Consider the following 71,167-nt stretch of genomic DNA (forward strand, 5'->3'; position numbering starts at 1 on the left):
GCAATCCACTTTGCAAAATCCGCAATCTCTTGAACTTCACTATCTGATTTCAAAGCCCTAAGCCGTAGATTCTTTGTTAACCTAAACACTTTACAGCTTCTCCAAAGATAGGAAGAATTTATACTTGCTAGCACAATATCTTGCCTCGTGCCCTTTGGAATGACTGGTAGAATCTGTCTGAAATCTCCACTAACACCACTGTTTTTCCACCAAAAGTCATATCAAAGCTGTTTGGATTCTTGGCACGCATTATATCTCTCATAGAGCGTCCAACGCTTCAAAGCAGAATTTATGCATCATTGGTGCCTCATCCCAAATGATCAACTTACATTGCATGATCAAGTGTGCCAAAGGACTGCTTTGGCTGATATTGCAGGTTGAATCTTCGTTAACAGCGATGGGTATTGCGAACCTTGAATGGGCAGTTCTTCCTCCGGGTAATAGAAGAGAAGCTATGCCACTCGATGCAACGTTCAAAACTATCTCACCCTTAGACCTTAGAGCCGAAGATAATGCTCTCCACAAGAATGTTTTTCCCGTTCCACCGTATCCATAAACAAAAAAAAGTCCTCCAAGATTATTCTCAGCATCTTGCAATACGTTGTCATATATTGTTCTTTGCTCTTCAGTTAGTTTCTCCACCAAAGTATCATTCTCTTCCTTCATTACATTAACATCATATGCCAATTCCCCTGTATCAGCCGATTAGTTGTTCTAGAATGATTAACTAAATCGGGTATGGGCATCCCTTGAAAGTCTTTCAGACTTTTTCCCATAGCTGAAAGCATTATTTCTATCTCCGTAAGTGCAAAATTTCTCTTTTCATCTTCTGATATAATCCAATCTGTGATAACATTATTAACAACTATTATAATTTTTTTGGTCAAATTGTATCGTAACAGTAAAAATGAAAAAATACATACCTGGAATTCCCAATTCTTGTCTAATCTTGAATTGTGCATCGTCGGACAAATGAATCCACGCAGCTTCCCACACCACCTCTGGTTTTGCTATCGAGTTAGTCATCAAGAGAGTGACAAACAATCTTCTCAAATTCACAGGTGTTGCCCAGTGACTTGCTTCTTCTATAGCATGAACATATTCCCTGTCGTCATCTACTAATCCTCTAGCACAACACGCATCCTAAAAGATTCATATTGACCCATCAACTTTTTGTATGTCTAAATAACTTGTGGGACCTTTGACTTTATTCAAAAGACACCTCAAATAAAATATCTCCCCTGACCCAGGAGGCACATAGAATACTCTACCGATTGAAAATCCTCTTTTCCTTGGCTGCCATTTTCTAATATCTTTCTTCCATACAAATTTCGTTGGCATTTCAGCATATGTCAAATTCCTTGCTTCAGGGTAGGTTTTATTTGCCTCAAACCATTCCAGGAACATGCTTTGTAAGATTGTTGGCCGGCTGAGAATGTTGTCAACGGGATCATCTCTGCGAAAACAACACTTTGTTGATTCGGCAAGTGAAAGCTCAATCGTTCCACTGATGGTGTCCTAAACTGTATATCAAAACCGAACAACCGCCACGATGCTTCACACGGCGATATGTACCTACAATCATAGTACATACTGATTTCATCAATAACCTGCGGTCCATCTTGATCATTGCTGGTCCTGTAAAACTCTGCTGTAACCCTGTCGTGACCCTTGTTCATGTACTTGAACAGGTACTTGATTGAACGGGACTGATTGCACCATTCAACATTAATATGAGCCCTATACTTTAACAACAAATGCCTATTGTGTGGTACAACGTACCTATTATCCAAGTTAATCCCATTGCGCGTCACGGAACGACCATTGTCTCTTCTCCGATATATAGGATAACCATCCTCATCAAAAGTTGTGCAATTAACAAACTTTTTGGGGAAATGTTTAGTACATTTACCATTCGACATACATGGAGAAGTCAACCTGGCTTTCCCGCAAGGTCCATGCATCATAAACTCCTCAAAACTTTGTAGTATTCTGCGTCAGCTTCTTGATCAGGTAACTCAGCTGAAATAATGTGGTCCAATTTTTCGACAGAATGGGTTCCATTGATTTTATCCAGAAACAGGAGAATATGAGCATGCGGTAATCCTCTTTTTGGAACTCTATGGTATATATCACTGTTAACAAATAAGAAGAAATAATAAATTAGAATAGAGCAAATAATAGGTACAGTGAATTTTCTCGCACATCTTGAAATAGCGGCATTTAATTAACGTACCTCCCATTACTGGTCCAAATAACTTGTTCTTCCTACAGTCTGAGATTAGAGCATCCAATTTCATTTTGAATAATCTACATATGATGTCAGGACGATCTTCAGGTTTTAACTTTCTATCATTCAAAAAGCGTTGTACCTCAGGCCACTTGGGGTTGCATGTGAATGTGATAAACAGATCAGGATATCCGACCAATCTACATATCGCCATGGCGTCCTGGTAATTTTGAATCATGTATCTAGCACCCCCTGTAAAACTCGAAGGCAATATTATTCTCTTTCCTTGAGTAGTGGGGTCAACTTCACCGCGTGTTAATGCATCATTCAAGCAATTATACGATTCGCACTCAAACTTTTTTGGTGTGTCCTTATATAGATTAACCTTCCTGACTCCACCATTGTATAGGCATCTACCAGAAATTGTTGGAATAACCTCTTTGAATGCAATAAAGTAGATACCTCAGAGACCCTCGACATTATACGGTATGCAAAATATTCTCGAGGACTTATCCTTTGACGACCAGTTGTGTTTCCTTTTAATGTAGAGAAGGGATGTCTTCCCTGTATCCGTCCTCACCATACGAAAACAACAGAGGGTATTGCATCGGCAAGTAAGCTGGATTTAATTCACTAATTCTTTGCAAGAGGCCACTTTTCGTCTCCACCATAATGTCCCGTTCTCCAATATTTGTATCAATATCACCGACAATTAATGCTGCCACTTCAGAAACTTGCGGCAAATTGTATGTTCTGGCATCCTTTGATCTCTTCCCAAGCAATTTTATTTTGACCTCAGCAAGTGGATTCATTTGTAGCTCAGATCGTGCCATGCGGAATGATTTGACCAAGACATTACATGTATCCAACACTTCTTGAATATCATTAACAATCTCTACATGGATTCCGTTTTGCTCACCATCTGGCCTAGAAAGAGACAAAAAAAATCAATTGAATTATGCACATATAATATGAATGGATGTGCGGTATAATATGCTTGTACGTATACATATAATTAATTAACAGGTACGTACCTTACAGAATTGATACGATTACTAAGTTCATTATTAGTATCATATATATACAACTGGGCAAAATGGGGTTTTTTCCCGTCGACCGGCAAGAGACTACCAATGTAGTGAAAGTTTTGGCCATTTATCCTAAAAATTGGTGGACCACCGTTCTTGTTTGCTAATCTATTTTACCACCCATGGACGTGAAGCAAAACATACTATTGTATGTTCTAATGTTTTGCAGGAATTGCTTGCTTTTTTCTCCTTCTCCAAAAAATAGATTGTAAATTGCATCTGGTGGCCTCAGGTTTGGTGGCAATTTAATCTTACCGTTGTTGCAACACATTGAATATCTTGGGGTGCCATGAATAACTGTTTTGTTTATCCTTTCTTCGTGCCAAAACAGCGCTCCACAATGTTGACACTTGTTATTTGCATCACCAAGATCTTTGTATTCAACTACATTGATAATTAATATAATTTAGGTCAATTATATAAGATGACCTTAAACATTTCATATTATGCATACACGTATTGAACTGATTATTATCAAAAAGGTGAATGCGATTGGTTTCTACACTAAACATAATAACGTACACATAAAATAATTTTGAATTTACGTAAGATTCTAAATAATAAAGGAATTACCATTTGGAATATGTTGTATAGGTTGTTGCGAATTTCGACCAATCCTACGATACAGTAATACATTTGATTTAAACAACTAAATACATAAACTTGAACATTTTTTTTGTAAAGTAACTTCGCAAATGTTAGTGTATGTTGAACTTACCACAAGTGTCTTCCATTTGTTCTAAAATGCGATTAGTATTGCAAACTTCTTCAAAATCTTGAAACAAATCGCGGTTGACCACATTATCTTGGCTATGGTCTTTACCCTCATTCATGCATGGACTCTTGTTGCATTGTCTGGTAGCGACTTTATTTTAAGTAGAAAAAAAAGGTCAATAATAAAAATAACTACTTAAGCAAACTTAAAAATAGATCGAACTTTAGAACTTACGGTTTGATATATTTTGTAGAGGTGATCGTGTGCTGTTCGACATAGTTATTGTACCCTCTGCAACAAATGAAAATTTTTTGTGTCTGTCATTGATGATATCCGAGTTCTGATATGAAATAAATAATATTAAGTATATGCCTTAATATAACTAACCGGGAAGTGTAGAGCTTGTTGTACAGGATGAATAGGGAGTTCTGCCCCCTAATACAAAATGTCTGGAGTTACTTTTGCTTGTCGTATATTCCATGAGGCATGTACTCATATTTATATTTATACTCTCTGGATTCACTGCAGGTTTCCAATAATGTTAAAAAAAATAATAATAAATTCTAAACAGTGTATTAGACCTAAGTAAATGCCAAACGGTATTACATTTGAAAAGACATGAGCGTTTACCTGTTGTTAGACCACTTTTTGGTGTATCACTTGAAGTACCCACTTGTAGTGGTGTGCATTCCGTATGTAACTTTGAGCTATTTTTTTTCAAAATAGCGTTAGAGTACTTGTAACCGGAGAATTTTCAACATTTTCTGCAATTAAAAGGTGCAAATATTCATAGATAAGTACCTTTACTTTTAAACATAACGATATGATTATCAAAATAATTCCAAATAAAATACATTTGTAATATACTAATTTCTGAAAATTGAGCTACGTAAGTTATATATTGTGAAAGTGACTTTTTATTCTACCTAGTGTACATAATTGTATATAATGTACCATAAGTTTAAAAATTATAACTTAAGTGATTGAAATAAATTAATTTAACATTCAAAAAAAATAAATAAATTACATTTAAATATACTTTGAGTATATTAAAAATGTAGATGATGGACCAATTGTTCACACAATATTGTGGACCATTATCCACAACCTAGATTTGACCAATAATTCTATAATTAAAAAAACAAAGCAAAATTTACCTACTAATTATACCAAATATAATGTTAGAATACTGTCATTTGCATTTAGGGGTCTTCTAGATGGATCTGCCATTTCTTGATCCATTCTCTTCCACACTCTCGTACAGCTAGCATCTTCTCACATCTACCTAACCTTATCTCTCTATCTGTTCAGACAAAAAACCCCATCTCCGACAGTAGAACTCGTCATCTGCCATTACAGTGTTGAGATCTTCTTTAATTCGTAGAAGATCTCAACCCCTAAACCGATTGCAGTAAGATCCGATTAGGGTTCATTTGTGAAAACCACACTGAGATCGGTTTAGTTGTTGTTCGAGGATCTGAACTATTAATCTCCGATCTTGGTTTTTAGAATCGGATCGGCATTTTTAAGGTTCTAACGTCAAGCTTCGTATCTCAATCTTCAATTACTATCCTATTCGACTACATCAGATGTAAGGTAAGCAAGTCTTATACCCTATCGTAGTTTGTATTTGCTTATAGATTAAGTCTTACCGTCTAATTGTAGATCAAATTTAATATTTTTTTTTTGTTTCCTAATTCTAGATCAAGCAGATAAGAAAAATGGGTCCGTACGGTGTTCATGACTTAGATGCAGATTAAAGGACTGAAATGCAAGATAAGTTTAAGAGTACAAATTTGTTTGTCTAAATTCTTATCTTAGAATATTTAACATATTCTAGATCTTTAATTTGTTTTTTGTATTATTCTCTATATACCTAACATCAGACATTATTGGCTTCTTAGTATTCCTAGGATATTATACACTAACCAAATGATACCTAATTTAATTACAGAGGTGTAGTTGTTAGATCTATATGTACACATTCAAAGGTGGGAAGGTAAGCAGGCATCAACAGAGTTCAATAGGTGTAAATTTGTGCAATGAACCAAAAATTCTTAGGTAAAGTATAAATTTTCAGTTTCAAGCAGTGTTTATGGTACCTTGATTGTCGAATGTTTGCTTCCTTTTGCTTCCTATTATTGTAGAAGCAACTATTTTCCTCATATCTGAGCTGTTATTGTTTATGTTCCTGTGTTTTGTTGTGATTTTATTTGTATTAGAAATAGTTGTATTCAAATAGGTTAAGCTTTTATTGGGTTTTTAGCATTTAAGAGTGCAGTGTAATAGTAATGATGAAAAGCAATGATATGACTCTTCATTTTTTATTGGAAAACAACAAAGCCAATTAGTTTTTATGATATTGAATACACATGTTCCACTTTCTTTTAATTATTTAGTTTATGATGTACAGAGTTTTGTTTTCTGATGACTGGTTAAGTATGCTGTACATTATCTATGCTATAAATTATTGTCTAGTCTGTAAACAGATTTTGTGTTTACACTTTTTTTTTGGTCTTTTCAATGTTCCAGGTTATCCTAATAACTTCATCATTTTAGTTGTGACTAACATTTTTTCTAAGCTTTGGCAAATGATGAAGTTACAGTTCTGATGCCCTAACTGTAAACAGCAACTTAGTGGATTGCAGAGAAACCATTTTACATGTCTATTTCCCTTTTTGGTTGATAAGCCTTAATTATTATTCATATAAATAGTTTTTGCGTTTTTAATATTTAGTACATCCAATTTATCTTCCAAAGGTTATCTGATATGTACTGTGATGTCCAAGTTGTTAGGCCTAAAATGTCAAAGTTTTTCTCATATGTACTGTGCTGATCCAGTTCCAAAGCAGTCTGACTTTGTAATGCTAAAAGAGCAGTTTTACTACTCATTGTAAAATTTCAATGTGTAACAGTTTTAAATTATATTTACTTCAATGGATTGCAGTTTACCAAATGTTTTTACTCATTTATCCTAAATATATTCTATTTAGTATATTTTGAATAGAATAAAACTGAATAGAAAGAATATACTGTTTAAAGGTTGTTTTGATTGGTGGTTTAGGATTTAATTGAGTTATTTATACACTTTTCTTCTTTAGAAATTTGACCAATGTAATAGTTATGTTAAAAAAAAACACAAATAGACATTACTTTGAATTGTTTATTTTGTATTCACATTTTATCACAATTAGTCTGAATTGTACTGTTATGAGTCCTATGTACTGTTATGTAGTGTTAACATTAGGTGTGATATGTACTTTTCCTCATGTCAACAGTGTTAGTCCCAGATTGTGTACTTTGGTTTCAGATAGACATGATCATACATCTTGTAATTTGAAAACAACAGTTTTATTTTGTAATGAGGAAGTTACTTGCAGTGTCACTCCTCTATTTCAAATTTACCTGTGTATGAGTTTTTAATTGACATTTCTAGGCTTGATTTGGGTTCGGTATACATTTGACTTCTTAAAATGTAATTTCATTTGAAACTGACCAAGTGAATTTATGCTGAGTTTTTATTTTTTTTACTCTTTAAATAATGTTTATTTAAAGATATACGAATGATAAGTGTATTGTGTTTGTTCTTTGTTTTTTGATGCATAAAAACACCAAAAATATACAGAAACTTAATAAATAAAGTCAAAAGTGTGAGCAGTTTCTTTTATTTAAAACTTAATTTCAAACTGCTTAAACTTAAAAGTGTAGGCAGTTTCTTTTCATTATAGTTTGCCAGTGATGATATTTAGAGTGTGTGAGTTAATTATTTTAATAGAGTACGATGTTTCCAATGTAAATAACTTATTTTTTTTTTTTGGTCGAGAAAAAACCATTATTTTAATTACCAATGTTTGTCTGTATAAATAACCATTTTGATTGTATATATCTTTTTTTGTTGTATCATACTGATCAAAGACTAAGTTGTACACTTTTTGGATGATAGTTTGCTAATGCTCTACATTTAAAGTGTGTGAGTTGTAAAGTACCAGAACAGTCTGTTACCATTGTAAATAATAAGTTTGATTACATTTGATAGAGTCCATTTTCATTGCATATATCTTTTTTTGTTGTATCATACTGATCAAAGACTAAGTTGTACACTTTTTGGATGATAGTTTGCTAATGCTCTACATTTAAAGTGTGTGAGTTGTAAAGTACCAGAACAGTCTGTTACCATTGTAAATAATAAGTTTGATTACATTTGATAGAGTCCAATTAAGAATTCAGACTTAATAATTGATAGAGTACAGTTTTCAAAATAGCAGATTGCTACAGATTAGTAATTGAAAACCCTTGTGTGTTACACTAGTTGAATGTGTTTGCTTCCTTAACTACCATATTCTTGTGCTTGATTCCTTGTGCTTGATTCCTTGTGATTGATTCCTTGTGTTTGATTCCTTGTGGTTGCTTCCCTGTGGTTGCTTCTTTCTTGTCCTGCATTCAGATTCATACATCTAACAGTATATGTAATAAACATAGTGTAATGAATGTTTACCAAAAATCATAGGTAAAAAACAAAGGTAAATAGTCTAATCATAGATCTCAATAACATGAAATTGTTCAGGACAAACACAGTCCAATTTAACATGGCAAATGATCATTTTAAAAATATTAAAAAAAAAAACCACAATAATGTGGTAATAGTTTGTAGTATCCCAGAACAGCTCAGATTTTTTCTTGTTTAACCACCACAGTTTTTCCCTTCTTGCTAGAGGATGAAAACTGGTCCATAAGCGATCGCTTCACACCATCTGCCTCTGAATGATCATTGTCTAGGCTTTGAGACTGATGTAGATTTAATGGACTGTTGACCTCATTGTCTCCATTTGAAGCTTCCTGCATATTAAAATAAAGTTTAGTCTAAAACCTGTCAACCATAAGATTAAAACTGTACAACTTTATTTGACTTTATAAAATAAGCAAAACCTGATCCGAGTCCTCCTCTTCCTCCTCGTCCTCATCTAACATTTTTGATATCATGTCCTTGTCTTGGTCTTCAATCAGTTTAGAACAGTATGCTGACACTAAGGCTTCATCCCTTAGAACTTTCATAACAGTGTACGCTGAATTAGCTCCCTTCATGAACTCCATTTTTAATGATATCCTAAATACCATTCTCATACCCACTAATGTTTCCAATTCTTTTGGAATGTCAGAAACCTAACCAAAAAAAATAAAATACATTCTAGTAAGAAATATCATCTCAGACTCTGTATGTACGTGTTTAGTTTAGAAGAAATTTAATTTTACCTTATTATACTTTGTGTACAAACTGTGTGCTGGGATACCAACTAATTCAGAACACTCCCTATCCCATAATAGGAAGGGAGCATCATCTAGACCTTTATCTAGAACAATAACTCTTACCCGATACCTTGCCATTCCTTCTTTATATTTCTTATCACAATTGGTACAAATCAGTTCACCTGATTCGTCTGAAAGTTTTCTATTAGATCCCGGTGACATGCAAGAAATGTACATCCATCCGAAAGAACCTTCAATTGCAACAATTTCAGCAGGTACATAGAACTCCCCATTCTGCATTTTTTTTTTTTTTGTTTTAAACTAATTGGTTAGTCTTTCATATGTAATCTATCTTATTATAATAAGAGATAGGTATCCAAACTGTATTTATGACTCTTTATAAATATAGAGACTAACCTGTTTCTTTTTCAACAGATTAAATACTGTAGTTACAGTCAAAGCACCCCTGGTAAAGTCATCTAAGCCTGCTGATTGAGACAGCACTGTTGCTGTACTTATACTGCGCAAAGGACTGTTTGGAGCAGTTAACCTACAGGTAAAATTAATAAACAATTGTATAAATGTGTAAAACAATAGTTTTGAAAATGTAGAGTGTAGATAAATAAAAATTTAGGCACTTACTGAGACCTAAAATCAGCAAATTCCTGGTAAGATGCATTGAAATGAAGTTGGGTAGCATCATAGCAGCTAGTGATTCTGACTTCACCTATTTAGCATGATAGATGTAAATGAAGACTGGCAAACCTAGAAATAGTGTAAAAGAATAACCTAACATTATAACTTACCATTGACCACCTTCGCCCGACATAGCTGTAGTACCAAAATTAATGGTTCTTTAAGACCTGCATCATAGTAGGGTAGCATGGCAGCAACATGACTGTCCCACACAGTGCACTGTAAGGTATTTCCCCTATAGGCAAGTGTGTTAGAAAAAAATTAATGTCTTGAAATATAGGAACAGATTTGTAATATGAAACTTACTCATTATCAGCCATTTTAAAGTCTATGAGTTTTGCTGGTCTACCCACTATTATCTTGTCAACTGGAGGATGGATCTCTACAACTCTGCCTATTAAATCTGTATCATCACAAAATAAATGAATAGTAGACGAAATACAAAAATAGTTCAAAGAAAAATAGCAAAAGTAAGATCAAAATACTTACCAAACAGAACCTTGTCATTCACTTGAGTAGGGTCTTTCAAAGAGTCATAGTTTTTTAGTTGAAACATCTTAGTAGGAAAACCTTTGGATTTTATGGCCTTAACCTGAGTCTTATAGTTTGGCCTGATCATATACTTGTGATCACAAGTTTTGTACATATAGTAGTGGGTGAAGACCAAAATTTTTTTGACTGAATACAGCTTCCCTTCTATGAAAACATTGTTATATTTTTTCACATCGTTATTTTGCATGTTCAAATGAATGAAAGTTCCCTACAATAATGTTAGTGAAATAAATAAAACATTAGAAATAAATAAATAACCCTAAACCCTAAACCTTAAACATTGAAGAGAAAACAAAAAGTGTAGATTTAATATCTGTTTAGCGCCTTGATTTGGTAGAGCAAGAAAATGGTTTAGAGACTTTAAACAGTAAAATAAAATATTACACACTATACTAAAATATAGCTCATAAGGATAACCTGGAACACAGTTAAACAGTGAACAGAGTACAAAAATGTGTACATCAGAATTCTGTTTAAAGCCTAGATAATGTAGAGCATAGATAACATAGAGCATAGTTAATCAGTGAACAGAAAACAAAAATGTGTACATCAAAATTTGTTTAAAGCCTAGATAATGTATAGCATAGTTAATCAGTGAAAAGAAAACAAAAATCTGTATAGCAAAAAACTGCTTAAAGCCTAGAAAATGTAGAGCATAGATAATGTACAGCTTAGTTAAACATTAAAAAGAAAACAATAATGTGTAGATAAAAATTCTGTTTAAACACTATATTTGGTTGAGCATAAATCTGTGGAGAGCCTAAAAATTAAACAGTAAAAGAAAATATTAAACTGAACATCATACCTCTTTATCGCAAAACAACACTTCTCGACTCTTAATCTCTGTAGACCCTTTTTCAGGGATTTCGTAACATATAACACACTTTACTCTGATGGCTTTCTCCCTATCGAGAGGACCAATATCCTTTACAGCTACGTACATTGACATGGTTTCTTTGCTGATTTGTTTGTTTTCTTTCTTCTGTTTGGCAGGTGATACAAACTGAAGATAAGGTGGAGTGGGGAGTGGATGTCTCCATAGTCATATGCTTATATACAATGTAATACTGCATTTCAAAATCTATGATGTTATCTTGGAAGTATGAATGCTGCGGACAACCTTTCAGTTTTCAAGAGCATGGTGATCAGACTTGAGTCTCTTTATTATGAGTGTATTTATATTTATTTATTCGAGATTTGAGAAGTATGTTTTCGAAGAAGTCTTTAATATAAAGAGTCTCTTTAGAAGTCTGTAACTAATAGAAGTCTATTTAAAATGCTTTATTTTAGTTGGTATTACCAAAAAATTAGCCGGCATAATTTAATTGCACGCGTTAATCTTTATTGAGCGCCATTTACTGTAGACTTGAGTTTATATATATGAAGTGACGTCGTTTCATTTGAGCGGGAAAATGGTTTAGATAGAAAGTTGTTGCTTTATTATAATAAGAGATTTGTAAAGTTGTAGTCAACAGTGATAATACCATTTGTGAATAGTGAATACAAGCCAAACTTGCTGATGCCATGTATGATATACTATAACCCAAATGTTCATCGTATCCGATCCGGCCATTTCTCGGCGACGGCGCCAGGACAGTCGTCCCTAGCGGATTTAAAAATATATATTGTTGGGCAGAAGATCAAGACTAAACAAAATCGAAACAAATTATAAAGTTCGTATCAATTCATCAGGTTTAGTCTTAACAATTATAAATATCAGAAACGGTGATTACGCGTGGTAATATAATGTAACCAAGCCCAAGCCCTTAGGATTGGAGTTCAGCCTTTTAGAAGAATATAATGTAACTAAATTGGAGTAATTAATTTAATTACAGATTTGGTATGAACCGTCTATAGTATACTCGTCAGCTTGCGCGCGGTTTCATAACAACTATTCCTCATTAAAAATAAAAATTAGTACAATAGTACCCATCATCATTATTCATCATCATTAAAAGGTTGAACAGAATTTTGTACGTATGGATATTACAAGTGAGGAAAAAACCAAAGAAATCTAAAGTTGAGATTATATTATATTCTTGCTAAGTAGTAGAGGTGGCTAAAGTCCAGGCCGGTTGCATCTAAGATTTTTATTTATTTATTTATTTTTATATAAAATAATTATAATTTTTTTTGTTTAAAATAAGATTGACATCATAGTTAACAAAGTTATATCTATCTAATTGAGGGCACTTCAACTTTTTGATACAATAATAGTAATATATATAGGGTCACTCTTGTGCAAGATTGATTCACGGATCCTTATTCGTGAGACAAGTCGGATCAATATGAAAATATAATACTTATACTAAAAAATCTAATACTAATTATGAATAAAATGTTTGCTACTTATAAAGGAAAGTGTAAAAATATTACATTTTTATCTTGACATCGTCATTTGTTAGCCCTGGATCATTCTAGATGGATGGATCAAATTAGCCCACACAAGAAACCTAGCTAACATTTGATAAGCCCACTAACTTATTATCAAAAACTAAATCATCAAATGAAAAGTGTCATGTCAAGAGGGAGATTAGTAGGGGTGTGCATGTGGAATTGATAGAGACTTATGCCGCCTGCCCGCCTCACATGTCTTCAAGCCTTTTACTTCATATCATCTCAACTTCAATTGATCATATATCATTGTTAATTCATATATAATTCAGTCTTGTTTTAGACTAACTACAAATTTATGTATTGTATATATGTAATACAACGTAATTAATACATTAAATATGTGTTTAATCCATATCCGAGCTGATTACCGTTATTAAGAGTTGAAAATAGTCAAAACACAATACAAATTGATGGAAGCATGCCGGGTTATCATGAAGTATTAAGCGACAAAACACAATCATCAAGTAATAGCTCCAAAGTGAGGTCTTGTCTAATGTGTAACAGCAACGTAACGACTTTCTATGTGAAGCACTAAATTACATTTAATGATGTCTGGTGCAATGCATCTCTATCATACCTAAATTATCTAGATCTGTAAAATTTGTTGAATTGGACTTACTGTGCCATCACGGAACTTAATTTTTGATTGTAATATTTGAACCAAATATCAAAAAAAAAAAAAAAAAAAAAATCGTTCAATGTAGGATGAATGCATAATGGAACCACTTGCTATCTTCTAAAGTTAGTTGTCAACAGTGAAAAAAAAAAAAAAAAAACATGAATGAACCTTATTAGAACCTAGCTATTTCCGGGCAGAGCCCTATTGAGCACAATGTCATTTCGAAATAATGAAAAATACAACTCCTCAATTATTTGGTATGCCAATTTCAATCAATGAATAATATAATTACCAAGCTGGCGGCGATTAAGGTAATAAGGTCTGATGAAGCTGAGATATGATGTTTCACATGCGAGGGTGGGCCAATGTTCTAGACAAGTATGGACCTTAAACCACACCCTAGCCGCGAGCACTCATGCGTGGGCCACGCATATCTCTAAGCCCAATTCGTTGTATGGATGTTTCTAGAAATTACCAACTCTCAAAATCCAACATTATATTCTACCTCATCACAAACTATTTATTATTATTCACTCTACAACTACAAAGGAAAATGCCACCAGGCAAAGGCCAATAAGAGCCAAGTTCAACATCATATAATTAGAATGATTGTTGAACGGAGGTTGATAAAGAGTCAAGTTCAATATTTTGGCTCTTGAAAATGTATGACAGTATTAGAAAATAAAGTTATTACTAGATATAGCATTTGACGTAGTGATTAGCGTTTGATCCTAACAAGTGATATCAAAGTTAGATCACAAACCAGTTAAGACTAATTGGTGCTTGAAGTGAGATTACTAGGCAGAGATCGATAAAGGGTCAAATTCCTATAAGTGATTAACTCAAACCAAGAAAATCACTAAATTACTCACTTTGTCACACTAATGTCATGTCACCAAAACCAACACTCAATTCTTTATTTTAATACAAGCGCTCAACAGAATTACTCGTGATATGATGAGACTTGGCGTCGGCTAACCCACCGTCGTGGCGATTTTATGCGGAAGTTGGGTAAATGTTTTTTGTTAGGTGTAACTAGGTTTTTATCGTCGGACACAATAATTAATTCTTTCGTTGAATTGTACGTATCTTTTTGAGTGGGATAGTTGGCTGCTCCATACTCAGAAGTAAAAATATCAAATTTTTAACTTTTGATTAAAAATGAATGAGTCACTTTCATTCAATCAGACCCCAAATTAAAGTTGGTAAATGTTGATGGAGCATTTATTAGTAGAAGAAGATGAGAGTGGCCCAGATCGTGTAGGAAGTGACAGTGCAGGGCCACGAATGCTTCCCACCGTGAAAACTCACAATCCAGAATCAACGCAATATCGCATCTTTCTCATGGTCAATATAATTACGGTTGAATTCATTTAATAATTCCCAAATTCCACCTGCCATACTCACACGTAAAGTAGCAGTTAATAGTGTTATATATTCTTTCAATTCAAAAAAGAAAAATAGAAAAAAACTATAGGCTATAGGTATATAATATTAATGATGATAGCGGAAATTGAATATAATTACGCGTTAAACGGCCACACATTAGTCGTAGGACTATAATTTTCCCTCAACATATGGGAGAGGAAATAAATGTGTGTCCCTACAATGATTTGAACCGGAAGACGCCTGCCTCACACAAATCAAATTACCGTACGACAAATAACGATCGCATATTCTGTCTATACCACTTTGCCTGCATCTTTTCTTTCCTTTTCAATAATTTGATATTTCTATTTACATTTTCTTTTTACCTTTTACTTTTGCTAAAGTTTAATGTTCAGTACAATTATATATTCATGTACAAAACTTTTACTTTTTACCTGTACCCGTTTTAATTTTAAATTTACAACACTCCTACACAAGAATTAATGTGTCTTTGAAAAGACCTTTTGGAGGGATTTGCTGACGGCTAATTTTGTAAGTGTTGTGAGACTCAAAATTTTATAGTGTTATTTAATTCGTTATCTTTAAATATTTTAATAACATCAAAATTAAAATTTTGAAATTGTGTAACATACTTCTCAGTTCTCACTATGCTAAAGAGTACTTTCACAGTACCCTAAAAGGGTGATCAAGTGAGTGAGGTATGATTTTTGTATCATAAAATCACAAGTTCGATTGAGGTTGACCACTTCTTTATAATTCTTAAACTATTATATAAGAGTGGGTATACAGTATACTGTTGCACACTTTTCAGATAGTAGTGGTAAAAAGGGAATGAGTAAGAGAGACATCATGAATATTTGATGAACCAAATTAAAGGAGCAGTAAGTTTTCATGATGATTTCATCATCCTCCTAACATCTATCTGTCATTCTGCCTCTAATATGCTTTAAATAACCATTTGGACTAATTCTCTATATTCAACTGCTCAGTCTTTTCTCAAATATAACCTTAGATTAGATACCCCTGTCACCCCCCTCTCCCCCCCTCCCCACCCACCACCCCCTTTTGGTCTTCCATTAAAATATGCAAATATACTAAACTTCTTAAGTGATTAAAGAAGCAAACATTTTCTTTATTCCCCTAAAACCTTGGTGTATAAATAAAGAGCAGAGGAGCAACTAGTACAAAAAATATCCCCAGAAATTGAGAGTGTTGTGCGATTCAAGACTGTAAGAAGATCATCAGAGAAATGAAGAAATGTGAACTGTGCAAGTCTCCGGCAAGAGTGTTGTGCGATTCAGATCAAGCCAATCTGTGCTGGGAGTGCGATGCAAGGGTTCACTCCGCCAACTTCCTTGTTGCCAAGCACACCAGAACTCTTCTCTGCCAGGCCTGCCAATCCCAGACGCCATGGACAGGCTCAGGCCCCAAGCTCGGCCCCACAGTCTCTGTTTGCCAGGCCTGTTTCTCCAGAAACTCCACCACCACTGCTCCAGTAGATCATGATCTTGAGAATAATGGCGCAGAGGATGAAGAAGAAGATGATAATGAGGGAGAAAATGGTGGAGAAGAAGAAGAAGAAGATGATGATGATGATGAAGAAGAAGAAGAAGAGGATGATGATAATCAAGTAGTTCCATTCTCTTCTTCAACTCAGCTGCAGCCTCCTTCCCTCCCTTCAACTTCCTCCAGCAGTGAAGATTCTTCCACCAGATTTTACAGAGAAACAGACCCAAATGGGTTCCTCTCTAAAAGAACAGATGAAAATGCCAGTTCCCATTATGATGTGAGTATTCCTAGCTACCCACTCTTCTCATCTTCATCACCATATCTGTTTCTTACTATCTTCCTTTCATAATTTATTTAAAAGGGAATCGAAAGACCCGATGAGAATGCATACCAAAGGACTACGAGGTCATGGACATGGAGATAAACCACAGAGAAGCAAATTAAAGACTTAATTTTTATGATTTGCAGTGATATGATGATGTTTGTTGCATCAATAATTAATCTTGAGTTTGTAAATGGCATCCAAGGTAGCTTAGCTTAGTTTTTCTTACCAATCAACTTGCTATTTAGTGTCTCTAAACTACTGTTCTTAACTTTTAAAAATATCTGCTTAGTTGATTAGCTGATGCTTTGTATTTGTATTATAATACCAATTTTCTTGAAATGGACAGTTTTGTTTTGCCCAATTTGCTTATATATTATTAGTGGGGAAAAGATGACACAGCCCATACCCTTTCACTTAAAGATGAAAATAACTTATTAGTCAAGCTTACACTCATTCACTCCACAAAGATGATATCAATTCATGCCATGATATGTTGCTTAGTTTTGAGACATGATTAGATGAGCCTAGCTTGTCCGCATTAGTTCCAAGTAAACTTGCTATTTTGGGGCTTTTCATTGGACCCCATAACATGTGGTGGTAATAGTTATCTCATCACGTACTATAGCTAACTGTTAGTATCTGGCCTACTAATGTAACTTTAAGGTGAAATGCTAACCGAATATCGAAGGAACTCCTTCCATTATATTATACCACATACTGTATTCTTTGCTCATATGGTCATTGTTTTGGTCGTGACACTGAATTTTTAATAATATCCTTTGATATACGTGTTGGTGAGTTATAGAAGAATCCATGGTTGGGTTTCACATCAAACCAACCAAAATGATGGGCGAGAGAGAGAGAGAGAAGGATGTATGATTGGTATGAGGTCTTGGCATAGACAAAAATGTAGATGACACTAAGGTTTTGGCCTCTTGTGCTTTTGGTTTGGTTTCTCTTCCGTGGCTACCAACTAAGCTTTTTAGACTAAGACTAAGATGTCACAACCCACAATATAATCCACTTGGATGGGTAGTAGTATAGGCTCGTGCAATGAACCTCAAACTACATATTGGTTTTTAATTTGATTGAAAGCATTGCCACTCCTTCTGGGTGGTGGTATCCATTCCAATCCCACCTGCGCCACAAGTTTTGATTGCTCTTTTTCATCCGTACTTTAAAATATATTCATACGATAATGAAGCTCAGCTTGAACTAACTGGACCCAGAATATAAATATAGAAACGAGAGGCACATGTTTTGCTAAGCTAAGATTGTCTGCCATCCAAGATTAAATGACAGCTGAACACATTGTGTTAAGGTTAAAGATATCCTAACCTAATATTTCGGGATTGTAATCCTGGGTAGATAGGATGCCAAGAATCTTAAGCCTTAAACAAGTAATAATAAATTAAAGAATTAGTGGAAGATAATATTTAATGGGATGGGAGGGAGAGAATCCTAGTGAAGAATTTTAATAAAAATGCCCCCCAGACACTGCCACGTGCTTAACACGATTCTTATTTGTAAACAAATTGCAATTGGCTACGTTGTACTCATAAACTAATTGGTGGTTTTTCCCAAGAAAGGGAGGGAAGGAAGGAGAGAATCAGGGAAAGGAAATTCTTGTGGTGGTCACATATTGCGTGACACTTTTAATTTTTGTGTGGCGCGACCGACTATGTGATTGCCACTTTTAGAAAATCTCTCCACCATCAAGGCATCAACCATTATTTTTTTGAATGCCATTACTCTTAATATTCATATTCAAACAACTAGAGGTTGGAGTATGTGTTAATGGATTTGTCATTTGTAGTGCTGTCAATATTATAATGACACGCAATACGTAGTTTAACCACAAATGACTGAACGGGAACGTAACTTGTTATTTTTGGTGTAGACTTGGAGGGTCAAGTTCACTCTTGCTTGTGTGGATTTAAAATGTGATGTTAATGGTTAAACAAGGTTAATGAAATATAATTTTGCATTTACAACATGCTAGTTATAGTATTTTTTTTTTTTTTTACGTAGTAATAAACGTTCAATCATGATACTTACATAAACACAAACATATATAATATTTAAATAAGTAGACATGTTTAATTAACAGTTTTCAAGTGAACATGATACGACACAAATAGGACATGATTGTACATTTAAACTACTAGCTCATTAAATGATTAATTTTTTTTCATTTAAATCATTAATCATCGATCTCCACTAACCAAAAGAGTGCATGGAGTACACCCCGCTCATGTGTAATAACTTGCAAACCACACAAAGAGAGGTAAATCGCACTACGAAAATCCTATGCAATGGACTTAACCGAGAGAGTGTTCACCAAAATAGAATTCATGATTGGCCTTTTGGTACGAGAATCATGTTTCACCTATTTAGCCACCCTTTTGGAGATGATGGGGCATTTAAAACATATATCTTGGGATTCTTTGTTTCTTGATCTTTTTTTTATCTATGGGTTTTATAGCCATAGAGACCCTTGGCTTTGCAAATGATAGCCACCCACATTTCCGTAGTAGTGTATCTCAAGTTTTGTTTTGTTTCTTTGTTTAGTCAATTGCTTAACATTCAAGAGTCTCAATTCCTATCATTCTTCTTCCTTTTTTAGGGAGGAATTCTTCCTTTTATTTACTTTTCTCCTACTTGTTCATCCAATTCTGAAAAGTATAATCTCTCATCATTAAATATAAAACCTATATTTCCAAATTCCCATGAATAATTTATTAATTATATCAACAATTTTTGTCGGCCTCTAATATGTGAACCTACATATACATAGTTTTTGATACCGCTGGCAAGTTGCAACCAACCAGATTTTTGTTCTGAATCCTAGTTTTTCTTCTGATCTGTTCCACAGGTCCCCACTTTGATGAAGACCTTCAACTTAAAACAAAATTTAGAAATCATCCTAATAATGCCACAAATTATGTCTCTTCTATCCCACCTACCCCTTCCTTCAGATATTCTCAGAATATCTTTCTTTTTTTCTTCATATATTGAACAATATTATTTATAATAGAATATTGCTTATATATGATTATATAAAGATCAGAATTACCAGAATAAGCTAATCTTGAATCCTGATAAATGGGGGACAGGAATATAAGCAAATGCAGGTGGTTGTGTAGGCTTCTTCTAGTGTACTATGCTGATTTGAAGATAACAGATTGACAGACAGACATAATATTCGATTCCCAGGTAGGTTTCATTAAAAGGACCGAAGTGTACTAGAATTCAAAGCCACTTATTATCTTCTGGGTGGCCAAACGCAGCAGATAGATGCTATAGACTTAAAATCTATCCAGAAACACTCCACTTTCCAAATGATTGGACTTGAAACTTCTAAGCTGTACCCCAATATATTTGAGGATTTTGAGCCCTTGGTTTCATGTTTGGAATATATTCTTTGTTTGATGGCCGGGATTATAAGCCACCACCCATTATGCTAATCATAATTTTATTCTCAAATTAACACTCATACATGCATCCCGGAATTTAAACTCGAAACAAGCAAGAAACAACGAGCATGGGGGGTATTTAGGAGAAGCATTTCAAGATTTATCGTGTTGAATGCAACCAAACTTGAAGGGTACCGTACATGAAAAGCAGCGGAGCCTGTTTAAAGACCTAAACCAGAGCAAAGATGCTCAATCGACTTTACCAATCAATCCAGATTTTATGGACCTGAAACAATGCGTACAAACCAGAAGCTAGCACAACAAAAGCTCTCAACACCACCAAATCCGTTTCTTTGATGAGGCATAGGTCCACAACCAGCTGACATCATTTCATATGTTTCCAAACATCTCATCTTTAGCATCTATTTGCTGAAGAAGCCATCTACGCATCTGCATCGTGTGATGTATGTATATAGTCTGATGTTATTTGTCTTGTTCACATCAAAAATGAAAACACTTAGCATAATATAAAAGGTAAATAGTTAAATACCATATTATTTCAAGACTTGATCTGCAAAGGGAACATCTTAGTTTAATTTTCCATTTGGTAAGTAGAGAAGCCTCCCCATATGCGGAGAGTGAGGCATAATGAGGGCATATTGTCACAATGATACACAAGTTGTTGATGACTAAATACATAAGAGATATACTAACTTGCACCAACAAACATAAGATTATGCACAAGGAGCCATAGTCATGGATTACCATTTGTCACCAAAAACCAAATTCCTTAGGCGTTAAAAAAAATTGGGGAAAAGGGTCAAATGGGCCTTCAAACTATATAAGAAAAAGCAATTGGGCCTCTGAACTTTAAAAGTTGCAAGTAAACACATCAACTCATCAATTTGATGCAATTAAACCGATAACTTGTCAAATTGTTAGTTGTTACAATTAAGTCAATTATCCAGTAAACCTTTGGTAAAACAAGTAAAAATATGATGATGTATGAATTTTTAATTAAAAAGACAAATTAAAAATTATTTTAAAAAAAATATAATAGTCATCAGTGGTAAATCTTCTATGGCGCCTATTTGTCTTCTCCAGCGCTTCTCCATCCAGATGGCTTCTCCATCCGTAACTGGCTAATTGGTTTAATTGCATCAAATCAACAAATTAATGTGTTTAATTGCAACTTTTTAAAGTTTAGAGGCCTAATTACTTTTTCGTATATAGTTCGAGGGCTTATTTAACCTTTTCCCAAAACTGTGTTCCTATTCAAGCAGAGCTTGCAACATAGAAACTATACCCTTTCGGGTCAAAATCACTATTATCTGTGGATGAATCATGTATGATGAGTTTCCATAGCGTTCTTACACCTAATTGCTTGAATCTTTAAGGTAAAGGAGTTCTGATTACTGATATACAAAGCAATGCCAGCCAGGGAATTCCTGAAAATGAAGCTTATATTGGGTGGTTGTGAACCGTCTAAGTTTGTTGATCTTAAGGTTTATAACTATTGTTTTCCTATTGTTCTTTAACCATAACTGCTCTGATCTTCCCTACAATGATTCTCCAGCCCGTCATGTTACTGTTGTTATAACTAGTCTCTAATGACACAAATTTTCTGCCTTCGCCACCATTACCTCACAGCAAGATAGCCAGTTCCAATGATAAGATACTAAAAGGAATACCAGTAGTTTCAAAGGAAATAAACTCAAGATCCCAGTTTTTCTCTATACAAATTCGAAGTAAAGATATGAAGGACCTCCAACATTTTTTTTGATAACCACCAAGGTTCCTAGAATACCTCATTTGGAAAAGTCATCAAAGATCCTAGACAAAAGGGCAGAGTTTAATTACTTCTTTTTTTTTTTTTTTTTTTTTTTTTTAAATCATCATAGGAGGAAGGAAACGGGGAAGAAAAGGGCCCTTAGTCAACTTTTTAAAACTATGCCAACACAAACCTTCACCCAAATTCCACCCAACCAAAGAAAACTTCATACTAGATTGTGAATTTATCAACACTCAACTTGTTTTAGATCAATTTCAAATCAATATAAACAAACACCAAACAACTAACTTAACCCTATAAGAAAGAGTCACATCATCCTCTACTCTCACCAAGAAATCCATGGCACTTGTCAACAAAATAGATGCATACATGAATTTCAAGTAATCATCCTACACCTATATCAAACAATTGAAAATAAAACGAAGTTTTTCTAACCGTCAACTTATTCACACAATATGTAGCATCAGTTTGCACAATAAACTACTTCCTCATTCTGATTGCAGACTATACTTAATTGCCTGCACTTCAAAATAACCTACGTGTAAACCATCCAATTAAGCCCCCTAGGTTATCAAGTTTCGCTATTATGAAGACTCAAAAGATAACACAACTCGAAAGCATTGATGATCCAAATAAAGTTGCAACCTTTGAGTTAATCCCGAGCACTCTGCTAACATCAACATCCAATCCACCACATCAATTAAACAAAGAGGTAGTTATGTTTTCACTATTATGAAGACTTAGGAGGCCAGATAACACAACTACAAAGCATTGATGATCATAATAAAGTTGCAACCTTTGAGTTAATCTCCAGCACATTGCTAAAATGAACATCCAATCCACCACATCAATTAGACAAAGCGCTAGTTGTACTTCAATAAGTGTCGAAGAACTAATGATTGAACATAGGTGCAATATTTGGGGCAATCGCTATAATAAATAAATACAGCAATTAAAAGCAAACAAAATGCATATATTTACATTAAAGAATTGTGTGTAAAGAACAGATACCTGTAGCCTTGTCGGAGGCATCATGATATATGGGCTCTTCCTCTGGGACAGGGTGAAGCCCTAAAGTGTCCTTGGCCGCAGCTTTGGCTGAACCGCCGCCGGAGGCTGCACGGCCATCTTTCTCATCGGGATATCTCACCACCACAACAGGGCAAACGCAGTGGTGGACGCAGTAATCGCTAACGCTCCCCAGCCGGCCTTTGGTGTTGCGCCTAGAAGCGCCGAATCCTCGGCTTCCCATGATCATGGTGCTCAACCCCAGCCTCTCCACTTCCAAGCACAGCCTCTCCTTCATGTCGTGGTCCTTCACAATATGGATCTTGAACGGAATATTCGCATCCACCAGCGGCTGCGCCACATCGTTGGCCTTAGTAGTGGTGAAATTGTCGAAGTCGTCCTCGACCTTCTGTTGAGCTTCCTCGTCGCCGGCGGAGGCGGCCTCGGTGTCGATGGAGAGATCGATGGCGCCCCAATCAGCGCCGTAGAGGACGGAGGTAGGGCGGACGTGGAGGAGGATGACGGCGTCCCCTGGACGGAGATAATTTTGGACCGCCCACTTCACGGCGTGAGCGCTCTCATCGCTGAGATCGACTGCGATGGCGATCTTCCGGTGGGCCCGGGAGGTGGGTGTGCCGGGAGGGAAGCGAGGGGAAGCTGGCTGGTGCGTAATCACCGTCGGCGGATGCTCAGATTCCACCACCACCCGTGGGTTTCTCGGTGACGCCATTATTATTTGTTTAAAAAAAAAAAACGAATGCAGAAATGAAATAAATTGCAAAAGTTTTGTGGGAATTAATGAAATGAGGAGTAATGGTGGATAAGTTTAGATCTTTTTGTCTGATTATAGTGTTGTTTGCGTGGAGGATTGCGAGTATGTCTATGCTGGGAAGAACGATGATGAAAGGTATAAGGGATTGGAAGCTTCTTGAGTTCGCCAGGAAATGGTCAATTTTGTAAATTTCTTTTTCTTTTAAAAATAAATGAACGAAATATTATTAACTTGAATTACGTGAAAATTATCTAATGATTTGATAGTATAATTCGGTTTTTTAGTTTTTATAAATGTCTTGTACGAACAATTCTATTCGTACTCATATAATAAATTAAGGGGTAAATACTTGGGAGGATCTAGCCTTGGTTAAAGTGAATTTGTGGATGAGTTGTTGTGTTCTGTAAAAGCTGCACGTTTGGTTGTGCATTATCTGAACCACTTTGTGACTAACATTTTGGTCTTTGGATGCACTCAGCCTGCAAACTCACTGTTCAATGCACTACACTACAGTTGCAACTTGCAAGAATCTCAATTTGGGCATTTATCCCAACAATAAGGAGGTGTTTGGTTGGATAGAAAACATTTTTCGAGTGGAAAATATTTTTTTAAAAGTGAAGGAAAACGATGTTTTATGTTGTTTTGTTGGATGGAAAATATTTTTCATTGGAAAAAGTTTTCCTTGAGAATGAACAAAACAAATTCCTAGCTCATTCTAGGTATTTTGTTTTTCATGGAAAATTAATATGACAATTTTACCTTTATCATTCTTTATTGATTACTTTTATTATTATTATTGTGTAGGGTTATATTTGTCAATATACTCATTATTCCTTACCATTCCAAACTCAACCAAACAATGGAATTCATATTCCCAGTAATTTCTTTCCACCAACCAAACAATTGAATCTATTTTCTTGGAATTTATTTTCCATAGAATTTCAATTCCATTTCCCTTCAAAATATTTTCCAGCGAACCAAACGAACTGTAATAATAACCCTTACGACCTTTAAAGAGTATTTTTGGGCAGACATCTCAAATTCAATAATTAGTGGTTAAGAAATTATTGAATGAAAGATAGTCCAGCACTTTACTTTTAGAAAATGTGACTTTATATAATGAAAGGGAAAATGGCACTTTTTCCCCCTAAGTTATATACTTATAGCACTTTTCCCCCCTGAATTATTTAAGTGGATCTTTTCTCCCCTAAAATGTTAAATGGACATATTCACCCTTAAAATAAATATTTCATTTATTTTTCTTCTCCAACAAATTATTACTATAATTTGGTTCAAACCAAACAGATATTATAGCAACCAAACTAAAATATTCCAATTACAATTTAGAATCAAAACGCGATATTTAGAGTTTATTAAAATCACAAATCGAAATGGTCGGTTCATGTTCCGAACTGAAAAAATAAAATACATTTATTGTTGAATTTAGACTATTTTAAAATAAAAAATAAAATAAAATTTAAAATAAAGACGGTTCAAAATCACAAACCGGATCCGAAACCGCCGGTTCACGGTTCATGATCCAGTTTTTTTGGTTCATAAATTTAATAAATTGAAATCTAAATATTGGATTCTAGATCTGAATCATAACCGGAAACTTTTAATTCGATTGCTATAGTGTCCAGTTCAGTTCGAACCGAACCGTGGTCATTGCTACATATACACAATAATTTGTTGGAGAAGTAAAATAAATAAAATATTTACTTTAAGGGTAGAAATGTCAATTTAATATATCAGGGGGAAAAACCACCACTTTTAAAATAATTGAGGGGGAAAAAGTGCTATAAGTATATAACTTAGGGGGAAAAAGTGCCATTTTCCCTATAATGAAATGAAATAAAGTTGCGCTTTCATTGTAAGCTATAGTTTTTGACATATGGTAAACGCTTAATATATTAGAGCCAGGTCACATATGTTAAGACTGGCGCTAGAAGGGGAATTTGTAGGCGAGATCGATAATGGGCCAAGTTCAATAATTAGTGGCGCGCTTGATCCTAACTAGTACTGAAAAGGCTAGATTTCATGAAGGAAACATTAGACATCTGCTGCCATACCAGGAAAAGTTTGAGTCCCCATTTTCTAACATATATACTTCATGCAAGATAGCAGCTAGTAAACCGAAGCCAACCAACTCTCGTGCAAACTTTTATACCAACTTAAAATTGGGTGTTGCTGGCCAAATCTAGTGGCGCTAAACCACAAGTAGTGGAAGCGTTTGTGGCTGTGATCTGCAGGTAGCCTGCCATATATGTTGGTTAGCCAGTTGGAGATATGGAATGGGATTTGGCTCAGTAAGCACCACAATAAAGCTTAATCTTTTTTTTTAATTGTGATAGATCGTGCACTAAAGCTGCTATTAGTGGGATTGGTGACTGGACTTTTAGCAGCTTAAAATGGATGCTTCAGCTGCTTCTTTCATATTTTAGTGTAATATAATACCCATTTAGACATGGTGTTCTGGGTTTTAGGCCATTCAATTTTATAAGCGATTATTTGTATGGTAATCATTGTTACAGGCATCCCTACTTATCAGATATGAATAACATATGTTTTAAATTAAAGTGTTGGCTGATAAAGATGGGCAGACAAGTTGATTGACGGTGTATTCAAGTTGACTTGGCCTCAAAATGAAAGCGATTTCTGTACAAATCACATTCATAAAGTGGCCGCCGTGGCTTTTCCTACTTTATTACTTTTACTTTTTTAAGTGACTGATTGAAAATGTGCATTAGTTAAATATTATTGAGATAAATTTCATTTCAAACTAAAAAAACTAAAAATATCAATAAATTACTTTCACAGAGAATTAAATTTTTAATTGTATGATTATCAAGTTAACAATCTGATCAATTTGATGGAGTTGTTGCAAGAATTCAAAAAATACAAATAAAAATAGGCATTATAACCACGTGGGGTTGTTGAGAAATTGGCCAATATTTTACAATATTGACCTCTTCTCAGTTCACATTGCCCACGGGTAAATGGGTGCAACTTGTTTTTTTTAATAAATAAAATTCTTGACTCTAAATTTGGTTTTCTTTAAGATTACAAAATTTTGGATTTTTTTAATGCAATAAAATATAAGATGAGCATGATAAGGTCAGACAACTAAGACCTTATCTCTTTGTTCACCAACATAACGCACACAGATAGACGCATCAATTATTAATAATTGCTTCAGTATACAATTCAATTTATCGATCAATTCAAATACTTTCATAAATTTTATTTTGTTAACCGTTACAAAATATAAAATTCAAATTCTAAAAAAATTGAAATAAAAATAAAAATTCAGTCGATTAAATTGCGCTCGCGATTTACCTCATTTACTAATCACCAAATTTTAGAATAAAAATCATAAAAAATTTTAAATTTAGAATTCAAACTTATAAATTAGTAATTCAGAGTAATAATTATTAATAAATATAAATAAAACAATAATGCATTGTTGATGATTAGATGCCGCCACAGATAAGAGTTGGCTGTCTAATAGTCTAATACGGCGTTAGCCTATCCCGTGATGTGGTCGGTATCATACCCCTATTTTTTTTTATTTTTTTCATTTTTTTCCGTTTAATTGAAGCCAACAACAATCCTAGACTCCTGGTCCATCCATATATCATGTCTATCCTCCAATTCATAATAAAATGTATAAACTTACAGACTTTTTTTCTTTTATCACAAAAGAGTATTTAATCTTTAATTATTGTTGTCAAGGCCTTTGTGATCTGCTAACACCAAATTACTTTTTCATATAAAAGGTTGTGGATTCAAGTCTCAATGTAGGCGGTACAGACTTTTTGTGACCGAAGTTATTGATATTTGATAGTGCTACATTTTATATTTGGGTAAAAATAATTTAATCATTAAAATTTCAAAATGAGTAACTAAATAGATGTAGATGAAATATGATTTTCATACAACAATACCGGCTTTTTGTTAATACATTCTAAATTGAATTTATAATACAAAATTTTTTTAAATGTAAAAAATTTACTCAATATATTATATATTCTTAATAGTAATTTAATTTCCTGTTAATAAAGAAAAAAAATTGACCGTTAATTCATGGGATGTTGGAAAATGGAATAGTTTTGTCTCCGTCATTATCTCTCTCCCTCGTGAAATTATTGGCGAAAAAGCATAATCCTATATTTACGATGACACGTGGCGCCAGCTGGAACGTCAACATTGACCATTATTCCTCGCGCCAACCAAATCCCTACCCTCTCTGCTTTTAATCTCCCCTGTCTGGAAACGCTTACAGGGTGGGTCGCCATTCTCCAGCCACCATATCTTCACCTAATTAATAATTATACAGCCTTTTGTATACATAATATCGTCATCGTTTACACGCCCCATTTCTGCATCTGTATCTCTCTTCATCTTTATCTGCATAAATTTAAGAGAGAGAAAGAGGAGGAATGGGGGAAATGGAGGCGTTGGAGAAGGGCGTGGTTGGCGCCGATGTCAGAGGGGAGGAGGAGGAGAGGTTGTTGGAAGGGGTGGCTGTGTTGGATTTCGATGTGCTGTGCGCGACGGTGGCCATGCAGGCCCAGAACGGGAAATGGGGGAAGTTGGTGGATTTGAACGATGAAGAGGATATCGATGGGTATGGATACGGGAATGGAGACGGGAGAGGGGCTTTCCGGATGTGGGAAGGCGAGCTTCTCTATGATTGTCTCGATGATCGTCGAATCGCTATTCAATCCACTTGGTATCAACACGCTTCCTTCTTTTTTTGTTTTTGTTGCTTCAATCCATTCCTCATTTCAAACCCAATTTTTGTTTCTTTAGCCTTTTGTTAAAAGCTTGAATCTTTCACAATTCCCAGTTGAAGAACTGCAAATTATTGGCTATTGGGTTGTTTAGCAGAGAGTTGGGGACTGAATCCTCTCCTTATCTAATTTGTTTTTAAATTCAATTATTCCTTTTCACTCTTTCAATTATGGAAAAGACTGGGTAAAGTTATGGGATTTGCAATTTTGTTTCTTTCTTAAGAAAATTGAGCAATTTGGGTTTCAGTTTGGGAGGATTCTGGCCTTGCTATCCAATTCTTTTGCTGAATTTGATATGTTAGTTGATGTAAAATGTTTTTGGTTCTGTTATGCCTAAATTAGAGGTTGTGGCTATTGCTGACTAGAATTTTTGTCTTGCAGTTGTCCATGCTACAGATTTGGGAAAAACATGAAACGGGCTGGTTCTGGGTCTGGTTTAATTCAGGTAAATACTTTTCAATATCAATCATTCTTGGAAGCTGTATGCTATTCTATGCATTAAATGTTACTATATCTATTTGCACTTGACTTGCCAGAACAAGGATAATATTGATGGTCAATATAGTTCTTTGGACCTATCTTTCTAAAATTGAAGTATAGTTCCTTGGACTTCACTAGACAATTAGTCAATTTGACTTCAAATTTATTGATGCTAAAGTGCTTGATATGAGCTGCAATTTGATGATAGAAACGGTCTTCTGCGTTTTGGGGAATATTTGTGGACTGCAACTAGTCAACTGTGTCAACATGAGTGTTCATATTGTTAATACATTACTAATTATTATGTATATTGATGGTTAATTTATGCCCTTTTTTTGCAGGGATTTATTTATATGGTCGCTCTCGTGATTGCCCTTCTAAACATGTTAGCATTCGCCATTACCAAGAGACACTATTTCCTATATATAGCCATTGCCTTTACAATCTCCCTTGGAGCTTATTTGGGGTTCCACCGAACCCAAATTAGGAAGAAGTTCAATATTAGGGTATGTGTTTCTTCGTCCTTGGTCTATGCTAATATATCTTAATTTTTCTGGTGATTATTTCTGTGTTTGATTCTGCAGGGTAGTGATAGTTCTTTGGATGATTGTGTCTACCATCTGATTTGTCCATGCTGCACCTTATGCCAGGTCTGTTCTCCATTTCAATATCGATTTATATAACATACAGTCAACATATATGGACACACGTTTCAATCATGGAAAAACATGTTTTAGCTCACTTTGATGACTTAATGTGCTCTTTTTATTCAGTGTTGCTATAGCTACTTCCCTTCTTTAATTTATTATAGTCTAATTTGGAGCAGGAGGCAAGAACGTTGGAAATGAACAATGTCCAAGATGGCATCTGGCATGGTAGAGGCGATACAGTATGTGTAGGAAGCTATTGTGTAGGTGGTAAGGCGTTGTTTGGATTAAATCCTCCCGCTGTCCTCTCTATGAAGTCCTCTGAACCCATTGCTCCCCTCATAGCACCAAACGACACCAATCAACCAAATGCTTCTGATGTTGGACACCCATCTCCACCTGCCTAATATATATTCATTCTGAGCTCGGGCATCCCTCGTGTGGGGAAAAACATTATGGAAATTAGGTTGGCAAATGTGCATCATGGCCTTCGATTTCCACACGACATTTTCTGGTTTTGAATTGAACTAGACGTGTCGTAAATACTCCAATGGGGGAACTCACTCAGAAGACAGATGAATTGTTGTGTTTTAGGTCCATTTATTCTTAGAGTAGCCACAGCTTTATAATGTATATAGTTAGGTTGTATGGTAATATGCAATTGTAAGTTGTGACCTCATATAGAGAAGATAATAGGTGTTAGTGAATGGAGTCTCTCTGGCTATGTCTCCTCTGTAATATATTGTATTCTGTATTTCATACATATATGAGAAGAATGAATAAGTAGAGTTTAGGAAAAATCACACTCTCTCTTAAATTAATTGCAATTGGCACCAAAAAGAGATTCTTTGTGATAAGAAAGAGGAAAAGATTCCATCTTTAACCCAACTTTCTTTCACTTACAATATAGACCATTCCAGGATCTTCACACTATAACAGACAGAATAGTGAATGGATAAATTACACTGATTCAATAGTCCATTTATACCATCTACCACTCTTTATTTTGTTTCTACATGGTTAGCAATCTTATATATTATTATTTTTCAGAACTAAGATTGATCAACAGACCAAAGATTCTTTTAAATCTCTTAGTCATGCTTGGGAGTTTCGAACCACTTTTCTTTCAAGAATTGGTCGTCCATGCATTTCTTCCCCGCCGGCGGCCACCGCAGCCGCATAACTTGGAGCAATTCCGGAGTTTCTTACCCCGTGGAACATCGGCAGATTCACGCCGTCGGTTGCGACCCTTTGAGACATTTCATGGTTGTCCAAAGCCTTAGCTTGCCCAACGCCGCCGTCTTGGAATTGGGCTATGCTAGAAACTGGATGAGAAAACCCGACCGGAACTTGACCTTGACGGGCTGCGAATTGTGGTTGAATATATGGAGCGCCAACGGGCATCGGATTTCCGGGCTGGAATGGACCCGGCGTCACGTAGTAAACGGGTACGGGTTGCACTTGCGGTCTTGAATAATGCGAAAACGGGCTTCCCGGGTACCCGGACTGTTGTGGAACCGGCTCGGAAACATTTCCAGTCGACGTTTCTTTGGATTCTACGGCGGGAACCGGTTTTGTTTTGACGGGTGGGAGATCCGGCATGACGGTGACGGTGACGGTAGGCGGAACCGTTAACGACGGGGAGGAAACGACCGGAGCGGGTGAACCCGGATCCGAATTCGAAACATTGTCATGCAAAAGCTTCTTATTCTTCAACCTAAACTCGCGAGGCCGGTCATCCAAATTGTCGAAAAAATAATCCGGCGGGTCTGAAATGACGGAGGAAACCTCCGACCGTCCACGCTCCAAAACCGGTTCACAGTTAAGCGCGTCGATGAACCACTGCTCGCTCTTAGCCGAGCCGTCGAGAATGGAGGTGATGGCGGAAGCCGGCGTGGAGTGATCAGCTTCGTTAGGGAAAAGGAAGAGCCGCAACCGAGCCGACTTCTGAGCGGCGTGAACCAGCAGCCGGTCGTACTCCTCCACCATGTTCTCCACGTCCTCGTCGGAAGTGACGGTGATGAGAGCGTCCAGGTCCTCGTTGGGGAGCTGGTATTTCAAGCACATATTCCCAAACCCCGACAGTTTTGACAGTTTGGCGACGAGGGACGAGAAGTTGGTTCGACGGTCCACCGCCACTATGCGGGTGTCGCCGCCGACGTAGCGCAGCTGATTGTCGAAAGGACGGGGGAGGATTTTCCCGCCGAAGCTGCACATCAAGCGCACCGGCGGCGACGGTTGCGCTTGCATGGAGGCGGCGGCGCCGTCGTCTCGGTACGAGCGCGGAGTGGAAGTATTGGAACCATTCTCGGTTGCAAGATGGAGAGCCGCCATCACTGTAATTAGAATGTGGAGGGAGAATCAAGAATATTGGGGTATATATATTGTAAAAATAGTGGGCTCACGGAATATAATGGGGTTAGGGTAGCAGGTACTGTTAGCGTAAATTCCATCTCAACATGGCCTCCATGCATTCTAACTAGCTAGTTCATCTTGTTCTTGCAAGACCATACCACCAGGAATTGTTCCGCTAATTTAATGATAAGTAGATGAATATTAACCATTTAATAATTTAATCACATCCCTCCATGATAAGCTACAAAGTTATACTTGGAGCTGAACTCGCTCAACTTGACCCACGCCAAACAGTTTATCTATTATTTCGTAGTTACATATATATTAGTGTCACAACAATGGTGCATTGTTGATAGTCCATAGATTCATCATGTCATATATAATGTGCATATAAGGAAAGATGGAGTAAAATAATGGTGAAACAGAGTAGATAGGTGCGGTATGCAGTAGGCACCATTATTTTTTATTCAACGGTGGGCGGTGATTGAATCACTTTATGGATAAGCCGATAAGGACACTTTAATTTGAAGCATATAGAAAAAGCTGCCTCTTATATCAACCAATCAAATCATTTCAACATGCAGTGTGGCTCCCACCCAACTTGAAATGTATGTATGTCAACTTTTACACTTGTGTTACCCAAAATCCAGTATTAAACTCCAAGTAGTGCCACAATATAATTCTGCATTATACAAACAAAAGGAAAAAAAAAAAAAACACTTTTAGAGAATGAAATCTCATGGATGATAAATTAACACAAGTACTCGACAGCTAGTTAACGCAATCGATCAAAAATAAAGTATATTGCTAAAAAAATTTGAAAGATAATGAATGTTGTTATTCCTTTTAGAATAAAGGATTTAAAACTCTTTACATGCCCATTTTCTAGGTATTGGTATAGCTGACTGCACGAGCTTAGCTCAATAATTCAATAAATAGTACTTAAGAGAAAAAATTAAAGTACGAAATTTAGTCGCAGTAGTGTGGAGATTATGCTCAAAGTGGACAGATGAGATTTAATCCAAAGTGGGCATCGACATATTTGGCTCTGTCTGTTGGGTCATTGAGTTACCGTGATTTACATTATTCCAAACGTTCTGTCGGATCGGGATGTGGGGAGCCATTGAAATTGGGGATTCAATCTTTTAGGAGAAGGTATTGATATAGCTTAATGAGAAAATCACACTTTTGGTGCCTAAATTGTTTCATTTTTCAAAATTTGGTCCATATTAATTGATTTAAACAAATTTAGCACATTAATTGTTCATAATGTTGAACTTGTAGTCCTTAGTATTACATAATTGTCATACTCCATTAACATATAAGGTTAACTTTATCATTTAGAGTCAATATTCATTGCTAAAAATAATGTTACACATGAAGAGAGTGAAACTTTAACCATGTTTATTGATTCTAATTTTTTTTTTTAATTTTAAAAAACTCATAAAAAATAGTTTACTAACAGAGAGACTAAAAACGCAACATAATTAATAAACAATTATAAGGGATTGATAGAAGAATATTTTTTCATTAACAATTAAGGGATTGCTCACAAGGAGGACAAAGCTAAAATATGTTTTTACCACTTTGGTTGTGGAGGACAAGAAATCGAAAGTTGTTTAATGATTCTCTCTTGACTCCCCAACAGCTTGAATTGAATTGTTAGAAATATATATGTACGTGGAGCATGATTGATGACTATACTAAAGCAAATAATTGTTGGCTATTGTAAGAAGTGGAAAGCTGGAAACTCTTTTTTTTTTTTTTAATGCTAGTAACTCTATTACATTGTAGTATCTGTTCAAACATATTTTCTTAACCTAATGAAATACACAGAGTCAATAATGTCTTCACTGAAACTCGATCTCATGACCTCCTACATGGGAGAGGTCACTTCATGTCTACATGCCATTTGAGCACAAAGTGCTTGACATAGGAACTCTTATTTAGACGCTAATTTTCTTTATTTACTACTACTAGTTCTTTTGGTTAGGATATATAGGTAAATATGCATGCTTATTTTTTGTTGGCTAATTTAACCTCCCTTAAGATGTATTTATTTGTTGGCCTTGTTGTATATATATTTTTCATATTAATATATTCATCCTTTCAATAATAAAAAAAAAAAGTTATGTTTTGTTTTGTTTGTTTTTTTTTTTAAAAAAAATCAATTAGAATATGGTATATTAATAGATTTTTTTTTTTAAAGTGAATGTAATATTATACTTAGTGATACTCATGCATGTTGATAAGAATGTAGTTTAAAACTTATAATGGGTCACATCAAGGGTCCAAAGAATAAGTTTGATGTCGGTCCAATAAAAAAATGTTCTCATATGTGCTTTCTATATCACCCTTCCTTTATTCTAGAGGGTTAGAAGATTGTATCAGTAATTAAAATAATAAACTCGCTAGATTAAACTCGATTCTAAAGTATTAGATCAACTTGTCTTAATCGGGAGAATTACATTAGGCCGACCTCCGTCTACCATGCATGCGCTATGACATTATTATAGGACTATAGGCCACCATAGTTTGACAATATTAATGTGTCATTTGATTGAATAACTACATTCACCAAATAATTAAAGTTTGTCACGTTTGGTCCACTTACAAATTATCATAATGGCATAATTAAGCTAAGCTACTCGATTTAGTTTACAATAAACAACAAATAATCTAATTGATTGTAAGTTCTAACATCTTCATCTCACTACTCTTTGTAATAGCTTAGCATCCTTTGGTTGATTATTCTAGTCACCTTTGTAATTGACTTTATAAGGCCTCTATTACTTTATTACTACACTAATAATAAGAGACACAAACTTCTCTTCCCTACATATATTTTTAAGTAGGATATAACAATTAAATAGTCAAAAATTTTTATGGTTAAACGTGATTAACTTACAACTTAATTTTCTATCAATAATGATAATGTAATTGCAACAAATGCAATAACAAAAAATAAAATTTAATGTGAGAAATTGAAGAAAGTAAATTGACTTCACATCGCCTAATATATGCAAGTGTTGTAGCCCAAAGAGGGATTCAATCCTGTGAGTCTATGACTTTCTCTGAAGGAGAGTTATCAAGGAGCCAATTGAGCACAAGGTGCTTGACATATGAAGTTGTACTTTGTAATTTTGTATTTAATAGAGTTATATATCTTCTATCTATATTTAATAAAATTAAATATATCTATCCAAAAAAAATATATATACAACATATAATATCACCAAAAATAAAATACACTGACACCATAAATGTGCTATCACAGTATCACACATCTAAATTGACATCTTTAATTTATTAATGAGAATATTGAAGTTACTGAGGCCTCCTGAAGTCACTACTAGAAATTATGAAATTTCCGACCATCTGAAAGTGATCTTAAATCAAGTTGAAATTAAAAAGTGGTCGGAAATAACAACAAAGGTTTTTCCGGATATCAAAAGTGGTCGGAACAAGACTTTCGACTTGATTTAAGATCAATTTCAGGTGGTCAAAAATTTCAAAATTTCCAGTAGTGAGTAGAGATTTGAGGAATGAGTAACGAGAAAAATTGCAAATATTATTTGAGAGTGTGTATTAAGTAAAATCTGTCTTGTGAGTTGTGACTCTCTATTAATAAAAGATCACAATGTTATAAATTAATTTAGGTTACTTATAGTGATTGACTCAAACTAAGAACGTTAAAGAGACAATTATATTGAAATATATATTAAAAATAAAATGGAGATATTCTAAGAAGTCGTAAAATAGAATTTTCAGCATGCATGATTGTAAGGCAATTATATTGGAATAATTATCTTATGTAAAAGATATTCGATCATACAATTTTTTTTTCTTATTTAAATTGTCTATTTATCTCTCCCAATCATTTACATTTGTATATTATATTTGGATGATTTAACCTTAAACTAACAATTTTTTTAATATGATATTGACATATATGAAAGGCAAACAATGCTTTTGTACCACTTTTTTTAACCCTTTTCTCACTAATTATTTGTTTTATTATCTCTCCTTCAATACGGTGTATGACTATTCTATGACTTATCTTCTTTACGAGTAAGGTTGTAAATGAATCGTACATGAACGAACATAACATGTTTGTATTTATTTGTTAAGATTTTTAGAATGTTTGCGTTCGTACTCGTTTGTTAGTGTTCATTAATGTTTGCGAATGTCACTTTGTTCACGAATGCTAAACAAACAAACACAGGTACATGTTCATGATCATAATTTGTTCATAACAACGAATAATCTATGTTCACAAGTAATAATTAAACAAATCTCATTAAAACTATAAAAATAATACAAATAAGTTCAAAAGTAGCATTATTAAACGAGTCTGTTTGTGAACACTATTAAACAAACACTAAACAAGTGTGTCCATAAAGATTAATAAACGAGCTTAATTGCTCAAAAATTTGTTCATTTATGTTCATTAAACAACACTTACCAAACAAATATGAGCAATTTACCAAAAATTATATTCACTCACACCCCTATTCACGAGTAGGGTTTAGGGTGGCCAAACATAAACATATATATAATTACGGTTCCTGTCAAATTTTATTTATTTAATCGCCCATCAAATTCATACAAATATTTTTTTTTTTTTTTATAATTTTTCATTATGAAAATAATTAACTATTGCATTACAACTTTGCTGAAATAGAAATCTGCAGCCAAATTTCAACTCCGGGGACTAAAAACAGCGGTCCAAAATCATGGTTGACAAGTCGATTTTTAGTAAAAATGTGGTTTTTCTATATACAGACTATTTGTCAAATAACATTCACAGTTGACAAGTTTAAGGAACAGCCATTGATCATCAAATGATTCATAAAGATTCCTATGATAGAGGGAAAGATTATTGAAGGCATTGGAATCTTTAAGTTGCTGCAGAATATATAATTACACTTTGCAGTCTCTCTCCTGCTATAAGTATAGCGTTTACATTCACATCAGAAGTGCACGCATTTGCTCTCTCTTACAATTCTGTTCATCTAAGTATATTACTCAGAAACACATTTTCCTTGTTATAGCAGAGCAAATACACAGACATGACTATTACCATTGATGAATCAAGTAGAAGCCCAACCAGGCTTGAGGTATTTTCCTGCTGTTTTGAAACTTTAAAATGTGGTTTTTTTTTTTCGTGATTGGTGAAATAAAAAGATTTTTTATTGCAGGGGAAACGAAGTGCCATGGTAGTATGCTGGATTCTTGGACTTGGGTCTCTGGTATCTTGGACTAGCATGCTGACAATAGGAGATTACTATTATCAACTGTTTCCTGTGAGAATATAATCTCTTTAATTTGTCTCTCGATCGGATTGAATCTCCGGAAAAATTTATGTTTAGTGAAATGTTTTATGATTTTAACTGAGTATTATATTTGTTGTTTGTTGTTTGTTGTTTGTTGTTCTTGTTTTGCCATTAAGAAATACCATCCTTCAAGGGTGCTCACCCTTGTGTATCAACCATTTGCAATTGGAACAATTGCAATTCTTGCATATAATGGTGAAAAGCTGAATACAAGGAAGAGAAACTTAGCAGGATACATACTATTCTTCTTGGGCACATTTGCTCTCCTACTGGTATCTTTGATCAGCTTGGACTTTTTACTGTCATCTTTAATTTATCCAAACTGATTCAATTCCCATGTGTTGGTAGTTAGATTTAGGCACATCAGGGAAGGGTGGGCTCGGAAATTACATAGGAATTTGTGTTATTGTTGCATCATTTGGAGTTGCAGATGCCAATGTTCAAGGTGGAGTTATTGGGGACCTGTCTTTCATGTGTCCTGAATTCATCCAAGTATGTTTCCAGATTCTTCGTCGAATTCCTGGTTTCTCAATCCAATTGTTGGGGTTTATAGTTGAGGTTGTTAATTTGTCACCTTGCATTGCAGTCATACTTAGCTGGTGTAGCTGGATCTGGGACACTGATTTCTGGCTTGAGGCTAGTGACAAAAGCAGCTTTTGAACACTCTAGTAATGGTCTCCGGAAAGGAGTTAGTATGTGCTTATTACACAATAAAAATTGAAATTTTAATCTTGAATCCTATTTTAGAAACCCATACATACTAGTCTTTGAAAAGTATTTTAATTATGGCTTCTGCAGTCTTGTTCCTGGCAGTTTCGACGTTCTTTGAATTCCTATGTATTATTCTTTATGCATTCATCTTCCCCAAGTTACCAATCGTGAAATACTATCGCGCAAAGGCAGCTTCAGAGGGATCAAAAACTGTTGCAGCAGATTTAGCTGCAGCTGGCATCACAGCCACACCAAGTGAAAGTGTATTGAAAAGTTCCATCTTGAACAAGTTTAAGTTATTGGCTTCTAGCTAGCTATTTCTTTCAGATTTTGATATATGACTTCCATTACCAGCACAGGTTGATGATGCTAAGCATGTGGGGAGGCTGAGCAACAAGAAGTTGTTCATGGAAAACATTGATTATGCATTGGACATCTACCTCGTATATGTTGTAACTTTGTCGATTTTCCCTGGATTTTTATACGAGAATACTGGAACCCACAACCTTGGCTCATGGTAACTATGCCTTATTTTCAATGAATTACTAGTTGCAGCTAATCATTGTTTTTCTTCATGATCTTTATAAGTCTCAACTTGACAGATAAAATTGACTGTTGTATTCAAGTTCTTACTGCTGATTGATTCAAGCATATATACCCATTGCAGGTATCCTACGGTTCTGGTCGCAGTGTGCAATCTCTGGGATTTCATATCAAGATACATTCCCCTCATCAAGAAACTTGAGTTAAAATCCAGGAAGGGGCTGATGATAATAACATTATCGCGTTTCTTGTTGATCCCGTGTTTCTATTTCACCGCTAAATATGGCGACCAGGGATGGATGATCATGCTCGTATCTTTCCTCGGACTAACAAATGGTTATCTCACTGTCTGTGTCCTTACTGCTGCTCCCAAAGGTTATAAGGTGAGTTGCTCTTAATCTTGATTGACTATGTTAATGCCAATCACCCAATTATATATTCATCATCAAAACTAATCCCCTAATGTTGATAGGGACCGGCGGCAAATGCATTGGGTAACATTCTAGTATTGTGTCTTCTTTCTGGCATATTTTCTGGTGTGGCTCTAGACTGGTTGTGGCTAATTGGTAATAGTGGGTTTTGAGGAAAAATCAATTATAGATTATATTATAGTGTTATTCAGTATGTTTCGTAATCTAAATTTTACAAAGAATGATTTTCTTTATGAAAAATGATACGTGGACTCCAAGGACTAAAACTCTGAACATGTGTTTTGTTTTTATTAGAGGAAGATGAAAAGAAAAAAAAAAAAATTGTAGCCCATATTTTTCTGGATGAATCAAGTGTGCCATGTACGTAGGGAGTATAAAATTAAATAGAGTAAAAAATGAGAGTATGTGTAGTATTACTCTTTATTTTGTGACTCATTTGGCAAATGCAAAATTGTTAATCTCAAATTATCATATGTTTCAACTCTCTAGAGTAAAAACATTTATCCACAATTATTGATTTAGTGGATGAGAAGATTCACTTAAGACTTGTTTTCAACAGTAAGGTAAATGTGGAGTTGTTTTGAATCTTTATTGACTATGCACCAAAAATATAATACGGTGTAGTACTTAATATATGTATGTATAAATTATTGCAAACTCGACGCATGCGCTGTGAACTATGAATGGATGATGCACAAATATTGCACGAACTATGCACACTAGACGAATATGGTAATTATAAATGGGAATACAAAATATTTTGTGGTGAAGATAAAATAATGAGAAAAAAAGGTAAAGAATTGAAACTAAATGGTTATAATAATATATACATTTTTGTAATACGGTTATAATAATAAATACATTTTTGTAATACGGTTATAATAACACGCGCGGTCCTCCTCTGCCTAGGGCAGCTTACTTGCGGCCAGTGTAACCAAAAATTTACTTGGTTAATTGCAATTTCTTTATTTAGAGATGATAAGGAAGAGTGTCAAGATGATGGAACTGAGCTGAGCAGTACATTTTTGTAAAATAATAATAATAATAATAATAATAATAATAATAATAATAACTCTTTAAGCATAAGGCACAATATTTTAAAGGAATAAGTGTCAAATAGATCATCAAACTACACACGAAATTGCAGTTAGATCATCAAACTCAAAAAAAATTACAATTACGTCATTGAATAATACAAAATTATGCAATTGAACTAAAATTGGCTTATTTACCCGTTGATGGCTAACATGACGATTACTAGATTAAAAAAATAATTTTAATTTAAAATTACAATTATTAATAAATAATTAAAAAAAAAAAAAAAACTAGCAGGTCTGTCTCCAGGTTGCAAGAGACGAAGGCACGAGTAGGATTTTTTTTTTTTTAAATAATTTTAATTTAAATTTAAAATTATTAAAATAAAAAATTATTTTTTAATTTGATAACCGTTACGTCAACCATCAACAAATAAACAGGTTATTTTTTATTTAATTGCATGTGTTTGTATTATTCAGGGACTTAATTGTAATTTTTTAAGTTCGATGATCAAATTGTAATTTAGTGTGTATTTCAATGGCATATTTGACTCTTATTTCTATTTTAAAATAGAGGAAGGCACAATGTTTGAGAGGGTTAGTAATATAATTCATTTTTATTTTCTTTTAAAAACATTTCAAAAATAGTAATTTTTCTAACACCACGTCACCTAAAAAAAATTAAAATGAGTTGAAAATATTATATTTATGTTGTAGACTTCTCCTTTGTTTTTTCATGTTATATATGTTTTTGAGATATTATTTTGTTTCTTTTTTCTTCAAAATTTTCAACAAATTATTTATTTTATTTTTTTTTTGAAGAGAATTTTTCAACAAATTATTAATTAATAATTGAGAGCTATCTGCGGGCAAGCAATTTTTAATCTATATTATACTCGTACATAGTACGGAAACCGGAGTAATTTTTTTTTTCACTCTTTTCTAAATCTTAAAAATTGTTCAGTTTTTGACTTATAACTTTAAGAGCATCTACATCTGTAGATATTTGAAAGATAATATCAGATTCATTCTCTTGAGTGGGAATAATATCAAATGTGGGGAAGAAATAAAGTTGGGAAGAATTGCCTTGCAAAGTTGAAGAGAATGACAAAAAAGAAGAAGAAAAAAAGTAAGGAACATGGCCCGCTGTGCGCGTTTCGCGCACAGCAGCCGCCCACACGGGCGCGTCAAGCGCGCCTAAACCTTTTGTTTTTGTTTTTTTTTTTTTTTTTGGTTTTTAGTTTTTTTTTTCCTCCCCTTCTTCCATTCTCTTTCCTAATCACTCTTACATTATCCCCAAATCTCCCCAACTGATGTGAATGCTCTAAGGAAGATACTCTTACAGAGTTACAGTCTTACTTCGTATATTTGAACTTAAAATAAAATAAAATTTTGAGTGTGATAAATAAATATATCACCAACTCACTACATTCAATAAACAAAAGTATAATAAGTGTGGATGATGAAATCAAATTGATCGAATTTTTGACTTTGTAATCAGAAGGTTTTAATTAAATGGGAGTGGGCTTGTTTACCTTCTTATGATTCTTTGTCGACTAGGTCACAAGACAAGATTTACTCAATGCACACATTTAGATAGGTTGCGTATTTTTCTCGTCACCATATGTGTATATTCATTCCAGCCTGAAATCACATATATTCATGTCCACAAATATACATTTTTATAAAGAATAAGAATATGCACATATATATGTGGTCTATTGAAGTACCAAAGATAGATACAAAATTCTTAGCTTTTAAGAACAGTTGAATCAATTTCTTAGATACTTTTTGGGATTTAGTCCGAAGGCATCATAGATTATACTGTATATCATGTTCTACGATCAACTTCTTGACAATGAATAATTCTGCGATAAAACCCAGCTGCTACTTGAACTCTGTTAGATGACACCATTGGAAGTTATGTTTCCTTCTTTTCACGCATCCATCATCATATCATCAAAAAAAAAAAAAAAAAAAACTCTCTCTGCTGTGCGTGCAATTCTGCATATATTTATTAATTGTCCATTTTTCTCTACCCTAACATTCACATTTGTATATTATATTTGGATTATTTAACCCAGCCTTAAAATAACAGTTCTTTTTTAATATGATTTTGCTTTTGCACCAATATTGCTTTTGCACCACTTTCTGTTCCCTTTTTTCCCACTAATTATTTGTTTTATTATCTCTCTCCTTCAATACGGTGTATGGCGGCTATGGCCTATCGTCTTCACGAGTACGGATAAGGGTCAGGGTGGCCAAACATAAACATAATTATGGGTCCTGCCATTAATCATCAATGATTCATAAGAGATTCATATGATCGAGGAGAGAAAGATTATCGAATGCATTGGAATCTTTAACTCGCTGCAGAATATTTAATTCACACTTTGCAGTCAAGACTGTACAGCGGCCATACCGAGGTAGACTCATCTCTTTTTCAATCTTATATTTGTCTCCTGCTATAATTATAGCGTTTACATTCACATCAGAAGTGCACGCATTTGCTCTCCATCTCTTTCTGTTCATCTAAGTATATTGCTCAGAAACACATTTTCCTTGTTTTTTTTTTGGTTGTAGCAGAGCAAATACACAGACATGACTATTCCCATTGATGAATCAAGCAGAAACCCAACGAGGCTTGGGGTCATGTCGTGATGTTTTCTGGTTTTTCTTTCTTTTTCCGTTGGGTTGAAACTTGAAAATGTGATTTTTTTTTTTAATTGAAGGGGAAACCGAGTGCCATAGTAGTGTGTTGGATTCTTGGACTTGGAACTCTGGTATCTTGGAGTAGCTTACTGACAATAGGAGATTACTATTATCAATTGTTTCCTGTGAGAATCCCTTTGTCTTTCTGAATGAATCTCCAGCTTTATGTTTGGTTAAGTGTTGTATGATGTTTTACTGAGTATTATGTTTGTTGTTTGTTGTTGTTGTTTTGCCATTAAGAAATACCATCCTTCTAGGGTGCTTCCCCTGGTGTATCAACCATTTGCAATTGGAACAATTGCAATTCTTGCATATAAAGGTGAAAAGCTGAATACAAGGAAGAGAAATTTAGCAGGATATATACTATTCTTCTTGAGCACATTTGCTCTCTTACTGGTATCTTCAGCTTGGCCCTTTTACTGTCATCATCACTGCTGTCATCTTTAATTTTTCCAAACTGATTCAACTCATATTTGTTGGTAGTTGGATTTAGGCACATCAGGGAAGGGTGGGCTCGTAAATTACATAGGAATTTGTGTTATTGTTGCATCTTTTGGAGTTGCAGATGCCCATGTTAAAGGTGGAGTTATTGGGGACCTGTCTTTCATGTGTCCTGAATTCATCCAAGTATGTTTCCAGATTCTTCGTCGAATTCCTGGTTTCTCAATCCAACTTTGTGGTTTATAGTTGAGGTTGTTAATTTCTCACCTTGCGTCGCAGTCATACTTAGCTGGTTTAGCTGCTTCAGGGACATTGACTGCTTGCTTGAGGCTAGTGACAAAAGCATCTTTTGAACACTCCAATAATGGTCTTCGGAAAGGAGTTAGTATGTGCTTCTCTTCAGCCCCTCACAACAGAGATTGAAATTTTAACTTCGAATCCTATTTTACAACTTTCCATTATGGCTTCTGCAGTCTTATTCCTGGCAATTTCGACATTCTTTGAATTCCTATGCATTATTCTTTATGCATTTGTCTTCCCCAAGTTACCAATCGTGAAATACTATCGCGCAAAGGCAGCTTCAGAGGGATCAAAAACTGTTGCAGCAGATTTAGCTGCAGCTGGCATCACAGCCACACCAAGTGAAAATGTACTGAAAACTTCCATCTTGATCAAACAAGTTTAAGTTCTTGCTATTTGTTTCAGATTTTGATATATAACTTCCACTGTCTGCATAGGTTGATGATGCTAAGCAGGTGGAGAGACTGAGCAAAAAGAAGTTGTTCATGGAAAACATTGATTATGCATTGGACATCTACCTCGTATATGTTGTAACTTTGTCTATTTTCCCTGGATTTTTATACGAGAATACTGGAACCCACAACCTAGGCTCATGGTAACTATGGCTGATTTTCAAAGATTTACTAGTGGCAGCTAATCCTTGAGTTTCTTCATGCTCTTTATAAGTCTCAACTTGACATATATATACACATACCCATTGCAGGTATCCTATTGTTCTGGTCACATTGTGCAATCTCTGCGATCTCATATCAAGATACATTCCCCTCATCAAGAAAGTTGAGTTGAAATCCAGGAAGGGGCTAATGATAGCAACATTATCGCGTTTCTTGCTCATCCCGTGTTTCTATTTCACTGCTAAATATGGCGACCAGGGATGGATGATCATGCTCGTATCTTTCCTTGGACTAACAAATGGTTATCTCATTGTATGTGTCCTCACTACTGCTCCAAAAGGTTACAAGGTGGGTTATTCTAAGTCTTGATTGACTTGTGTTAATGACAATTAACCAATTCTCTGTTCATCATCAAAACTAATCCTCTTCCTATTCTTGTTGATAGGGACCGGAGGCAAATGCATTGGTAACATTCTAGTGCTATGTCTTGTTTTTGGCGTATTTTCTGGTGTGGCTCTTGATTGGTTATGGCAAATTGACAATAATAGTGATTTTTGAAGAAAAAACAATTATAGATTATATTATAGTTATTCAGTGTGTTTTGTAATCTAAATTTTACAAAGAATGATTTTGTTTATATATATATACATATATAAAAGGCCTTTTTTATTTTGTGACTCATTTGGGGGATGCAAAACTACTAAACTTAAAGTATGATGCATTTCAACGCTCTAGGGTAAAAAACTAAAAACAACTATCCACAATTATTTATCTAGTATATGAAAAATTCTTCGTAAGACTTGTTTTGAACGACAGGGTTGAGTTTGATTCTTGCCATGAACATTGGCGATTTGGATTTTGGTTGGGCTCCATCACATGCATGTGCACAAAAGTGTACAATAACATTGGTGATATGGGTTTGGTTTTGGCTAATGTGTGTATTAGTGTACAGTTTGGTATTAAATCTCAAAACTATATTAGCTCAATTTACCACCAATGAGCCCGGGGATGTGTTCATAGACTTTAGCATATAATTTGACAAAGTCAAAAAATTTAAATTATCAAAAAAAAAAAGCAAAAATAAAGAAAACATAAGTTCAAACTCTCAAACGTAATATCTTCTTCTTATATTGTGACATTTGTGTGCATTTTATCTTTTGATTTTTTGTGATTCCACTTGTAAATTATTGAATTTGTGTTAAAAATATTTATATTTATTTTTTGTCTAATATCAAAAATAAATTATAATGGTTAACTACATTTTTACCCAAAAAAAAAAAATACAAAATAACATTTAACTAATAGACACACAACACATGCTCACTTCCCAGGGTCACCCATCCTGCGAATGTCAGAAGTGAATTCTATGGTACTTGGTTGTCATATCTTACTCAAAACCAATTGGTGATAAGCATGTGGATATTAACCATTTAACTACATCTCTCCATGGTAAGTCATAGCGTCACGTCTCGAATCGAGCAGGAGCTGAACTCGGCCAACCGGGCCCACGCCGAACAAATAAAGAAAACTTAAGTTCAAACTCTCAAAGTAAATATCCTTTTTCTTATTGTGACATTGTGTGTAAATCTTTCTTTTAAGGAATACGGTTCAAATTGGCCACTGAACGTAACCTGGAAGTGCAATTAGACCACTGAACGAAAAAAAAAAAGTGCAATTAGGCCACTGAACACTCAAAAAATGTGCAATTTCACCTGATAGCAGGTTACCCTCAATTTTAGCAGGTTATCTGCTTACGTGACAGCTGAGTTGGCATTTTTAATAAATTTTAATTAATTTTTAATAAATTTTAACAATAACTTTTTATTAAAAAAAAAATTAAAAAATAAAAACGACTTTATTTTATTTTTTATTTAATTTTTTTCCAATTTTTTAATAAAATTTATTATTAAAATTAATTATTAAAAATTATTTAAAAATTATTAAAAATGCCAACTAAGCTGCCACGTAAGCAGGTAACCTGCTAAAATTGATGGTAACCTGCTATCCGGTAAAATTGCATACGTTTGGAGAGTTCAGTGACCTAATTGCACATTTTTTGAGTGTTCAATGGCCTAATTGTACTTTTTTTTCGTTCAGTGGCCTAATTGCATTTTCAGGTTACGTTCAGTGGCCAATTTGAACCTTATTCCTTCTTTTAAATATTTTGTGATAACACATGCATGACAACACACATAGAATGTATGCAACTATTTATGCAATTATAAGACCAGTTATAAATTAGTTATCGATACTTCAAAAAAATTTCATTTATATATAGGTATCATTTTGTTCGAAAATTATTAAGAACATAATATGAATAACATTCTCACCCTCCAATTGATTATGCGCGGCATAACCAATTATCAATGGTGACATTTGAACGTAGGAAAAACTCTTCCTTTTTCCTACATATACTCTAGTGGATGGGGTCCAACAAATATTAATTTTTAAAAAAATTACTAGTACTAATGCCCAATTAGTATTAATAAAATAGGGAATGATATACTTATGTCATTGATAGTTGCAAGTCTTTTATTATTTATTTTGATTGTTGTTTTATTAGTTTTGTTCCTAAATCAAGTAATTTAATAGCTTATACCTTAGCATCTTTAATTTTTTATCAGACTACTGCTATGTATTGAGATGTTATCTCACATAACTCTATTTCAGCTCATCTCTAATATATACCATCTTGATTACTTTCAAAAGAAATATACTTATAAATAACAAAAATAAAAATATTATTTTATTTACAAAAATATCACTATACATTATTTATTTAAAAAATGTTCAAAATGAGTGTTTCTTAATCGTAGGTGGAAACATGTGTGAATAGGTCGGGTGAATTAACATAGAAACACAAGTTTGGACTCTAATAATTTGTTTGTGTGCTGCAAAACTGAAGCGAAGACTTTTGAAATTGGGTTGTTTGTACAGTTTACTCCATAATTTTAGAAAAAAATCTTTAAAATATTTATATGAAATTGTACTGTGTTATTTTGTATTTAATAGAGTTATATATTTTATATTTTATTTTTTATTACTACTGACTCTGTTACAATGTAGTTTATAGCTACTTTCTCAACCTATTGAAGCACAAAGAGTCAATACATAGCTATTTTCTCAATATATTGAAGCACAAAGAGTGATCTCTCATTTGGAAGAATCACTTTATGCCACTAGACCACAAGGTATACAAAAATTCGTTGCACATTAGGTTATATATTTTATACTAGTATTTTATATGCGCGATGCGCAAAAAATATATGCCCAATATTAAAATTAAATATTAAAATCTTAGTTATATTAATTTTTTTAAAAAAATAATTGTGTGTGTGTGTGTGTGTGTGTGTATATATATATATATATATATAATAATAATAAAGTTCAAATGCGGCGGGGTCTTCCAGTGCGGCGGTGCAGCGGAATTCCAGAATATACCAACAGTGTTAACAATATGCACCAACAGTGTAATAAAAACACACCACAATGAAATGTAATAAAACATCACAAAATACACAACAGACTCAAAAAAATACACCATATAACTCACCACCCCCAATGGTGTATTTCCGAACAGTATATGGTGTTTTTACTCACACCTAATGGTGTGTGTTTGGTAATGCAGGGCTCTATTTACTCTGTTTTGTGTGTTGTATTTTTCTAACGTTGATGGTGCATATTTGTTGAACTATTGGTGTTGCCGCACCGTAAGACACTGCCGCACCTGAACCCGCATATATATATATATATATATATATATATATATATATATTATTGGGGTAAGAATTATAGAAATGATAAATTACTAAATATAACTATGGTAACATTTTAATTAAAATCTAAATGAATTCAAACTTAACATTGAAGGATGTAAGAAAAAATATTGTGTATGCATGTACATGGTAATAATAATGTGGAAAGATAATCTATATCTATATCTATATATATATAAAAGTAAAATCCTCATAACAAATTTTCCCCCCAAAACTTTTGTAGTAAAACTTATTTGGTAAGTAAATGTCAAATGGAAAATAAATAAATAAAATCCTCCTAACAAATTTTCCCCCCAAAACTTTTGTAGTAAACTTATTTGGTAAGTAAATGTCAAATGGAAATTAAATAAATCTATATATATATATATATATATATATATATATATATATATATATATATATATATATATATATAAATAAAATCCTCCTAATCAAGTTTTCCCCCCAAAACTTAGGGGCATTTTTGTAACATCATCCAATTTATATATATAATATAGATAGATAATATAGATGGCATATTTACCATATACGAATTTATTATATATATAATATAGATAATATAGATTGCATATATATATATGCATATTTCGTACAGGGTATTCAATGGTGAGAGGTAAATGTATATGGTAAGAGGTAAATTTATATGCATATTTTGAGGTAAATTTATATGCATATTTCTGAAGTTTATTTAATAAAATTGGAAAATAAAAAAGGATACTTAATTCAATGAAAATGAAAAAGGAAAATGAAAGATTGTTCAAAAAAAAAATCTATATCTATATATATATAAAAATAAAATCCTCCTAGCCAAATAAATTATTATACTTTCCTTTTGAATTACTATTTTCCACCTATAAATAAAAATTTATAGACTTTGGCATTCATTCATCTTCCCTCACACTACCGGTTCTTCATGATTTTCAATATATTCCTACGTCTTCTTCAATTCTAGCAAAACTCATTCACTTAATCTCTACTTCAGGTAATGGTTTCTACTCTCCAAATTCTTTTGTTTAAATCTAAGTTTGTTGAGATTGATGGTGAATAATATGCTTCGGTTATTATTATTATTGGATTTATTTGATTCACAGATTTTTTATCAAGGTGGTTAGGATGCTATTAAGGTTGATAGAAAGTTTGCCTTCGAGGGTAAGATTTTATGTTCACCAAAATTATTATTTTCTCCGAGTATTGTATGTATTGATATTATATGTGATATTATATGTTATATGTTATTTATGTGAACACAGGTACATTTATCGATAAATGGTAATATTGTGAGTGGTGGTTCTTGAAATATTGAGAATGAGTTTCGATTTGTCGAACTCATGCGTTATGTAAATACTTGGCTTGAAATTTTTGGTGTTGTATACATAGTAGTATTGTGAAATTGTATTAATACTGGATTATGGACTATAATTATATTTTGGACAAATCATGTCGAGAAAATTGTATTTTGGAGAAATTAAAATTGTAAATTTTTTTTTGAAAATTGTATTTGAAGAAAATTAAATGTTCTGGAGAAAATTGTATTTTTGTGGAGAAAATATTTATTTGTGGAGAAATAATGAAATTTTGAGAAAATAATATATTGTGTGGTGTTCAGTAAGAGTGAGTACTGTTTACTTGGACTATTTACTACTCATTAGGCTTTGAAAGTATCACATAAGTTATGATTCAGTTTTCAAATTGTTTGAGGGTAGTAGGTAGGATAACCTGACTATGGATCATATATTACCCATTGGCTTGGAATCCTCTAGGGGGTGTGTACATAGATTTTAGTCCAGTTTCAAAGTGGATTTCAAAAGGTTTGGTTACTTCTCCATAAATAACTATTAATTCTCCATACAAGAAAATGTATAACTCCACATGCATTTTGGAAAAGTATGAATTTATATGAGTTTTAAAAATATAAAAAATCCAAGCCATTATTTTACGGGGTGGAGTGGAACTTACTTAGCTTATGCTAATTTTTGTGTTACATTCTGTTTTTGTGTAAAATTATTTATACAGGTGAACATAGATAGGAATTCGGGATGAATTCAAGTTGAGAAGGAATAAAGTTTAATTATTTGTTATTTTGAGGAAAATGTTGTATAGTAATTCCTGTTTTATGTACTAAGTTGATTTTGAGATATTATTTGATGTTGTAAATTTAGCATAATTACCATAAATAATGTTTAATAATTGACAAATTCGATTAGACAATAAAAATTATCATTATAAAATCTTTTGTACTATGGACACATTATTTTTAATTATTTTGGTTTAATAATATTATATCTTATTTATAAAAATTCAAAGTAATATTTTTAGTACTATTGAATATTGATTGACTAAAAATAATCTTAATTATTATTAAGACAATTAATAGGTATTTAGATTTAAAAAGTCTTCAAATATATGAATTATACATAGTAGCATAGAATCAATTAGTAGGACAATTATATTAAGTAATCTAATTAATAATTTATTTTTTAAATTATATCTCCTTTTTCTTAATGTGGATCTATATATTTTAAATAATTTTGATTTAATAATATTATACCTTAATTATAAACAAAATCTTCCTATTTTATTTTTTCCACTCAAACTTTTGTAGTTAATTAATTAAATATTCTATTGGTAATACTATGTACAAAAAAATATTAATTAAGTAATAACAAAATAGAATAATTAGTAATAATATGTATGGTATTTTATAATATAATTGGTAATATAATTAATTGGTAATAAACGTATTCAGTAAACTACACGAATAACCATATTGATTTTATATTTATAATTTTAAATTTATGTATTTTGTTTAAATTGAAAGATTTAATGGGTTTACATTCCTTTGAATATTCATTTTTTTTATTTGTTTACCCACCCCTGCATGTCCATAGGTGAAATTATAGTATTTAAAATAATATTACAAAAATAATTATTAGCTGACAATAAAAACGGCACAAAATTTAGGCCAATTGAAATACAAAATGACTATTAATAATTAACTGAAAAGTAATTTTTTTTTTGAAATTGACTCAAATGCACAAAATGAAATGAATATTAATAATTGATTAAAAAATAAAAATGAAATGAATATTAACAAATTACTGAAAATATAATTTTTTTTTTATGGAAACTAGGCCAATTGGAAAAGGAAATGAATATTAATAAATTACTAAAAATATAAAAATTACTGATATAAAATGCATTAATAAAAATGTAAAATGAAGTTTGCATCTCAACGTATAATCGAGATGGAAAGAAATATTTATATCGGTTATATATTTTATAAAATGTAAAGTTAGTGGAAATATAAAAACAATGTTATTAATAATTAACTAATTAATTAATATGTATTAAAAAAATAATTGATTGAGAATAAAAATGACATAAAATTTATGAGAATTGAAATAGGAAATGACTATTAATAATTGACTGGAAATGAAAAATACTTCCAAACTGACTTAGTATATAGAAAGAATATTAATCTCGGTTATATATTTTATAAAATATAAAGTTACTGGAAATATATAAAAAAAAATCTGTATATATATGTTACTGAAATAAAGTTATGTAAAGATATATATTTAAAAATTGAAAATGAAATAGAATCATTCAGTATTCACAATTTGTAAGGAAATTTTGTAATTAAAGATGGAAAATGTTTTGCAATACGATATGGAAATATAAGGTTTAGCCGAGATGGAAAGAATATTAATCGATATGAAAATTAAAATTTTTTACACAAAATGTTATTTTATACTAAGAATATAAGGATTGCGCAATTATAAGGTTTAGCCGAGTATGTCAAAAAACAAAAAGTTTAGCCGAGATGAAAAAAATATTAATCTCGATTATATATTTTATAAAATGTAAAGTTAGTAGAAATATTAAAAAATATTTGTATATATGTTACTGGAAATATAGTTGTGTAAAGATTTACAAATGGAAAATTGAATAGAATCGTTTAGTATTCACAATTTATAAGAAAAGTTGTGTAGTTAAAGATAGAAATGTTCTTGCAATACGTATGAATGATTTAAAAGAAATTAATTATGACTGATTTTGTAGCAAATCTTTATTCAAAATTACAGGACCTCATTACAATACGCATATATAAAGATGTAAAATTATGTATAGAATGTGTATGGAAAACAAATTAGACGAATTGAAAAAGGTAATGAATATTAATAATTCACTCAAAATTAAATATGATCCCCATATATAATTCACTGAACACTGATATTTAAAATATCTAAAGTTTCAGCACTTAATGCGTACATCTACACATTGACTATTAATTTTGGCCAATTATTTGATCGAATTCAAGCAATTATAACATTAGAAAATACAATCGATCCAACTCAATTTATCAATTACATTATATAATATTCGATATAATAATTTATATAATTATAGATCGATTCAAATATTCTTAAAATATTTTAACAAATTCATTCCGTGCATCGCACGGGGGCAAATACTAGTAGAAATTATAACGACAGTGATATTTTTATCCAAAAAATGATGCAGTACAATTTTTATAGATAAGGTATAAAAAATATTAACAGAAAAAACAGACATAAATCCGAAGTATAGCCTGGATTGAAACTTATTATATTTTTAGATTAGATTTATATTTATATTTAATAAAATTAAATATACCATACCATATATAATATAACCAAAAATAAGATACACTGAATCCATAAATATGTTATCGTTGTATCACACCTTTGAACGGACAGCTTTAATTTATTACTGAGAATATCGAAGTTGTAGAGGATTCGAAGAATGAATGACGAGGAAAATCTAAACTAGCCTAGGTAATATATATATATATATATATATATATATATAATTTCTTCTACTTGTACTTTTAAATTATACTTCATTGTTTTTTCATATTATACTTTCTCAATTTTACTCCATAATATTTTGGAAGAATGATAAGAAAATAACACTTTTTAATATGATTTTGACATGAAATACAAACAATGCTTTTGCACCACTTTTGTCCCCTTTTCCCATTAATTATTTGTTTTATTATCTCTCTCTTTCAATACGGAAATGGTTGTGGCCTGTCGTCTTCACGAGTAGGGATTATTAGGCTGGCCAAACATTAACATAATTATGGGTCCTCCCATATCTTATTTATTTAATCACCCATCAAATTCATACAAATATTTTTATAATTTTTCATTATAAAAATAAGTAACCCATTGTATAAAATGTTGTGTGTATATAAAACTTGGCACAATAGAAATCTGCAGCCAAATTTAAACTCCGTGGAGTAAAAGCAGAGTCCAAAGTCATCGTTGACAAGTCTTTTTTAATTAAAATGTGATTTTTCTAAATACGGACTATTTGTCAAATAAGGTTCACAGTTGTCAAGTTTAAGGAACAACCATTGGAATCTTTATAATGATTCATAAGAGATTCATATGATAGAGGGAAAGATGATCGGAAAGCATTAACTCGCTGCAGAATCTTTAATTCACACCGATTTACACTTTGCAGTCAACGCGGGGATACCAAGGTAGGCTCATCTCGTTTTCACATCTTGTATTTCCCCCCCTGCAATAATTATAGCGTTTACATTCACAGCAGAAGTGCGCGCATTTGCTCTCTCTTTTTCTGTTCATCTGAGTATAGTACTGAGAAAGACATTTCCCTTGTTTTGTTGTTGTAGCAGAGCAAATACACAGACATGACTACTGCCATTGATGAATCTAGCAGAAACCCAACGAGGCTTGAGGTTATGTCGTGATGTTTTCTGGTCTTTTTGTTCTTTTTGCTGTTGTGTTGAAACTTGAAAATGTGATTTTTTATTTTTATTTTTTTATTGCAGGGGAAACCGAGTGCCATAGTAGTGTGTTGGATTCTTGGACTTGGATCTCTGGTATCTTGGAATAGTATGCTGACAATAGGGGATTACTATTATCAACTGTTTCCTGTGAGAATCCCTTTGTCCCTCTGAATGAATCTCCATACTTATGTTTAGTAAAAAGAAGTGTTTTAGTGAGTATTATGTTTGTTGTTGTTTTGCTATTAAGAAATATCATCCTTCAAGGGTGCTTACCCTGGTGTATCAACCATTTGCAATTGGAACAATTGCAATTCTTGCATATAAAGGTGAAAAGCTGAATACAAGGAAGAGAAACTTAGCAGGATATATACTATTCTTCTTGGGCACATTTGCTCTCCTACTGGTATCTTCGATCAGCTTGGACTTTTTACTGTCACCAGTGTTGTTATATCTTTGATTTATCCAAACTGATTCAATTCCCATTTATTGGTAGTTGGATTTAGGCACATCAGGGAAAGGTGGGCTCGGAAACTACATAGGAATTTGTGTTATTGTTGCATCTTTTGGAGTTGCAGATGCCCATGTTCAAGGTGGAATTGTTGGGGATCTGTCTTTCATGTGTCCTGAATTCCTCCAAGTATGTTTCCATATTCTTCCTCGAATTTCTAGTTTCTCAATCCTAAAACTCTTGGGTTTTATAGTTGAGGTTTTTGTCAACTTGCAGTCATTCTTAGCTGGTTTAGCTGCTTCAGGGACACTGACTTCTGGCTTGAGGCTAGTGACAAAAGCAGCTTTTGAACACTCCAGTAATGGTCTCCGGAAAGGAGTTAGTATGTGATTCTGTTCAGCCCCTACTATTACGCAATAAAGATTGACATTTTAAAATATTTTAGAAACCCATACATACTAGTCTTTGAAAAGTATTTCAATTATGGCTTCTGCAGTCTTGTTCCTGGCAGTCTCGACGTTCTTTGAATTCCTATGTATTATTCTATATGCATTCGTCTTCCCCAAGTTAGCAATCGTGAAATACTATCGTGCAAAGGCAGCTTCAGAGGGATCAAAAACTGTTGCAGCAGATTTAGCTGCAGCTGGCATCACAGCACCAAGTGAAAGTGTACTCAAAACTTCCATCTTGATCAAACAAGTTTAAGTTCTTGCTATTTGTTTCAGATTTTCATATATAACTTCCACTGTTTGCACAGGTTGATGATGCTAAGCATGTGGAGAGGGTGAGCAACAAGAAGTTGTTCATGGAAAACATTGATTATGCATTGGACCTCTACCTCATATATGTTGTAACTTTGTCGATTTTTCCTGGATTTTTATACGAGAATACTGGAACCCACAACCTAGGCTCATGGTAACTATGACTTATCTTCAAACTAGTGGTAGTTGATCATTGTATTTATTCATGCTCTTTTGAACCCATATAAGTCTCAACTTCACATATAAAATTGGCTGCTAATGCTATATTCAAGTCTTCTGACAGCATGTACAATAAATTCCAGGTATCCTACTGTTCTGGTGGCAATGTACAATATTTGGGATCTCATATCAAGGTACATTCCCCTCATCAAGAAAGTCGAGCTGAAATCCAGGAAGGGGCTGATGATAGCAATACAATCTCGTTTCTTGTTGATCCCGTGTTTCTATTTCACTGCTAAATATGGGGATCAAGGATGGATGATCATGCTTGTATCTTTTCTCGGACTAACAAATGGTTACCTCACTGTCTGTGTCCTCACTGCTGCTCCTCAAGGTTACAAGGTGGGTTGTTCTTAATCTTAATTGAATGTGTTAATGTCAATCACCCAATTCTCTCATCCGTTCGTCATCAAAACTGTACTAATCCTCTTCTTGTTCATAGGGTCCGGAGGCAAATGCATTGGGAAACATCTTGGTGCTATGTCTTCTTTCTGGCATATTTACTGGTGTGGCTCTAGACTGGCTGTGGCTAATCAGTAACAGTCACTTTTGAGGGAAAATCAATTATATATATTATATTATAGGTTAACTTGGCGATTGGAGGACTACAATTCTTCCTCTCCCCCCGGAAGGTGTGAGGAGCATTCTTGAGGTTGATTCTTGTGGCGTGGCTACAAGACGTGTTCACTAGTCTTTTCTGGGACCATTGATCCCTCTTCATTACCCAAAAAAAAAAAAAAAAAAAAAATAGTTATTCAGTGTGTTTGTAATCTAAATTTTACAAAGAACGATTTTGTTTATATATATACAAAAGCGCTTTTTATTTTATTTTCATTTTGTAATCTAAATTTTACATATACTCATGATTCATAAGAGATTCCTAAACATACCAAAGGTATGCAACTATTTATATTTTTAATATATATTTTTATTATATCTTTGTGTTTCAATAGATTGAGAAAGTAGTTATGAACATATGCACTATTGTAATATAGTCAACAATACTCAAAAAAAAAAATATTACTATATTTCTTTAATAAATATGACAAGTATTAAAATACTCCGTAGTTGAATATAGAACAAAATTCCCAACCAAACGCGACCTTATTGATTTCATGTCAAGTCCCCCCAAATCGTCCCCGGTTTGCTCCGATTCAAAAGTGCCGCCATGGCCGGAGAACTCGAAGGATTCAAACTATGCTCAAATGAAATTTAATTCTTACAGTAGTTCATTTTGAGTTGCGCAGTTGCTTAATCTAGTCGTTGATGAAATCCATGGCGGCGGTGAACCTCCGCTCTTTGCTGCTATTCTCTGCATTTCTTCGCTTCTTCTTGATCCTCTACGGCGAATGGCAAGATGCCCACATGGAAGTTCGATACACCGACGTTGACTACCTCGTATTCTCCGACGCCGCTGCCTTGATGGCCAAAGGGGATTCCCCCTACAAAAGATCCACCTATCGCTACTCACCCTTAATTGCTTTCCTCCTCATCCCCAATTCATTCCTTCACCCTTCTTGGGGGAAATTCCTCTTTTCCGCTTCAGGTATTGTATTTCTTATGCATTCAATTTTAGTTTTACTATTATTTTCTGAATTTCTTGTAGTTCCAAAAAAAAAAAAAAAAGTATTTTTTTTTTCTTTCTTTTTGCTGCAAAAGTGTTCTGTAAGGGCCTTTGCTATATTGAAATGTTAATTGTGTATTGCGGCAGATCTGCTGGTGGGGTTTCTGATACACAAAATCTTGAAGCTAAGAGGGGTGCCGGAGAAATTGAGTACCTATTCAGTAATTGTATGGCTTTTCAATCCATTTACCTTTACCATTGGAACTCGTGGAAACTGTGAGCCCATTGTTTGTGCTATGGTTCTTTGGATCATTGTCTGTCTCATGAATGGTAAGTCTTTAATATCTTTTAGCTTAACTTCAGAAATTAGTTCTGGAGGATTTATACCTGCATTGCAATTTCTTGCCCTTGCCCACAAAGGCAAAATTCCCTCAGGCCCGGGGCCCCACATCCCGACTCGACAGAATAGTGGAAAGGTAAATCACAGTGACATAGCAGTCCATTAGGTGAGAGGACCAGTGTTTGGCACCCATACGGAGCCCACCACACGGGTAACTCCTAGACTATGGCTGTCAGACTCGATCCTGTGCCCTTACCCACAATCTACCACCTTGCATTGCAATTTCATAGTCACCTTATGGGGCAGTCACTAAATCCATATTTATTTATTTCGTTTCTTCATTTTGTCAATTTTAGCTGTAAGACAATGTTACATGAAATTTTGTACCATTTCATGTGGCTTTCTTTGATTAATTCATAGTTCCTGTACATAACAGTTATCTACATTTCAATTAAAAAACTCATCTTTAATGTGTCTGATGTTTTCTTGACCACAGATTGTCTTATACAAGCTGCACTTTGGTATGGATTTGTTGTCCACTTGAGAATCTATCCTATAGTTTATGCACTCCCAATAATTTTGGTTCTTGATCCTCTAAACTTCCAGCCTAGTAAGAAGCCCACACTCACAGATTGGAGTGCTAGAAAGCCCCAGGTAGCAAAGAGTTCAGGTCGTAGAAAACTTCCCGATCTGCATTCTCTTTGGTCTTTCTTCACGAGCATGTTTACTTGGAGGAGACTTATGTTTGGATTTATTTCTGGTTCTGTGTTCTTTATCTCAACTGGATTTTTCTTCTATCTGTATGGATGGGAATTCTTGAATGAAGCGCTGCTATATCATCTCACTCGTACAGACCCGAGGCACAATTTTTCCATATACTTCTACCACATATATCTGAATTATGAACGCGATTTCTCAATCTTGGAGAAACTCGTTTCTTTTCTTCCTCAGATTATGGTGCAGCTTGCTCTCATCTTCTGTTTTGCTCAGGACTTCCCATTTTGCTTTTTCGTGCAGACAGTTGCATTTGTTGCATTTAACAAGGTTTGTGAACGCTGCTCAATCTTTTTTAGTTTTAATTATCCTCTTAATATATGCAATATATTTCCCTCTTGCTTTCCTTATAAGAACTATTCCTCATTTACAGGTCATAACAGCTCAGTATTTTGTCTGGTTTTTCTGCCTATTGCCCTTGATACTACCTTGGACTAATATGAAGCTGAAAGGTAAGGGCTTGGCTTGCATTCTTTTGTGGATTGGAGCTCAGACACATTGGTTGCTGTGGGGTTATTTGCTCGAATTCAAAGGGAAGAATGTCTTCATCCAACTTTGGATAGCAAGTTTGCTGTTCTTGGCTGCAAATACCTTTGTCCTTACCAGTATTATAACGGAACACTATTACACTCCAGTCTTCCGCCACTCGCAACATGGAGTATCAAACAAAACTGTGAAACACGAATAAGGAGTCCTCAATTCACACGGGATTTTCAGTATCAAAAGTTTTTTTTTTTTCTTTCTTTTGGGATACCCTTAAGAGGGATGAGTGACTTGAACTGCTAACCTTATATCTAGGAGGCTTAGGAAAGTTATGCCAAGGGAAATTAGCTAAATTTTGTGTAATCAACTGTGTTTTTTGAGGGTTGATTTTTATACCTCAGATTCTCAGTAATGAATGCATTTTCTTTCTATTCTGCCCCAACGGTTCGTACACTTCTTTGCACAAGAGATTTTTACCACCAGCCATTAAACGTTGATTAGTTGATCACTTGACTACCCGATTGGGGTTCGAACCCTCCAAAAGTAGGCTTATTTTTGTCAAATGTCAAGCATGATTCATCGAATTTATCAATCACAACAGAGGTAGATATGCGAAACGAAAATGGATTATGTGTATTTGATACTATGTTGTCTCTTTGGTACAATGGAAATGAATGTTGATTCCATGTTAGACTATGAATATTGATACCTGGTCTGGTTCCTTCATGGCACTCATCATTTCTTCCGTGAAGCTAATGACAAAAGAAGCTTTTCCAAACTTCAAGGAAAGAATATACTTCATACTTCTCTTAATACGTATATTTTAATAAAAATCATGGTATTCTAAATGCATTCAACTTGAGAGTATTCTATACGGAATACTAGTAAAATAAGCAGTTAAAGAGATTCAAAATTCATAGTTTTTCATGTTTTCGAGGTCAATGGTCAATAACGTGCTATCACAATGGATTACTAATCCTTATTTGTTGCATAAGAATCAATTCCTTGCTGGTGCAGAATACTGCATGAACTTCCTTTTACTCCACTCCAACCTGCTACATAAAAGATGCATGAACACATTTTGATCAGAATGATCTTAAAGGCTTTAATTTTGAGTTGATTCATTCGTTCTGAATCGAGAAACATAGTATTAAGGAAGAGAAGAAAGATATGTTGATGACATATAGCAGAACATTACTAGGATGTGAGAGATTAGTTGACAGACCAACAAGAATGTTGATTAGGAATAGGCATAGAGGTGGCACCTCGCGTCGAGTGACATGGGAGAAACCAGAGATTGGGTGGACTAAATTGAACTTCGACGGGTCATGCAAGAGCAAAACAGGGAGATCAAGCATTGGGGGGATTTTCAGGAACCACGAGGCCGAATTTCTGCTGGGATACGCTGAGTCCATTGGGAAATCCAACAGCACAAATGCAGAGCTGGCTGCGCTCAGAAGAGGTATGGAGCTAGTTCTGGAAAATGGGTGGACAGATATATGGGTAGAAGGGGATTCCAAGTCGCTGGTTGACATGATTGTGCGGAAAAGGGCTGTTAGATGTGCAGAAGCACAGAAGCATCTTCATCAGATATATTTGATCATCCCAGAACTCGACAGGTTCATTGTCACTCATGTTTTCAGGGAAGGGAATAGAGCGGCTGATAAATTCGCACAGTTGGGGCACCATTTGAATCACCCTCACATCTGGCGTGACGCTCCTCCTATGCAAGTTACCCACATTGTAGATGAAGATGCACAAGGTAAGAGTTTTCTTCGATCAAGATAGAACAAACAAACGATCAGAAGACGAAAAATGTACATATTGTAATGAACAGCCGATAATCTAGTTGTATCATAGACAATAGACAAAGAAATGGAATTGCCAACAAGAAAATGTACATAGGCAAGTTTCATTTATGTATACTTCTTTGAGTCCACAATATTGAAGAATTAAACAATTACATTTGTGAATACCTTTCTCAAGAATCTCTGTTGTTCTTGACACAATTATAAGCCGAGGTGACAGCTTTGACCAAAAAGCTAAATACAAGGTAAGACTTTTCCTAACAAAATTCTTGCCACAGTTGAGAGCCTGGGTGACAGTTTTATGGACTAAAATGTTATATAAGGCAAACTTTTCCTAAGAAATTTGTTTGTACTAATCTAGACTGGGAGTTCTTCTCATGGGGCCATAATTCCCTCAATTGTGTATGCTAGTGACTTTGCCCAGTCAGCTTTAAGCAGCAGTGTACGTAGCGTGTGCATTATGTCGTAGTCAGGATCAAGTTTCCGCTGCCAACCCTGTCAGAATTTGACAAGTTTTTATGACTTCAAAAAACAAGCTAAAATGAAAATAGAAACACTGGTCAATTTCATTCTTCTATACTTAAAGAGCGTGGTGATGAAAAAGAAATTACCTCCAGGACTAAAGTTGTCACCATCACAGCACAGACATTTCCGTCGATGTTTACTTGATGACGCCTAACTTGCTCAAGTAGCTGATGCATGCAGTCTGCAGGATGGACTAGATCACCTTCTGGAGTACCCCAAAAATCAAATGACTCTTTCACTTCCTGTTACCAACAGAGTTCAAACATAAGACTCGTAAGATTCATCACATCAAACACCATAAAAATCTACCTTTTAAAGAATACTATTAGCACCAAGCGGTAAAACTCTAGTATGAAGTGTCTTGGTATGCCTTGATGAACTGTTTAAGGCCATAAAACTTATAAAAAGTATACCTTAATGAAGGCATCTGGGTCAGGGCAGTCCTGCTTCTTTGATAATCTCAATGTGCACTCAGCTGCTGTGCGGCCATCTCGGGTGGCAACAGCCTTGAAAAATTCTATTAAATTTCCTCTATCATTTTTAGAAAGTTCAGCAGTCATGCCTACATCAAGGAAAATGACATGAGGCTTAATTTTGGAGATACGTCTCCGGGATGACTTGCTCTGAGGTACCCGTACTAGAATATTCCCAGGATGCATATCAGCATGCATAAAGTTGTCTACCTGGAGGAAGGAGAACATATTTCAGAAGCCAGTTCTATGGCAGAAAATAGGTTTAGTAATGACACTTTCCTTTTAACTAATATGTTATTTAACAGACTAACTCATAGTATAACTTTGAAGTAGAATTTCTTGTAATTCATCAAATTACTCTCGTTATATCTCAAATAACAATAGACAAACTCATACTTTCTAGCAAAACAAAAACCGTGTAAGAATAACTAACAGCATGAGCCATGGCATTTGATGCCAAAAAGCTGTGGGGTCAAAATAATGAAATATTACCATTCAAACTTTACTACACCTACACATGATCAACACACACTTTCCTAGTCAAGAGCCATGGCATTCAATAACACGAAGCTATGGGATCAAAATATTGCCCTCGAAACTTTCCTACTCATGATCAAAACATACTTGGAATTCATCTAATCAGAGAAAGTCTCTATCTTTTTTCTACTATATCCTATGTAGGTTTAGGCACGAGTCAATTTCCAAATGGAAACTATAAATCCTATGAACATTATATTAACACCTTTAATTCCTAAACAAAATACCAGTGAAAAGGCTATTGAGGTCTGTCATGTGGGATAACTTAAAAATGAAATTAAAAAAAAAATAAAGTGGGGCAGGGTGACACAACTGGCAAAATAAGCATCAGATTGAGTATAATTGTCATTGACAATGGAGAGTAGAAACTAAATGAACTACTAAAGGTGTTGAAGTAATTGCATATTAACAAAGTAAAATGAAGAATATCTTACCAGAAGCATTTTGAGAAGCGCATTGGTCCCAATGTGAGCAAGAGCACTCTTAAGTCGCTCATTCCCCTCCAGATCATCAACATAGTGTGACACACACTCCCCTTGCTCAAAAGTTTCTACCAGTACTGCAGGATGCACTAGAGGATATACAGGCTTAGGAAAAGAGACATCCTTCCATCTCCGGAAATTATAAATGAAACGACTCAAATGAGAAGCCTCTCTTGCAAGATCTACTTGGGACATCATAAAAACTGCAAATTGCTGGACACTTTCATCCAGTCTCAACCATTTTAGAGCAGGCATGAACTTGGATATTTTAGCAATCAAATTAATTATTTCAAAGTCTCTTTTAATAGATTCACCAACTCCAGGATGCCTAACCTTGACAGCCACATCAATGGGCTTAATCTCCCTACCATGATATTGATACTTCAATGTAGCTCGATGAACCTGAGCTATACTTCCTGATGCTACAGGTGTTTCCTCAAAATCATCAAAAATTTCAGAAATTTTACGACCAAAAGCTTTCTCAATCACTTTTTTTGAATAGGCAAAGCTATGCTCAGGTGCCTTGGTGTGAAGCTTTGACAGCTCAGTACACAAATCACTAGGGAACAGATCCGGTCGTGTAGCTGCCCACTGGCCCCACTTTATAAATGCTGGTCCAGCTCTTTCAAGTGTCTGATGAATAACTTCTAGCCACATTTTCCGGAAGTGAGGCCCAAAAGTATCAGCAAATGGAGCCAATGCTATGCAAGGTGTGAAGAGTATTGTCAAATGAATTGCTCTTAACAATAAAACAACACATTCAAATATTGAAAGGACCAACTGTGTAAAGATAGCATGACCATCTTGAGCATGCATGTAGAATGTATTCTTTGGATGGATGAAATCCATGTCATATGGTGCCCGTGCCAATGCAATATTTCTTCCACATACTATGGCAAAAATTCCAGGAACAATCACATATGAGTGGGTCAAGGCCAAGCTAAAAGCTTGAGCACTTTTACTTATAGGGAGAGAAGTCCACCCCTTAGATAATGATATCTGGAAGAAGCTCTTCCAAGCACGTTGGGCATGATGTGCAATAGTATTATTTGCTGAATTGGCTGGGTATTTTTTGGGAAAATTGCCGGATAGACCATTTTTTATGCTGTATGCCGTGAATGAATTATATCCTCTAGCAGAATGTGTACATTGCTGGTAAAATCTGTAAAGAGGAGAATACCGTCCATCCCTAATGAGCATTCCATATTCCCTTCCATCTTGACTGATACTACTCCAATTTTTATGTAGTGATTTTGAAACTCTTTTTACATTACCAATTGCCAAGAATCTGTCTCCCAGTTACAAATCAAAATACAGTCAAAAAGACGCATTGAAAATTTTAAGTTCATTGGAGATAAGAAATACTCCCAATACAATCAACAGAGTCCAATTTCCAACTGTAACAATGCACTAAAATCAGAATATCTGAAATGAAAACTAAACACAAATACATAGAGAAAGATGACAGAAATTATGAAAACTATTCCATAAAGAATTAATGTCCCAATGGACTATTAAGAATGCATCAATGAGAAATAATAACGCTTAAAAGAACTACCCATAAAATTTGAAGATTTAAAGTTCACCATTACAATAGATCCTTTCTCCCTCTATGATGTTGCTTTAATCACTGAATTCTGAAACTCTTTAGACCCTTTCAAGCTATCAACTTGTTTAAATTTAAGTTACTTTATAAAAAAGCAGTCTCAGGGCCATGTTTCTAATAATAGGGCTTCAAAATCAAGTAGACACTTTTTCAAACACTGATTTTTTTTTATTTTTTTTTCATTTTCTATCATTCTTCCCTCCAAGTAGCCGGGTAGAGATGACAGTAGCTCTAGCTCAAGCTGCAGGTTTTATATTTCAAACGTGCTCTTCCTTTTCTCTCACCTTATAGACCATTATTTAAAGTTTTAAGCATGCTAAAGCTTGTGCAACTCCTAGAATGCACTCACTTTCTACGGATTCCTGTCTAGACAATAATTAGACAACCTAATCAGCATAGTTCACACGGAAATTTTAAAGAAATAAAATTCCCAATTTAAACAGTAAATCTCATTCTGAATCTAGTGGGATTGCATTAAAAAATCTTCAGTTTCTCACAAGTAGCAGGATTGCTTCATAAATTCTAAATAAATCTAGATCATAACAGATCGAAACGAAAACAACATCGCAATTGAATCGCGAAGAAAAGTCTCACATATAAAATACGTAAGCTTATGTTCACTAAATTAGTTAGAAACAACAAAATCTCATTATTTTGCAACTCAATCATGGACAACAAACCGAGTGATAGAGAGAGAGATGGAGCGACCTTGACATGGCGGAGAGAACTCAGAGGTCGCTTCAGATGTTGGTCGAAAATAGCGTGCGCAGTAAAAAGCAGTGTCGGCGTATCGAATCGTCAAGGAGAAGAGCACGCTCTGGAGATCGTTGAAGAAGAGCAAGGGCCAAGCATATTGTTAAATGAGCTGTGGTACGCGTGGTTGTGGTGCCTTCTTGCTTGGGACAGACGATCTAGAAGAGCAAGAACTCAAGAAGAAAGGGATGTTTGGTAAAACCTAGACGGCGAGGCGAAGAGGAAATAGGCTGGAAATTTGGTGTGATGCTAAGGTTCGGGTCGGACCACTGGTTAGCGGCGGCTCCAAGAGTCCTGGATGACCAACTCACCAAGGCCCTTATTATATTCCTAATTTCACTTTTGGTCCCACGACTTTTGATGTTCTATCATTTTTGGTGCACAACTTTAAAATTTTTTAATTTTAGTGCCTAACTTTGTTATTTTTATCAATTTTGGTCCTTTCGGCCAAATTGACAGCGAAATGTTGTTGGATTTTATATTGTTAGGGTAAAATCGTCATCCCAAGGAAACATCTTCAATATCTAAACAAAATCACCGTAAAATCATATCTATAGGTGTTTGATGATGAGAATAATGGGGAAGATGGGCAGAAACCAGACAGATCTATGGAATTTATAGTTTCGACCATTGGCAAACTCTTCTTTTCCTCTTAATATGATTTTTCTTTTGTTTAAATATTGAAGATCTTTCCTTGGGATGACGATTTTGCCCCTAAAATATAAAATCTGGAAATATTTTACCGTCAATTTGGCTAGAAGGACCTAAACTGATAAAAATAACAAAGTTAGGCACCAAAATTGAAAAAATTTAAAGTTGTGCACCAAAAGTGATAAGAACTCAAAAGTCGTGGGACTAAAAGTGAAATTAATTCTATTCCTATTCCTACAATTGTTATGCCGTGGCGGTTCCAATACGATGTCGTTTGGTAGTTTTGGAATAACAGTGCCTAACACCCCTTTCCTCCCCAAATTAGAATTCTTTTCTCTTTCTATTTGTCAAAACAACTCAGCAATATTAAAAATTGTGAATATACTATTACGTAACTGTGAATATAGAGTTCTGCAATTGTGAATATATAATTCAAGGATTATGAATATAGAGTTCAAAAATTATGAACATAAAATTCTATAATTATGAACATAGAGTTCTATAATTATGAATATGGAGTTTTGTAATTGTGAATATAGAATTCAATAATTATGAATATGGAGTTCAAAAATTATGAACATAGAGTTCTATAATTATTAATAGTTTTTTTTTAACACTTATGTTTGTGTATTATGTTATGAGTTTATGTGTATTATATATTTGTTAGATTGTGTGTATTATACTATTATGTTATGAGTTTATGTACATTTGAAACAGATTTTTTAATTTTTTAGAAACAAGAAACGAAATTTCTATAAAAAAAAATCATATACAAAACATCATCGTTTTGGTCAAGACACACAATGCATTGTACGCTCTGGTGCACAATATAATTTGCCCTGATTGTGCGTTTGGTGAGTAGCCAATCATTATTGTGTGGACTATGGTCCACACAAGTTGTGTGGACCATATTTTGTCTACTGTAAACTAATGTAAATTCAGTACAAAAATAATGTACATTGTATTTAGGGGATGTACATTATTTTTGTTCTGAGTATACATTATATTATATAATGTACATTCAGTACAAAAATAATGTACATTTAGTATATTAAAAATGTACATTTTATTATGGTTCACATAACATTGTGCAGACCATGGTCCACACAATAATTTGCCGTGAGCAGGCATGAACGACACAATTGGGCTAATGGGCCCAACAATTAGGAATGTGGTCTGCATAGCGCTTTGGGTTATGTTGCCAACGTTGGCCCAATATCCTAAACCATTCCCTGATCATTTGTAGGCCTCGGGAAACAGACTACAAATTCAAACAATGGCCTTCTATTTGCAATTTTATTTTTTTTTATCTCGTAAAAATGTGTATATAATTCACTATCAATCTAATAACTGTTCTTAATTTTTTTTTAATAACAAATTAAGTTAACCAGTCAATATTTTTTTTCTTTTATGTATTTTGGATTTTCAAACTCAGATTTTTTTTAGCTTAAAAGTGATATGATATAACAAGCTTCTTCATAGTTCATACATAGCTGCTAATATTAACTGACTACAATATATAGCTTGTGAATGTTTCACCCCGATGCAATACATACCATCCGGCATTGACACCTTTAATTATTAGAGAATTAAATATTGTTTATTTATTAAACAGCAAGTTAAATACGAATTTTGGTCATTATTATTTGAATTTTTAATTGAACGGACGACGGTTCTTTTATGGTTTTATTTACTATATATTTTGAAAATTATAATAGAATTTAGATTATATTGACAAAATATTGAGTAGTAAAACTGGATAATCATATCATTCTTCCAAGGATAATCATATCATCTTCAAGACATAAGGATGTAAATCTTTTTCATAAATCATAATTATAAGGGCAATTATAATCTACACTTTAGAAAAGTAAGTTTACAAAGAGAATATTAGCATGCCTTTTGATTAAAAATTAAATTTGAAAAAAAATACTTTTCACTAAAATGAGTCATTTTTACTTTGATTATAATTGATATTTTTTGTAGATTTCATTTTTCATTGATAGCCAAATACTAAAAATTAAAACATACTTTTTTTCAGTAATTTATTTTAGTTTTCAAAAGGGCCCTTAATGATGTAAATGGGTTGTAAAGTGCTGCAAAAATTATACCATCAACCAGGGTTTCATCTTACATTGTGTACTTAGACCAAAACAACATTTAGATTATGTATTTCAGTTAATAAATTATGTGTCTATAAATAAATATAAGGTACCTAATATTTTAATTGTATATACTTACCTAATTTATTAACTAAAGATACATAATATGGTACCTATATGTACATAATCTGCATACGGTCTAGTATTTCACCATACATATGATGAGTTCTTGTTCACAATATAACAATTAGGTGCCGTTTAGTTGCGGAAAATATTTGAGGAGAAATGAAATTGAAATTCCATGGAAAAGAAATTATCGGGAAGATTAATTACATTTTTTAGTTGGTGGAAAATAAATTACTGGGAATATCGATTCTGTTGTTTGGTTGAATTTCGAATTGTAAGGAATAATGAGTATAAAAACAATTATACCCCTAAACAATAATAATAATGGTAATTAAGAAAAGTTGGTGATGGCATAATTGTTCTACTTGTTTTCCATGGAAAACAAAATACCAAAGGAAACCATAGAAAATGTTTTCCTCAATTTTTAGGAAAATGTTTTCCATGAACCAAACAAAGAAAAATCTAGTTTTCCTCAAATTCAATGAAAACATTTTCCATGAACCAAACATGATCTTAAATGTGTGGTGGGGCATGGCCGGAGGGCGTGTAAGATGAGCAACAACACATGACCTCAATTTTTTTTTTTTTTGAAAGTTACTGGCTCTATTACATTGTAGTATCTGTTCATACATGACCTCAATTTTTAAATGGCCTAATATTTATTTTAGACCTAGCTACTTAAGAAATTTAAAAAAAATATATATATCTACAATTAATCTTAAAACTCATCAATTTTTCCTAAATCACTTATCTCTGCTAATAATTAGGACCTAATTAATTGAGCATGGCAAAATCATTCTGTAACTGAAAAAAAAAGTCATATATTTTACAGTATTGGTTTTAAAGATTGCGCTTATACTTTTAATATAATTTCATTTATTTATAAAAAACGAGGCCACAAAATTTAAAAAATCAACCCTGAGGGTAAGGTTATTTTGAATTTGTATTTAGATGTCATTTTCGAAATTAAAATTAAAACATACGACTAATTCCATCTATGGATGGGATATTTTGGTGATGTTTTTATTAAATATATTGACAACCATGTTTCACTGACATCATTATTTTAAATTAGTAATTTTTTTATTTACTACTAGTATTTGCGCCCGTGCGATGCACGGAATGGATTTGTTGTAATATATTAAGAATATTTGGATCGATATATAATTATTTAAATTAAAACATCAAATATTTTATATAATGCAATTGAATGTATGGTTTGGATCATTTATGTGTTTTTATGTTATTAATTGCTCAAATTAATAGCTAATATGTAGATGTACGCATGCGGTGCTGTAACTTTGGAGATTTTATTTATCATTGTTCAGTACTTTTATAAATTAGTCAAATGTGCTCGTTCTCTAGCAACTCAGTTATAAAAATGAATTGATACCCTAATTTATTTGTATGAAAAATATATTTTTTGTCTAGATATATAGCAATTTTTCCATTTAAAAAAACATAAAATCACAAATTGTATTTACATACTATTGAAACCTCTTTGTAGACAACATTGGTAGTAACAACACAATCTTGTCTATCTTCGTCTAGAGCTAACACCTTTAGTCCAAAAGGATGGGTGACTCGGGTGAAAATATATAATGGTAGAATTTCAGTCAATTAGTGATCCTTTTATATTTTCAGTCAATTAGTAATATCAAATTCATTTTCAGCCAATTATTCTTTTTTATTTTTACTTTTGTCAATTAGAATATTAGATGCATTGATATTTTTACCTAATTTCTGTTCCAGTTATAATTGATAATGTAGAATATTTTTATTAAAATATTTTCGTTGTATTTTTAATTTAACTTTACTATTGTTTAAAATATGCATTTACTATTGATGATGTAGAATATTATTATTGAAATATTTTGTCCAATTTTTAATTTCTATTCCATTTTTTAATTAAAATGCAATGATCTGTCAATTTATTTTTTCATTTCAATTATGGATCATTTTTTATTTGTAGTCAATTATTAATATTCATTTCCTTTTATAATTTCAGTCAATTACTAATACTAGATTCATTTTCAGACAATTATTCTTTTTTATTTTCAGTCAATTAGTTAATTAGAATATCATATGCAGTGATATTTTTACCTATCTGAACCATTTCTAATTAATGATGTAGAATATTTTTATTGAAATATTTCCGTTTCATTTTTAGTTTACCTTTACTATTGTTTAAAATATGTCTTTACTATTGATGGTGTAGAATATTATTATTGAAATCTTTCCTTTTCATTTTTTATTTACTTTTACTTTATGATGTATGATATTATTATTGAAATATTTCCGTTTCATTTTTGATTTATGTTTCATTGCTTGAAATTGTGAAATATTTATGATATAATTGTGATTTAATTTATTCTACTCTGTAATATTATTGTGAAAAATTAAAATACAATAATCAGACAATTTTCTTTTTCATTTTAGTCAATTATGGATATTTTTTATTTTTAATCAATTATTAATATTCATTTCCTTTTACAATTAACCTAATTTCTGTTTCTTTTTTCATTTTTAATTTTCAGTCAATTATTAATATTCATTTATTTTCTAATTTAACTAATTTTTGTTCCATTTTTAATTAATGATGATGTAGAGAATTATTGTGAAATATTTATGTTCCTTTTTTAATTTACCTTTACTATTTACTATTGTTTGAGCGGGAAATCAAGTAAATAGAATTTTGTTTTTAATTATATTATAGATTATAGATTATAGATTATAGATTTTCCAGCAATTCAAACACTCCGATCCCTTAGTATCCCATCAAAAAATGGATAAAGAAAAATCATTTCATTAATAAAATTAAAAATAGTTAAATTAAATCTAACAATGCTATATTTATTTGTAACTGTATATTAATTTCATTTTGAAATCATTGGTTCACATATTTGAATTATTTATTTTTTCTTTAATTATTATAAACAGAAATAATACTGTACTAATTAATTTATGATATTTATCAAATTATATTTTTAAAAAATATAAGATTTACACATGTTATGAGGGGTTAAAACATATTTTAAAATTATTTTTTATTAATAAGTATTTTTATTTTCAAAATATTTTTCAGCGGCCCACACACTCCCTTAGACTCCCATAAAAAAGTAATAAAGAAAAGTCATTTCATTAAGAAAATTAAAACTAATTAAAGTACATCTAATAATGCTATATTTATTTGTAAATGTATATTAATTTTATTTTGAAATCATTGGTTCACATATTTGAATTATTTATTTTTTCTTTAATTATTATAAACAGAAATGATATTGTAGTAATTAATTTATGATATTTATCAAATTGTATTTTTAAAAATATAGTGTTTTACCGGCAATTTATATCATGCACCAGGGCGCGCATTGCATTGTGCGCCCTGATGCAATACATAACTGTATAAAAAGATACACATAATTGTATAAATAAATACACATAATTGTATAAACAAACACACATAACTGTATAAAAAAATACACATAATTGTATAAATAAATACACATAATGATATAAACAAATACAAATAATCACGTCAACCCCCTTCCGCGCCTCCCAAAACGACGTCGTTTTGAGAGACGCGGGACGTACAGTGCTGAGCACGCCGTGGTGCAGGATATAACGATTGTGTTTTACCCATGCGTTGCACGAATTTATTTATTTTTTTTTATATTATGAATTTAAAATTAAAAATAGAAAACAATGAAAATATATTATAATGTACAATATAATAATATAGTTGGACTTTTATATATTTGGTCAAGTATCTATTTTCATAATATAC

General features: G+C 33.3%; 9 protein-coding genes, 1 long non-coding RNA gene and 1 pseudogene across 11 annotated transcripts; 7 read left to right on the top strand and 4 right to left on the bottom strand.

Annotated features, from left to right (window-relative positions):
- Positions 1-5,757: 5,757 nt before the first annotated feature.
- Positions 5,758-6,388, top strand: LOC109158663. Its single transcript, XR_002050428.1, has 2 exons — positions 5,758-5,821; positions 5,988-6,388. It is a non-coding gene; the product is annotated as an uncharacterized LOC109158663 (long non-coding RNA).
- Positions 6,389-8,338: 1,950 nt separating this feature from the next.
- On the bottom strand, positions 8,339-11,474 carry LOC109158709. The gene is made up of 11 exons (XM_019306608.1): positions 11,331-11,474; positions 10,943-11,005; positions 10,463-10,733; positions 10,280-10,376; positions 10,084-10,208; positions 9,920-10,004; positions 9,695-9,827; positions 9,284-9,571; positions 8,960-9,193; positions 8,723-8,869; positions 8,339-8,467 (listed from the first exon to the last, which is right to left on the bottom strand). Exons 1-11 carry the CDS (start codon positions 11,472-11,474, stop codon positions 8,339-8,341), a joined length of 1,716 nt encoding a protein of 571 aa, XP_019162153.1.
- A 4,517-nt stretch (positions 11,475-15,991) lies between these two features.
- On the top strand, positions 15,992-17,125 carry LOC109158836 (zinc finger protein CONSTANS-LIKE 9-like). Its single transcript, XM_019306730.1, has 2 exons — positions 15,992-16,716; positions 16,801-17,125. The coding sequence occupies exons 1-2, from the start codon at positions 16,180-16,182 to the stop codon at positions 16,861-16,863; spliced, it is 600 nt and encodes a 199-aa protein (XP_019162275.1). The 5' UTR covers positions 15,992-16,179; the 3' UTR covers positions 16,864-17,125.
- A 3,191-nt stretch (positions 17,126-20,316) lies between these two features.
- LOC109158955 (universal stress protein PHOS34-like) lies at positions 20,317-23,898 on the bottom strand. Of its 2 annotated transcripts, none has more exons than XM_019306897.1 (2): positions 22,984-23,898; positions 20,317-20,671 (listed from the first exon to the last, which is right to left on the bottom strand). In XM_019306897.1, the coding sequence occupies exons 1-2, from the start codon at positions 23,708-23,710 to the stop codon at positions 20,664-20,666; spliced, it is 735 nt and encodes a 244-aa protein (XP_019162442.1). In that variant the 5' UTR covers positions 23,711-23,898; the 3' UTR covers positions 20,317-20,663. The 2 variants fall into 2 exon arrangements, with proteins under 2 accessions (XP_019162442.1, XP_019162441.1); XM_019306896.1 differs by having other exon boundaries at positions 20,317-20,630; positions 22,984-23,891.
- Positions 23,899-28,016: 4,118 nt separating this feature from the next.
- LOC109158954 lies at positions 28,017-30,475 on the top strand. Its single transcript, XM_019306895.1, has 5 exons — positions 28,017-28,487; positions 28,930-28,993; positions 29,370-29,534; positions 29,613-29,678; positions 29,855-30,475. Exons 1-5 carry the CDS (start codon positions 28,195-28,197, stop codon positions 30,080-30,082), a joined length of 816 nt encoding a protein of 271 aa, XP_019162440.1. The 5' UTR covers positions 28,017-28,194; the 3' UTR covers positions 30,083-30,475.
- On the bottom strand, positions 28,711-32,194 carry LOC109158953. The gene is made up of 2 exons (XM_019306894.1): positions 30,773-32,194; positions 28,711-28,880 (listed from the first exon to the last, which is right to left on the bottom strand). Exons 1-2 carry the CDS (start codon positions 32,007-32,009, stop codon positions 28,876-28,878), a joined length of 1,242 nt encoding a protein of 413 aa, XP_019162439.1. The 5' UTR covers positions 32,010-32,194; the 3' UTR covers positions 28,711-28,875.
- Positions 32,195-36,718: 4,524 nt separating this feature from the next.
- Positions 36,719-39,321, top strand: LOC109158951 (equilibrative nucleotide transporter 3-like). Its single transcript, XM_019306892.1, has 9 exons — positions 36,719-37,150; positions 37,232-37,336; positions 37,483-37,638; positions 37,715-37,858; positions 37,953-38,058; positions 38,165-38,340; positions 38,437-38,594; positions 38,745-39,003; positions 39,093-39,321. Exons 1-9 carry the CDS (start codon positions 37,103-37,105, stop codon positions 39,201-39,203), a joined length of 1,263 nt encoding a protein of 420 aa, XP_019162437.1. The 5' UTR covers positions 36,719-37,102; the 3' UTR covers positions 39,204-39,321.
- A 3,237-nt stretch (positions 39,322-42,558) lies between these two features.
- On the top strand, positions 42,559-47,136 carry LOC109158950 (annotated as a pseudogene).
- A 6,384-nt stretch (positions 47,137-53,520) lies between these two features.
- On the top strand, positions 53,521-55,869 carry LOC109158952 (equilibrative nucleotide transporter 3-like). The gene is made up of 9 exons (XM_019306893.1): positions 53,521-53,677; positions 53,771-53,875; positions 53,976-54,131; positions 54,222-54,365; positions 54,453-54,558; positions 54,673-54,845; positions 54,934-55,091; positions 55,240-55,498; positions 55,599-55,869. Exons 1-9 carry the CDS (start codon positions 53,630-53,632, stop codon positions 55,707-55,709), a joined length of 1,260 nt encoding a protein of 419 aa, XP_019162438.1. The 5' UTR covers positions 53,521-53,629; the 3' UTR covers positions 55,710-55,869.
- A 323-nt stretch (positions 55,870-56,192) lies between these two features.
- LOC109158949 (GPI mannosyltransferase 1) lies at positions 56,193-58,751 on the top strand. Its single transcript, XM_019306891.1, has 4 exons — positions 56,193-56,702; positions 56,868-57,050; positions 57,557-58,104; positions 58,208-58,751. The coding sequence occupies exons 1-4, from the start codon at positions 56,423-56,425 to the stop codon at positions 58,520-58,522; spliced, it is 1,326 nt and encodes a 441-aa protein (XP_019162436.1). The 5' UTR covers positions 56,193-56,422; the 3' UTR covers positions 58,523-58,751.
- A 1,462-nt stretch (positions 58,752-60,213) lies between these two features.
- Positions 60,214-64,832, bottom strand: LOC109158948 (uncharacterized aarF domain-containing protein kinase 2-like). Its single transcript, XM_019306890.1, has 5 exons — positions 64,457-64,832; positions 62,095-63,430; positions 61,064-61,333; positions 60,737-60,892; positions 60,214-60,620 (listed from the first exon to the last, which is right to left on the bottom strand). Exons 1-5 carry the CDS (start codon positions 64,462-64,464, stop codon positions 60,501-60,503), a joined length of 1,890 nt encoding a protein of 629 aa, XP_019162435.1. The 5' UTR covers positions 64,465-64,832; the 3' UTR covers positions 60,214-60,500.
- Positions 64,833-71,167: the final 6,335 nt, after the last annotated feature.

The sequence above is a fragment of the Ipomoea nil genome, unplaced genomic scaffold (genome assembly GCF_001879475.1).
Source record: "Ipomoea nil cultivar Tokyo-kokei standard unplaced genomic scaffold, Asagao_1.1 scaffold2826, whole genome shotgun sequence".
Lineage (NCBI taxonomy): Eukaryota > Viridiplantae > Streptophyta > Magnoliopsida > Solanales > Convolvulaceae > Ipomoea > Ipomoea nil.

Coding starts and splice junctions, on each gene's coding strand:
- LOC109158954 (XM_019306895.1), top strand. CDS start 28,195: ATGGGGGAAATGGAGGCGTTGGAGAAGGGCGTGGTTGGCGCCGATGTC. Junction 28,994..29,369: donor CTGGGTCTGGTTTAATTCAG/GTAAATACTTTT, acceptor CTTTTTTTGCAG/GGATTTATTTATATGGTCGC. Junction 29,679..29,854: donor CATGCTGCACCTTATGCCAG/GTCTGTTCTCCA, acceptor AATTTGGAGCAG/GAGGCAAGAACGTTGGAAAT.
- LOC109158836 (XM_019306730.1), top strand. CDS start 16,180: ATGAAGAAATGTGAACTGTGCAAGTCTCCGGCAAGAGTGTTGTGCGAT. Junction 16,717..16,800: donor ATGCCAGTTCCCATTATGAT/GTGAGTATTCCT, acceptor TTTATTTAAAAG/GGAATCGAAAGACCCGATGA.
- LOC109158951 (XM_019306892.1), top strand. CDS start 37,103: ATGACTATTACCATTGATGAATCAAGTAGAAGCCCAACCAGGCTTGAG. Junction 37,639..37,714: donor GCACATTTGCTCTCCTACTG/GTATCTTTGATC, acceptor ATGTGTTGGTAG/TTAGATTTAGGCACATCAGG. Junction 38,059..38,164: donor TGGTCTCCGGAAAGGAGTTA/GTATGTGCTTAT, acceptor TGGCTTCTGCAG/TCTTGTTCCTGGCAGTTTCG.
- LOC109158953 (XM_019306894.1), bottom strand. CDS start 32,009: ATGGCGGCTCTCCATCTTGCAACCGAGAATGGTTCCAATACTTCCACT.
- LOC109158955 (XM_019306897.1), bottom strand. CDS start 23,710: ATGGCGTCACCGAGAAACCCACGGGTGGTGGTGGAATCTGAGCATCCG.
- LOC109158952 (XM_019306893.1), top strand. CDS start 53,630: ATGACTACTGCCATTGATGAATCTAGCAGAAACCCAACGAGGCTTGAG. Junction 53,876..53,975: donor ACTATTATCAACTGTTTCCT/GTGAGAATCCCT, acceptor TTTGCTATTAAG/AAATATCATCCTTCAAGGGT. Junction 54,559..54,672: donor TGGTCTCCGGAAAGGAGTTA/GTATGTGATTCT, acceptor TGGCTTCTGCAG/TCTTGTTCCTGGCAGTCTCG.
- LOC109158948 (XM_019306890.1), bottom strand. Junction 61,334..62,094: donor CGCTTCTCAAAATGCTTCTG/GTAAGATATTCT, acceptor TCCTTCCTCCAG/GTAGACAACTTTATGCATGC. Junction 60,621..60,736: donor TGACAACTTTAGTCCTGGAG/GTAATTTCTTTT, acceptor AAATTCTGACAG/GGTTGGCAGCGGAAACTTGA.
- LOC109158949 (XM_019306891.1), top strand. CDS start 56,423: ATGAAATCCATGGCGGCGGTGAACCTCCGCTCTTTGCTGCTATTCTCT. Junction 56,703..56,867: donor ATTCCTCTTTTCCGCTTCAG/GTATTGTATTTC, acceptor GTATTGCGGCAG/ATCTGCTGGTGGGGTTTCTG. Junction 57,051..57,556: donor CATTGTCTGTCTCATGAATG/GTAAGTCTTTAA, acceptor TCTTGACCACAG/ATTGTCTTATACAAGCTGCA.
- LOC109158709 (XM_019306608.1), bottom strand. CDS start 11,474: ATGTCAATGTACGTAGCTGTAAAGGATATTGGTCCTCTCGATAGGGAG. Junction 10,734..10,942: donor ACTGTTTAACTGTGTTCCAG/GTTATCCTTATG, acceptor ACATTATTGTAG/GGAACTTTCATTCATTTGAA. Junction 10,209..10,279: donor TTTAAAATGGCTGATAATGA/GTAAGTTTCATA, acceptor ACTTGCCTATAG/GGGAAATACCTTACAGTGCA.